A 72,089-nucleotide genomic window follows, 5' to 3' on the forward strand; every position below is an offset into this window, starting at 1 on the left:
TCACATTATTTGCTGTCATTATTAGTTGTAGAATGGTGTTTGATTTGAATACACTTTTTTTTTTTTTTTTTTTTTTTTTTAACCACTAATCATTGTGTGGTAACAAATAATTGACTTATATCTCCCCACCCCCCCCATTGTCTTTCAGTGTTATTCGTCAAGGGTTAAAGGTTGTGGTGATTTTATGGACGTGAAAAATATTAGTATAGTGCTGCCAAGTCATTACATGTGTAATACAGTATGTCCTAAAGCTGTTGGCCATCAATAATCACCACTCAATGTTACCCATATGAATCCCATCAACACGCACTCATTTGGTCAAGGACAAGTAAGAGGACGTAAGCTTCACATGCCCTTCCAGCGTGAATGAATATCCTAAAGAAATGTGCTGGTGTGGAGAGAAGAGAGACCCGAATCTAATCCCACATCTGATCATTCTGTTGGGAGTTTTATCATCGCTGATGATATGAGAGATTTTCTCTGTACTTTTGTCCTCCGCATGGAACGCTCCCATTGAACCTCATCTAATGGATGTCAATACCGCCCCCGGCTCCTGCATTTGCATCGAATTGACTTCTGCTTTTTCCACATACTAGTCAAAACCAAAGCTTTGTTTGCTAGTGCTGTGTGCTGGGACAGGATGTTGTAAACTTCACACATTGTCATTGTAAAGTCTCCCCCACCTCTGTGTGGATGTCCAGGCAGGGTCATTTATATCCCAGGAGCAGCTGGGTCAGCTGCCTTCGTCATGGCATTGTTTCTGTGGAGGAGGGACACTTCCTGTGTTTGACCTTTCACAAACACAAGGATAACTGTGTTGCGAATATGTTATGGTTTATCTAGTGTTGAAGTCATGAGTATTTTTATGTTTACAGTTCATTTTCATTTGGATCAGTGCAACTTTTACATAATTATATTTTCCTTTAGACTACAGCATTATGAACCCCTATGACATGAGAGAAACTTTTCTTGAAGGTAGCAGTACCAAAATGTTACCATACTTTCAAATATTTTGATCTCCATTTTATAATGAAAGTAATATAGTATTGGACGATAAGGGGTCTGTGTTTGAAAATCACCCCCTATACCCTCATTCACTATTCCCTACATTACTCCACTAATATAGTCCACTTGAAGTAGTGAATAAAAACGAATTCGGACACTGAGTGCGTCAGAAGGGCTGCCGATAGGTTGTTTGCACATGACGTCATTGCTGCAGCGTGAAATGCGGCTGGAGGGCAGGGAGTGATTTTTCTATATAGGAATCCTATCACAAACTCAAAATTCCTATATTTTGCAATGTTTATGGTTGCTAAAATCTATCAAACCTAGAAACCACAAGGAGCTTTTATCTTTTCCGTAACTTATATCATTTTTTTAAATGTAAAAGTTGTCAACTTTTTATAGCGTTTTACGTCTGCTGATACTGAAATGAATATGGATACATGCTTACCTTTTTTTTGGCTTGGTTAAATATTCACATTCTTCATGGTATCGTTTACAGGGAAGAGAAGATATTTTATCCCATTGCATGATCATTTGGTGTTTTCACTTTTTGTTTTGTAGAATTACATTCACAATGTTGATCTGTTTACCGTGAAAAGTGTCACGCGCTGCTGCTTCAGCCATCATGTGGTAGAAAAATAAATAAATAAATAAAATAAATAAATAAATAAATAAATAAATAAAATAAATAAATTTAAAAAAAAAATGTGTTCAACAAGCTGACAGAAGTTGATCCATTTCTTTGTTGGAAGGGTGTAAATGTAACACTAATTTTAATGTTGTCTTTGTAAATATTCACTTTCCCATATGGCCCCGGAGGAGAATCGGAGGGTCACATTCAGTGGACAGACACCCTTTTTTACTCTATGACAGACACCGACACACTGTATTTTTATTTTATTTATTTATTTATTTATTTTTTTTGTATTTTTCAACAAATGACAACCCAAATCAAACCCATAGAAGCATGTGAACAGTTTTGAACTGGCTGCGTGCAAGTTATGCTCATTCAGAAGCCGAGTGAGTGTCATACTCGCAAATGTGATGTTAATTATTAAACCAAAAAAAAATACAAAACTTTCAAAAACACTCAGCTATGTGATTATTTTATTGAGTGATAGGGAGTGGGTTCAATCAGTGACATTATTAAATTTGCTATACGGCGTCTCCCCGCCACCTCCTCAACCTGCTTCCCTTAGTGTGGTTTCACACGTAGAAAAAGCGAAAATTGTATTACACCGTCCAGTTTTTTTTTCCTGGACGATGATGTGAGCTCTTGTTGCAATTCTTGATTCAGCATAAATGGCGACATTTTTTCACAATCACGACAGAAAATCAAAATACTGCCCTAACGTCACTAGCAGAAAGACAGCGCGATATAAACAAACCAGATTATAACTGAACACGGCGTAAAGGTAGCTTCACATTCTCTATATCTACCTCCTCGATGGCAGTCAAGTCTTTCAATTCATTAGAAAAATAGCTTCTCTTCATAACATAAGGTTCACGTCCAACATATGTTGTGATTTTTCTGTTTATACCTTTCTAAACCAGCACAGTACGGACTTTTCTCCATCTCTTCTATTCTAATTTTCACTACTTGCCCTCCACATGAATTTCGTGTGTCACCAGAACCACATGATTGCAAACAACCTATTTTGCATAGTTTGTGCTTGCTGTTTAAAAATCATTTGAAACTTGGCAAACTGGCAGCTCCAGTAGTAATGAAAAGATTTATCTTGAATTCTGTCACGGAAACTAACATATATAAACCTTAATTAAACAATTTAATAAACCAGTTAATTAAGGATTTTATACCTGATTGATATTATGTAAGGGTGCTCCAATCAGGATTTTTGGATCCGATCACAGGAAGCAGTATCTGCCGATATGATCACCGATACCAATCTATTTGAAGCCTTCTTTTTTTTTTTTTTTTTTTTTTTCATGTAGAATTATTTGTAGGGATGCTCCAATCAGGATTTTTAGACATTAATTCAGGGCCTGAATTTCATTGGGGGGAATCCCCCCCCCCAGGTGACTCGTGTGGTGGGTTTTTTTTTTTTTTTTTGGAGGGGGGAGGGTTTTTTTATTATTATTATTAATATTATTTTTTTTGAAAATGGAAAAAAAATCTAAATGTTTGTTCATGCAGTGCATTTTAGGGGCAATAGCTTACACACAGCACAAGCTACAGGAATTAAAATAATCTTTAAATTAAATTAATAAATTGAATAAATGTAAGGTAGCTCTCCAGGAGCAGGGTTGGAGACCTTTGGTCTAGAGCAGTGGTTCTCAAACTTGTTTGGTCCACCCTTTAAACCTTTAAAAAATCTGTCCCCCAATGAAAAACACCTGCAATAGTTTCACTTTTTAATGTCGTCAAATTATTGAAAAATATAACAGTAAGAGAGAATAAGAGATCAGAACATAACTTTTAATTTTAAATAAACAAAAAATGTAAATATTTCAGTGATTCTTCAGATGAACAATATATAATCAAATATTGATACACGTGAATTTCTGTTTGGTAATACCGTATCGATTCTCAAATGCTGTATTGATATTTATTTGTTTGTTTGTTTGTTTGTTTACATCCAAGATTCATGTCGCTGGCTTTGTGTTTGGTTTAAACCCGACCGCTAGATGGCAGTGTTATCTCAGAACGTAACCTGTGATGCGGAAAAGTGTAAGGGTGCATTATTAGCATTAGCAAACCCAGCTCACAAGACGATAAAATTATACCAGCTCCCGCTGCGGTGTACAGAGCTAAAGTGTGGAGTCATTTTGGCTTCCACTATGAAATCACTAAGGAGATCGACAAGAGTCATGTTGTTTACGAAATAAGCCATGCTAAAATCCGATAATTGAGGAACACATTGAATCTGAGAGGTCACTTAACATTCTTTCGAAACGCTGCTGGTGTTTCGATATGTAAATATGTGCTGCACGCTTCCTCTCATAAAAAAATAAACACACAACAAAAATGACAGCAGTGGCAGCAGCAAGAAAGCATCTGATCATAGTGTTGTGGATGTTTGCACTAGCTCTGCAATTCAGTGTTGCAGTAAAGGCATGTTTATTATATAGCACTTTATAGAATAGACTGCTTTAAAGCAAGCAGCTTACAGTATTAAAGTTTTTATTTTTTTAAAATTTTTAGCTTTTAGATATGAATATGTTAGCCTTAATGTTATGACAAACAATGACAAAATTCGCATTTAGGAGGTATAAGCATTCAAATCTTACAGTCTCTCACTTCCGCTAAAATGGATCACAGATTTTCATGATATCACATCACACATCAGTTTCTCGGTCCAATCAAATGCTCTCTAGAATCTGAAGTCCCGCCTCCTACACTCTTACAGACGCTGAAGCCTCGGCTGAAATTGGTCATTTGCTCACACATTTGCTAGTTTCTACATGGTGAATGGCACATAGTGCACTATATAGAGAATAGGGAACGATTCAGACAGTGTAATATGCTTTCCTTTGACGCAAATGAAGTCTGTTTTCGCGTTAGTGTCACATGAACCGCCGCAGCGCGAGCACAGTCTGCTCCGGTCCAGAGACATGAGAGCACAGAGCGGATCATATGCACAGACCACAAAAGGTATCGGACCCATTTGAATTTCTGCACAGAATGCTGTATATAAGCGATATAAAGGACATTATGAGGAGAAACGGTTAGAGATTAAAAGGAAACAGAGGTTTTACTGAGTCTGACGGCTCTGGCGAGCTGTAACAAAAACGAAACGCTATTGGCTATTAAAAAAAGGGGCGGGGCTGTTCGATATATCGCCCTGTCTCCTGTTTCAGTTGAAATTATGTCAACACACTGAATAATGCTGCGCATTCCAAGACACTAAGTGGGCCTTTAAATATAAAAAAACAGTGTCATGCAGTCTTGGATTGGACTATGCAATTTCTGTTGTTAAATACTTTAAGAAATTAAAAACTACTATAATGTGAACCTTCAAACTATAATATATATATATTTATATATATATATATATATATATATATATATATATATATATATATATATATATATATATATATATATATATATATATATATATATATAATTTATTAGGGATGCATCGATGTATCGGCTGCTTTTTGCTCAATTTACAACAATCGGCATATCAGCTGTAGCAGGAAAAAGGCCGATATAACAAACCGATGGTTTATTAATGAACTGCGTGAAGGAACTGAGCTATAATGACTGTTGCTAATCCTAGCGCTGCTGTCTGCGCTTTAAAGTTAATCAAATAACAAAAGATCACACACTATTCTTGACTAAATAACTTTTGTAACTTTCATAAGTGTAGCGGACCCCATCCGAATGATGACCAAAACTTTACTGATGTTTTATAAAGTTTATTGCGTCCGTTTTCACTCCAAACAAATCACCACAAAAGCTAAACATTACAGAGCTCAAGAAGTGCGCATTAAACTCTTTCTCTCTCTGTTGCATTATCATCAACATACAGCGAATTACTCAAAACACTTTTTACAACTAACAGCTAACAAATACATACAGATCTTATGCCTTTTCGGGGGGTGCTTAATACTTTAAATCTGCAAAATAACTCTGAAGAACTGCGCGCTCTCCTCAGACCGTAGACTACAACACTCGTCAAAATAAGAGTCCCACCTTAGTAAAGGAGATCTCATACATATTTAAATTTACAAAAAATATTAAAATGTATACAAAAACAAATTAGAAGATTAATCACAATAAAGTCTGTTACAATAAAGAAGGATTAATATGTATATAATTTATACAGTGAAGAATATGCAGTGCTATTTTACATTTGTTTACTTTATTTCTGTACCTGAAAACTTTTAAACCTTCCTAAAAAGCACTGTTTATTTCATATGTATCTTTGTTCTGTTGTCTTTATGTAGGTCTGCTGAATGTTAAATTGATCCAATCGATGTGCATTAGAAATTATTTGATGATGCAGCAATAAACCTGCTAGTATATTTTAATGCAGGTGTTTTTGAACTTTGCTTATTTAAAACATGATCAAAATACTATCTATTCTGATGACACAATTTCAAATAAAAAGTGACAAATATCAGTATCGGCCAATAATTGTTTGTTAATATCGGTATCGGCCCCAAAAAAATATGAGTCACATTTTTCAGGTCAAAACAACTACATTCTCAACTAAAAAAACTCTTAAAACTACAGTTCGTGGTACAAGTGTAGTATTTGTAAAAATTACGGTGGATTTGCTCGGCTGGATTCTTTTGTTTATATCTTTTGTCAGTTATTATAAGTTTAACGTTTCTTGTCGTTCGCACAGGTACTTTACAGTACAGGTACGCTGGAGTCAGCTTTTGTAAAGAGGAAAAAATAAAAATAATTTAGAAGTCGGAGCAGCAAACATTTTCAAAAGTGCAAAAAATAGAATATAGCATGCGACGGTGATTATAATACCTCATCACTTCATGGACTTCAGCTGTGAGTCTGTGAGAAAAACATCTTGTACATGATTTACCAGCGAACCAGATTAAAGACAGAGACTGCAGCGTCTTTAAATAGAGTCCGTTTCGCTCTGTTCTGAGCGCTGATGTTCTGGTCGTTGTGACCCTGTTTTAACGATGAGTAAACAGAGCAGTTGCGGTCGAGGTTTGAAGCGCAGCAGGACAGGACGTTCTCGGCTGTAGTTTTGGCTGAAGCTCTGAGTTCTGCTCTCTCGAGCGCTCCGGTCCCGTTCACACCCTAACAAGAGCGCTTGTTTTATCAGTGTCGAATATGAGAAGGGTTTTTTGCAGGTTTGGACAAAATTAAAAGGTAGAAGATTTGGGGATTCGTGGGTTTTAGTGTGTGGGCGTCCATAAGCGATTAGTGGCCTTGATGATGTCACTGGAAAAGGAAAGTCGTTTGCAGTGACGTGCGCTGATGATTGGCTCTCGGTTTAGTTTCATGCTGACTTCAAGTCTTTCTCTTGTCCTCCCTCATTCAGTGGTAAAAACATCAATTAGTGTTGCGGGAAATGGGTTGCCATGACAACGGAAGCTGCGTTTGCCAAGGACAGTGAAGTCCGTCCTTCATGCACCAAAATGTTGTTTTTGTCTGGAAAGATGATAAAATTGTTTTGCTTTAATCAGATGGTAAAATCAAGATGGAAAGTGGCGTACTCATATAGACGTTAATGTATGGAGTGATGTGAGGTTCTGTCCTGAGTCACAGTTAATTCACTGCATAACTTCATGTTTTTTGAAGCATAGCAACCATAACCAAGGTGAGCGCAGCTGAAGGGTTAAACACTGGACTCAGTGAGGGTTTCGTTCTGGTTTTTACTCGCACAACCACTAATTATTAATCAAATTTTCATTTTATCAATGCTGTTGTATTTTTTTAGGTTTTACCAATATTGTCAAGTGTTTTTTTTTTTTTTTTTTTACTTTGTTCATAAACTAATTTCCCAGATTTTCTTTACAAAAAAGAAAATGTTTTTTTAACAAAAAGAAAGTGTTACATAAATTCATATTAATTGGAAAAATTACTTGTGATTGAAAGCATCACTAAGAATATATATATATATATTATTTATTTATTTTATTTGTTTTTATAGTTTATGTTTGAATGTAGACAGGTGTTGATATGAATGAATGAACAAGAAAGTAATCATCATTTTTCATACATTAAATTTACTTAAATTTTAAATTTACATTACACACATATAACAATAAATAAATACACAAATAAATAACTACAAAATAAGTATATGTATACATGCATATTTATTTTATTTTATTTTTGTACACACATATAAACATTGCTTTGAAACACACACACACACTTATTTTTATTTATTTATTTTATTTGTTTTTTAATTTTTGAATGTATAACTGGTGGTGATATGAACAAACAAATAAACGAATAAGATGTATTAAATAAATATGTAAAATGGTTAATTGGTGTGTATATATAACAATAAATATATTAATAATAAAATTAAAACAATAATGAATTTAATAATAATAAATATAATACAATTAAAACAATGAATTTAATAATAATGATAATGCATATATGATAAAATTATAACGATAATGAAATTAATAATAATACACATATAACACTAAATAAATACACAAATAAATAAATACAAAATAAGTATATGTAAACATGCAAATTATCCCTGCAAATTTTATTTTATTTATTTATTTACATATATTGCTTGGAAACTCACACAACACTTATTTTCTTATTTGTTTTTGTTATATTTTATTCTGTATTCTGGTGGTGATTTAAACAAACAAAGAAACGAATAAGATGTAAAATGGTTTATTGGTTGTTGTTTTCCATCTCATTCCTAGTGATTTTTTTTGTGATCTCGACAGCCTGGTTTCTGTTCACACGATCTCAGTCGCACAATAAATCACCGTTTGCACAAGTGTACATCATGAAGTGTGTTTCTCCTCACTCTTCTGATTCACACACACACGTCTGTGGGGTTAAATAAGGTCCTCTTGTGCTGCTTCAGAGCCGGAACACCGAGGGCCGATCCGTGAGGAATTCTGTCTGTCCTATAAATATCTGTGTGTGTGTGTGTAGGGTGTGTCTCCGTCTGTCAGCTGGTCCAGCCGCGTGTTTCTGTGCCGAACGGCCGTGTTTTCCTCTGTTTTGAGCAGTGAAGGTGCCACCAGACCTCCGTCATTCCAGCCGCTGAAGTGTTGATGTTGGCTGTCAGCGCGCGCTCCTGATGGCTCTGATTAAACGTGGGAGCCCTTAAATTCCCGGCCGGATCATTTATATTCTGCGGTCGTGTGTGGAGTTAAAGATTTTCTCTTTGATATGAATAAGCTTCTGTTCCAGGCCGAGTATCCGTGGCGGCTCCGAGGAGATTATTTACGAGCCGAGAGTTTTAACGAGACCCGTTTTCCAGCGCTGGAGTGGGCCGTTCGCTCGGACACTTTTAGCACGGCCCAGTTTTTGTAAGCCGATCCGCTGCACGAGGGTTTCTCTGCGCTCTCTAGAACATTCCCGTGTCATGTGGAGTTTTCCAGCTCGTGTAGAAGAGCGACGGCCGACACACACGTGATGCTGTGAGCTGCTACACAATAATACACCTTCATCATCATCATCATCCTCATGAAGTCTGGAGTGAAGCACTCATGTTAGTGGAGCAGATCCCAAACTATCCTAGATGTTCCTGAAGTTTTGTGCTCATGATATTCCCTAATGTTCTGATCTTCTGTTCCAGCTGCGTGTTTTACTGCACGATTCCCTCAGATAAACCCAAACGTCCTCGAGGTTTAGTGCGACTATCAGATCACAAAGACTGCAGTTTAAATAAATATTTTTAATAATTTAATCATTTAGTTTCAGACTCATTTACGTGATCTGGTGTCTCAGTTCGGATTGTCATTGTACACTTCTACTATAAAATAAAAGTATTGTTTTCCTAAATTTTTTTTTTTTTTTTTTTTTTTACAATGAAATATTGCAATATTTCTTATTTAATATTGTACTATGTATTAGTAGTAATAATAATAATGATGATAATAATAATAATGAAAAAAAAATATATATAAAAATAATAAAATCAAAACAATAACACATTATTTATTAACAATAATAATAATAAATTTAATAAAACAATAATAATGAATGTAATAACAAAAAATATGATAATAACAGTAATATACATAATAATATTTATAATAATAAATAATTCAATTAAAACAATAATGAATTTAATAATAATAATGAATATATAACAATAAATATAATAATAAATTATACAATTAAAACAATAATGAATTTAATAATAATCATCATCATAATAAAATATGCATTTAAAATCACAATTTTTATCAGATAAATTAAACACAAATAACTACAAAATAATTATATGTATACATGCAAATTATCCCAGCTAATAAATTCATTTATTCATGCATTTTTTTTATTCATTCACTAATTCATTCATGCATTAATTCACTCATGCATTCATTCGTTCATTCATTCACACATTAATTCGTGCATTCATTCATTCATTCATTCATTCATTCATTCATTCATTCATGCAATCATGCAATCATTCATTCGTTTATTCATTCACACATTAATTCGTGCATTCATTCATTCATGCATTTTTAATTCATGTATTCATTCATTCATGCATTCACTCATTCATTCGTTCATGCATTCATTCATTCAGTCTTTCTATTTTTATCAGATAAATTGCTATTATATTTTTTCCCTCCCAAATCTTTCAGCTCTACTGCAGTGTTTGATTGACAGGTGAGGAGGCGGAGCTTCACTGCTGACTGTGATTTAAGATTCTTTATACGATCGCACGTTCTGGACTCTGTTTGCAGCTGCAGGTTCAAATACACTGCTGCTCTTTCTCAGTATTTTTGTCATTTTCCACTACAGATATCTGTTATTACATGACGTACAATGAGAAGATTTGCTTTCTGAGAAATTAATGGAAATGAAGCGAGTTTGTGCTTAACACAAGAACAAGCATCTGCCATGTAAATGCAGTAGATTTTCTGACCCATCAGCAGATATTCGTTGTGTTTCTGATCTCATGTGATGCTGCAGAAGTACTGCTGAAGACGGTGACGTCGGTGTGTTTCGGCTCTCGTGTCCTTGTTTCACATGCGTCTGCAGGGAATTGAGTGAATAATTCAACGGCTCCGCTCGGGTCTGTTATGTAAGGCTGCTGGAGGAAGTGGAATGCTGCGGTTTATTGTCACGTTATCTCAGAGATGCAGCAGTGTTTTTGCGTGGTCTGGCTGGCGTGTGCACCGGCAGCAGCTGCTGTTTCTACACACACTTTCTCTGCCAACTTCTGCGGGGAGTTTTACTGCTGCAGATCAGATCTGAGAGCGTTTGTGTTATGATCAGAGTTCAGCTATTACTCAAAACAGATGCTTTTATCCAAAGAGACTCACAAATGAGAATTTACTGCATGATTTATTCTTACAGGATTAAACTTGTTTACATTTATACACATTTTTTTTAACTGTTATTTATTTCATTTAAAATTAAATTTTTTTTATTGTAAATATACATTATACGTATTATATATTTTAAATAAACTTCAATAAAATAGTTATTCTAGTTATTTGCAGCTCGTGTGTGTGTGTGTGTGTGTGTGTGTGTGTGTGTGTGTGAGTTGTTTATAGCTCAAACGAGACAATCTTTCTCTCCGCTCGTGTCAGAGTCAGTCTGAAGGTCGTGGTGTGAATGAATCTCGCTCCAGTTTCCTCACACCTGTAATGAGTCATTCTGGTCCTTGCTGGACTTCCTGTTCTCAGATCTGACCTCACAGAGAGCGGCTCAGACCGTCAATGATCATGAAGTAGTGAAACAGATGAAACTCCTGTTGAGCTGGGAAAGTTTACATGGAGCAAATTTTCTTTTACCTTTTATTTAGTCCTATTTTATTTAATGCGATCTTGTTGTTTTTTTGTATGAATCTGAGATCAGCGTTCCCGTTTTCGGCTGAATCGAGTCCGTTTACTCCAGATGTGAAGCTCTGTAACTTTATCCCGTCGTGGCGTTCGGAGTCTCCATCTAACCTGTGAGGAACTGGAGTCTGTGTGTGTCCCGCTGCCCTCCGGGAACAGGAATGTAGTATTAAGGACATGAGCCACATTCTCCACACACGCCGCGCCAGAGAACATGTTCAGACATGAACCTGAGAGACGTGTGTGATCTGTTTCGGAAACTGGTGCGTTTTCTCCCTTAGTTTGTTTAGTTTAGCCATACATGAACGGATCCACATCAAAACTATCAGGATTTTTTGGGGCCGATCACTGGAAACCGATATGATCACAGAAATAAATAATACTATTCTTAACAACAATGTGTTTTAAGTATAACAAAATTAAGAGATGAGAAAGTAATTGACAACTCTTTATTGGCAAGCGACATGTGAAACATATTTCATCACAAATATATAATTCCTGTGAAATTAATAATAATTAAGTCTATTTTCTGTTTGTTGTATTGATACAGGAACTGTTTTCAGGTAAGCTTCATTCATAATGATTCCTGCTCTGACTATTGCCTTCATCACGTTATTAACAAACATTTATAAAATACATTTTTTGAAATTTGTGAATCGATTCGAATCATTAGAATCATGATTCATATGTGAATTGATTAATGACACAGAAAGCAGCAGGTTTATTAGGCTGCTGTCACTTTAAGAGCGAACGCACAGATCCAATATACTGATACACATTCGGCTTATTTCCTAACTAAGACTTTTAAAGACATTTAAAGTCAACATGAGGTCAGTATTGACTCTTTACTGTCAGTTTGACTGTTCATTAACTCGTGTGATGGTCAAAAATGATTGGATTTTTTTTTTTTTTTTTTTTTTCAATTATTTTAGTTCGATAATGTTTTTTATTTAATATTTTGTATTTTTAGGGGATTTCATGGTACTAAATTATAATAATGCAGTAGGTAATTATTCACTTTTTTAAGCATTTACCTGAAAATGACATTTCCAGCGTAAACTGTCACAAATCTTGAATCTGAAGTTTGGTCCCTTTTTAAAGACGCTTGGCAGATTATTGCTGAAGTGAAAAATGTTTTTAAAAAGTGAACTTAAAAAGGGTTATGTAAGTTTAAGCTTATTGTTATGAAAAATGCACAAAAATACTATTTTCATTTTTTATATATTAAATATATATTTTCCAAAACATGTTTTACTGTAAAACTGTGAGAAAACCAAAGCCATAAATCTAAACAAGCTGTGCTCTAAATTTGAGGTTGATATCTCAAAAAATGAGCTTTCAGTAAGAGTTTGTTTGGGCGCAGTACCAAACGCTTCCACTAGATGAGATTCATGCGCTCATTTTTTACTGTTTCTTTCATTTAACATTTTCGTATCATGTTCATGATTTAGGTTTTTTTTTCACATAGAAAGTGGCAAAACCTGTACCAAGTTTCGTACCATTCTGATAAAGTAAAAAAAAAAAAAAAAGATTCAGTCAAAAATGAGGATGAGGACCCGCCAGAGGGTTCATTTGAAATTGGCAACTCGACTATTTAATGAAGTCTTGTTTCTGGTCACAAGCGGTTTGTCATTCATAGTCCACAATGCCAGGTTTATTTCAAACTAGATCAGAGCGGAGGTCACGTATCTGTATTTGCTGGTTGGCTTGTGCAGGTTCAATTTTATTTAGTTTTATTTTATTCTTATTTTATATTAAGTTGTCAAATACAGAAAAGAAGATAAAAATAATGTTTTTAATAGGATTAAAAAATAAAAAAGGCACTTACTGCTCCTAAATTCATTTCATCTTCACTTGATTTTTTTATTTATTTTAGCATTGAATTATTTTTCAGTGAAGTAAACTGTTTTTTCAGGTGATGATTCAAGGTGACTTTTATTTTCAGGATTCACACACACTCTTCTGTGTTTTTCTTCTCACACTGTACTAACAATACTGTAGAAAGACCTTACATTTTGTTTTTATTGTTTTTAATTTGTATTTTTGACATCCATAACTCCAGGTATTGTTCATGTTAACAAGCAGAATGCTTTTTACAGTGAAATTGTATTATTACAAATTAATATCTTAATTTGTTTAATATTTTTAATCATAATAATCAGATATAATAATAACAATAATAACAATAAGTATACTGATATATAATAACACAAATTTTGGCCAAATTGTGTTGTTGTTGTTGTTGTTGTTTTAAATTCCAGTCAGAGTTTTCATTAGAAAAATCACTATTATATTTATTCTCCAAATTGTACAGCCCGATTTCCTTAGAATACAATGACATCTGGACATTTTCAAGTCTTTAATCTTAACTTATGTTATATTATCTTGTTTTTTAAACTGTATTGAAAATACTAGCATTTCTGAAATTTTTCTTATTTTCATAGTTTCCTTTTTATTTTATTGTTTATATTATGCTTTTTTTTTTTTTTTTTTTTTTTTTCTTATATGATCTGTTTGTTTTGTTTAAAGAACAAGAACATCTAAACTCTGTCGGCATGTGTCAGTCAGTGATCAGGTGACGCTCTGCGTTGGTCACATGGTTTATGGCTGTATCTGTTGTAACAGTATGTTAACATGTTGTTCTTGAGCTATTTTTATTCGTCTGGCTCGTGTGTGTTGTCCCTGTACAACGCGTTCCTCACCTGCGCTGGCGTATCTCTGCGAGGTTAAAGTCTGAATCTCCTCCACATGCTGTTGATTAGATTCTTGCTTTGAGCGTTTGAGTCGATAAAGCTCGTGTTGTTTTCTTGTATCTGCTCCAGGTTGTAATGGTTTGTGTATTTAGTGCTCACGATTGTCCTTGACCTGAGTACTGTTTGATGTCTAAAGCTTGAATATCATTCTATTTCTGCTATATAGTGGATCCTATTCTCTCTCTCAGGCCACGCCTCTCAGTGAGAAGCCCCTCCCCTCATCTGTTACATCTTAGTAGCGTACTCGGAAACTGCTCTTATGATTTCTGCCACATCTTTATAGTATAGGTTGGTGACATCACTAACCCTAAAATTTACATAAACCCCGCCCCTGGAAGCATGCAAAAAAGGGGGTGTGGCCATGTTGGGCTGCTTTAGAGAAGAGGAAGAGTTGTTGTAGGAGAGTGTTGTTGACATGCCGTCATTTTACGCCGGACTGCTTCACAAACGAGGGTCAATTCAACACAAAAGATTAACATGACGACACATGCTAGTGGATGAGTTGAATCAACATAAATTTATCCACTAACCATTCAGAAATGTCCTAAAAGTTGTAACTTGAACAATGTAAGGCTGAACACCGTTACTGACAATCCTCATTTTGGCTGCGTGAGATTCTCCAGCTTTGTTGTTGTCGAGCGACCGAAGCGCGAGCTGTTAAAGCTCCGCCCTCTTCTGGAAAGGGGGCGGGAGCAGCAGCTCATTTGCATTTAAAGGGACACACACAAAAACGGCGTGTTTTTGCTCACACCCAAATAGGGGCAAATTTGACAAGCTATAATAAATGATCTGTGGGGGATTTTGAGCTGAAACTTCACACACACATTCTGGGCACACCAGAGACTGTGAAAGGGGCATTATAAACATCATTATGTTCTAATGTCTTAATTAAATGTTTCTGTGGAGTTCGGGGTGTTTTATGGATGGTTTGAGTGGTTTTGTGTTAAAAAACAAACCCAGGATTGATTTCTGAAGTTCTCAGAATGATTGAGGAGAGAATCACGTTTGCACACGCACTCAACTTTCCTAAAAGTTTACTTTTTGGAGAATTATGGCTTTTGTTGCTCGAGTATGGAATGTTTACGCACATTCCTGGTGGGTCGTCTGGACTCGTGCCAGTTGCAGCTTCGCTTAGATTGTCACGCAGAAAATAATCCATTGTGAGTATGTGCGTTTAGATAACTGCATCTGCAAAATCCAGTCACTTTATCATCTCCAGCGCGAATCGATCCGCTCTTGTTTTCTGGAGTGTGTACTTTAAGAGCATGTTGGGCCGCTCAGCTCCGCCTGCAGGTCTGCAGCCACCGTTCCCTCCCTAAACGGGCCCCTCTGACGGGATTCAGGGCCCCCCGTTCCTCTGTAAGCTCCCTCCTGCCCCGTTTTGTCCTCCTGCCAGCTACGAGCGGGCCTTTTCTTTTTCTAGCGAGCGCTAAAAACAAGGTCTAAAGTTCAGAGTCTCTGATGTGCAGATCTGGGTCAAGTCTAGAATTCGGAGCCGAGCTGCAGCTTTTTCTTCCCTCCATGGCCTGCGGTTGGTAAGTGCTGCATGTTGAGAAAAGCGCTGCGTGTCTTTGCTGTCGTGGGAGTCGGAATTCAAGCGCACTCCGGATCGCTTGCTTATCGGATCTGGGATCAGTTTTGGCTGGATATGGTGAAGTTCAGTTGTGGCGTTGGGTTACAGCAATAACCGTTTTCCTCCTCGTTCTGCTCCAGGGAAACACTCGCTTTAAAGCCTGTGTTACACCAAACATCTGACGTTTCCAGAATGATTGGTGTCGTATCTGATCAAAAGTGTGTTACTGGACGGATTCATTCCAGAATACTGCTAGTGTTCCAGTATGTTTAAACGTGGCATACTACTTTTTTGAAATGTTTGCTTCATTATACACACTGTCTCATGTGCAGTTTTTGATCAACAGTGGGATGTATTTAGTTTAAAAGTTTGAATTTATTAAGATTTTTCTGTGTTTTTAGACCTCTTATTCTCGCTGGATTTACTTGGTCATAAATAAAGTAAAAATTGTTAAATATTATTCCAATGTAAAATAACTGTTTTCTATGTGAATATATAGTAAAGTGTAAATTATTCCTGTGATCAAAGCTGAATTTTCAGCATCATTGCTCCAGTCTTCAGTGTCACATGATCCTTCAGAAATCATTCTAATATGATGATTTGATGCTCAAGAAACATTATCAATGATTCTTTGATGGTTAGAAAGTTCTAAAAGAACATTATGAAGTCTTTACTGTCACTTTTGGTCAGTTTAATGCATCCTTGATGAATATATATATATATATATATATATATATATATATATATATATGTATTGACTATAAGCAAAAGATTTCAGTTGGACATTTTGTTTTTTGCGGCCTGTCTGAACACAGCTTGTGTTTAAGTGGTTTAAGAGCGGCTCATGGTTTCTGAATGGATGGTTTGTGTCTAAATCCGTCTGATGTTGGAGTTCGGTGTGACTCATCTTCAGATCTGTACATTGAATTTTGGAAGATGTTTATCCGCCTTAGACCAGTTTCTCTTGTTTACCTCGCAGACATTAAGACATCAGCCAATCAGCAGAGAGCTCATTTGCATAAAGACAGCCTTGATTGTGAGTGTCATCGAGAGGATGGTCATGGAAAACGAACATTTTGGAAGTGTGTTTCTCAAGATAATTGTGTAAGCCTTCAAACAACAGTGTTTTGTAATATTCCTTGGATGCGTCACATTCTTCGGGTGATATATTTGTGTTTTATGAAGCGTTGTTGGGTTTACTGCTGAGCTTTCTTTTTCCCCTCACTCTTGGAAGAAGCTTTTGTTTTGCACAGACCACACTGTTAGAAACAACTGGTTGAAACTGGTTGCACAACTCCTGATCGAACTCACAATATTCTGTGTCAGGAAAGTGAAACGTGGTTTATTCTTGAAGAACAGGGAAGTCAAACTCTTACAATCAGCTTTTTTTTTTTTTTTTTTTTTCATTTTGGTTTAATTTCGGTTAATAGTGCAGCCCTAGAGTAACCTCACAAGTGTTTTTGTAGCACATGCTCATAATGGCAGTAAATTATTCATAATTCATTGACTCATTTGCATCATTTCAGTGCAGGGATTCCCCAGCTTTTGTCAGCCGAACCTCTTTTACCTCGTACGTTTACTTGAGGATTTAAAGTTAATAAGTTAAGTCAACAATAATAATAATAATAAAATTTAAGTTTACAGTTCTCTGATGTCGGTTAATGGTCACATGACATGCAAGTAAACGAATAGAATATTTCATCTTTTTTTTTTTAGTAAAATTGTTTTATTTTGATTGTTTTTATTTTAAAATTATTTCTTTTAAATTAATAGCTTTTCATTAAACTCTCAAAACCCCTGACATAATGTAATAATTAATGCACTTCATGTTGTTGATAACAAAGAATGAAATATATTTTCTTTCTCTTTGTATTTTATATCAATATGGTACAAGATTATCGTAATAAAATCAATATGATAAACTTGGTCAAAAGCAATCTGAAAGTAGTCCGATTATATTATCTTATGTGTAGTGTAATGGATCACATTACTAACTACAATTTTTGTCATGTAATTTGGAGTTTTTAATATTTTTATATCATAATAATTTTACAGTTACTGTAGAAACAACTTAAAGACAGTATATTTTAAATATTTAATTTCTTCTCTTCATGAATGAAGGCGAGTATCACTGATACTGTACTGATGTCTCTGTGAAACTGATTTTTATTTTAAAAACGTTATAGATATTTAATATTACAGTATAACTGAAAGCTATCAATTTCAACATTTATTAGGCTTTAAAAATAACAACACTTTAACACTTTTAATTTAAGTGAACTTGAAACAATCTTCACATAAACTCACTATAATAAATGTCATATTTATCTGTCTAACAGGTAGGAAATATACAGAAATTGAATAAAGTTATCAAACATTTTACAGTCTTCACTGCATAAATTCTAAATTAAAATCAGATTAAATACATTTGATGAACATTAATGACAGTAACTGATTTATTGGGCTACTGTCACTTTAAGAGCTGCCGAACATGACGCGCATCTCATTTTCGCACAACTCTTTAAGACGTTACTTAACTCATTTAAGACCGCTCTTATGAGGATACTCGGCATTTCGACATAATTCAGTGTGTTATTGTTTGTTCAAGCGTGAAAGAGAACTCAATGCTGGCGCGCGTCTTTCTGTGACACGAGTCGTGTGTGTGTCACATGACACGACATTCAGACAGCGCTCGATTGTCTTGTGTGCACTAATTTTGACAGCAATAATTTTTATATCAATATCGTACAAGATTAGCCTATTATAATCAATGTGATAAACGTGTTTGGTCAAAAGTAATCTGAAAGTAATCTGATTATATTACGTTACTAACTACAATTTTTTTTTAATGTAATTTGGAATCAGTAACCGACTACAGTTTGTAAGTAATCTTCTTTATTTAAATTTTACTGACTCTTTCTTAAAATATTTTATGAATATTCAAATATTTAAAAAGCATCTCTGATGTTGAGGTTCAGTATAACCATGACGTTTCATCATGAGCTTCACCCAGCGGCACTGACGATAATTGCTGTGCTGATTCTGTTCGTCTTTTACCAAGAACGTCAAAACATCTGCACAGTTGGGTTCCTGTGAATGTGAAGCTGCTCTTTTCAAGAGCATCACGGCGGATGGATTGATATTGATCAGTTGCACAAACGCGCACGAGCTGCCGTAGAATGTGGCGATCAGATTTACTGATCACAGCGGAAGGAATCTGAGTGAAGCTCCTCCTGCTTTTGTTCTCCCGCTCTCTCTCTCACACACACACACACACACACACATGCTCTCAACCCACGCAACAACATCACATGTGTGTGTTTTTGCATACTAAGCCATGCGTCTTCACTGCTGTTTATCTCTGTTCCTCTCGCTGTGCAAAACAAGCCGATCGCTTCCAAGAAGAACATGATGACCTGTGAACGACATACGCGTATTATTATTATTATTATAGCTGGGAGAAATGCTTTTAGCGTGACTATTCATGGAAACCAGATCTGCTTCGCTCCGTCTCTCAATATTTAGTTTCTTTCCCTTCATCAATCATCATTGCTCTCGTGCTCCGTGACCTTTGACCTGTAAATGCTCATTTCATTATGCAATGTGTTTCTGTAACTGTATCTAATCTCAATGCAGCATTCATTGTTCTTCACATCTCGCTCTTCTTGGTGTAATCGACACTGTTAGGGAACAGATGGGTTGGTTAACCTGTGCAAATGACTTTGAGGATCAGATGGAGTGTTTATTTCTTCTTTTAATGTTTGTTTTATTCATATTCATCTCTCTGTTTCCTCCATATGCACCAGCTGATGTTTTGCTGTGGATAAAAGCATCTGCTAAATGCATAAATGTAGTGATTTATGTAAAAATGTTGATTGGAGCGTGTCAGATCGCTCGGCCAATCACGGCTCTCGTGACCGTTGGAGATTCATGGTATGCGAGATGTTTCAGTTTCTGACCGGTTCTCTCGATCTGTCCGTGTTCTCAGTGATGGATCCCATGGCCGTGAGCACGTCTGCGACCGGTCAGGATGAGTTTGACCGCAACGCGCCGCGGATCTGTGGAGTGTGTGGAGACAAGGCCACCGGATTCCACTTCAACGCCATGACCTGTGAGGGCTGCAAAGGCTTCTTCAGGTAAGAGTCTCACCTGATACGACCAGCTCATGGAAAAACTGATTTTACATGCCTGGAGAATGTTTAGCTTATAAATATTTAAAGGGGTGGTTGATTATGATTTGACACTTAACTTTAGTTAGTGTGTAATGTTGCTGTTTGATCATAAACAACATCTGCAAAGTTACAACACTCAAAGGGAGATATTTTCTTTTACAGAAATCACTTTTTTTAACAGCTGGTAGAGACTACAACGAGCTTCTTCCCGGGTTGGTGACATCACTAACCCTAAAATTTACATAAACCCCGCCCCCGAGAACACTCAACAAAGGGGGCGGGGCCATGTTGGGCTGCTTTAGAGAAGAGGAAGAGTTGTTGTAGTAGAGTGTTGTTGACATGCCGTCATTTTACACCAAACGAGGGTCATTCAATGCTGGATTTGCACAAAAGATTAACATGACGGCTCATGCTAGTGGATGAGTTGAATCAACTCCACAGCAACTACGTAAATTTATCCACTAACCATTCAGAAACGTCTAAAAGTTGTAACTTCTTCCTGAGTCTCTCCATCAGTGTCGACTCCGGTTTGAACAATGTAAGGCTGAACACCGTTACTGACAATCCTCATTTTGGCTGCGTGAGATTCTCCAGCTTTGTTGTTGTTGAGCGACCGAAGCGCGAGCTGTTAAAGCTCCGCCCTCTTCTGGAAAGGGGGCCGGGAGCAGCAGCTCATTTGCATTTAAAGGGACACACACAAAAACGGTGTGTTTTTGCTCACACAAATAGGGGCAAATTTGACAAGCTATAATAAATGATCTGTGGGGTATTTTGAGCTGAAACTTCACAGACACATTCTGGAGACACCAGAGACTTATATTACATCTTGTGAAAAGAGTCCCCTTTAATGGATTTAAATATTGAAATATATTCCTTGAGGTTCACTTATAATGCTAAATGGTTAGTTCACCCAAAAATGAAATTTCTGTCATTAATTACTCGCATGTTGTTCCACACCCGTAACACTTCGGTCATCTTCAGAACACAAATTATGATGAAATCTGAGTGATTTATTAAAAAAAAAAAAAAAAAAAAAAAAATTATATTTTATCCTCTATAGAAAAGCAACAAAATTAAGATTCAAGATTCAACGTCTAGAAAAGTATTTAAAACAATAACGAACTGGTGTTCAGACTTAAACACGGAAGCGCTGAACGTAAACTGCGTACGAGTCTGAGAAGAATTTGTTGAATAAAGTCATTATTTTTGTTTTGTTTTTGCACACAAAAAGTATTCTCGTCTCTTCATAACATTAAGGTTGAACCACTGCAGTCACATGACTGTTTTAACAATGTCTTTAGTACCTTTCTGGACCTTGAATGTGATCATTTTGTTGCTTTCTATTGAGGATAAAAAAAAAAACCTCTCGGATTTCATCGAAAATATCTTCATCTGTGTTCTGAAGATGAACGAAGGTCTTACGTGTGTGAAACGACATGAGGGTGATGATGACAGAAATTTCATTTTTGGGTAAACTAAACATTTAATAAAGTGTTTTGCACAAAAAAAACCCCCCAAATCTATAGAAACATCTGTATACTGTATCAGTGTAGACAGCGTCAGTCATTATAATGACTTCTGTTTGCTTTTGACGTGACGCTCACATCTAGTGTAGGCAAATATCAGACATCAAGCGACTGAACGGCAGTGGGCGGAGCCTATGGTGCGATGATGTATAACTTTGCGAATGTCTTGCTCTGGAGGCGGGCTTATGCAAATGTATTTACTCGTGTGACATCACAGATCCCGCAATATTAAAACAAGCCATTTTTGGATCTTGATTAAATAAATGCTTTGTTTATAATGAGGAGGATGTTTTAAACTACGAAACTTGCAGGATGTCAGAGAAATCATTTGTCAAAATATGTGGAAAATGGAATGTTTAGCAAAATTAGAATCCACTCTATCAGCATTCTGTCCAATTTAATATTCGCATATCTGATTACAGTGCTGTTCAAAAACATTAATACTTGCCATACCTTGCAGCAAGGACACATTAAATTGATCAAAAGTGACAGTAAAGACATTCAAAGTTACAAAAGATTTCTGTTTCAAATAAATGCTGTTCTTTTGAACTTTCTATTTATCAAAGAAAAATGAAGCAGAACAGCTGTCTTCAATATTATCAATTATTTAATAATCTTAATTATTCCAAACCTTTGACCAGTAGTGTATGATATTCCAGGTTGCAATTATTTAGGCTCTATCACTGATGCTGACATGTTTATAAAAACAAACACATCATTGACTTTCTGCAGGGACGGTAAAATGACTGGTGTTATTGTGAACCGGTGTTATTTTCATCCATTAAATCCACCCAAAGGTCAGTCGTTCATGCGTGGCCGTCCAGAGCAGACGGACGGATCGGCGTCTGGTTCTGGAGAACCGCTGCTGTCTGCAGCTCATTAGACATTTGGTTTTATGACCGTGCTGAAAAATATCTGCTTATGTAACCTAATGGGCCGACTGTTTAGAAGTCGTTTCAGCTACAATGACTAAGACTGGTACAGGACGGCACGCCTCGATATAGTCACTGACGTCTGTGGAATAAAATGTCATCTGAATGTGAGACGGGAACACGCTTCACACAGGGTGTTACTGTACATTTAAGACTTCTATATATACTATATATCTGTTTTATGATTGGCTGAACTCTTTATTCTAGCGTATTTCACCATGATGTTCATCAAGACAAAGACAAAGAGTACTACATATGTTACTGAGCTCATGGTCATTCATTATTTGTAATAAAAGTGAGGAGAAATCCTGTTTTCCATCATGAATCCACTTAAATATCCACTCGCTGTTCTGGATCAATGGAGGAAGTGCATGTTGAGGATGAAAGACTTAAGAGCAGAATCTGCAGGTGTCTGTCAGATGTCACGCTCTCTCTTTGAAGCACGTTTGCCAAACGTGTTTCTGTGATTTAGTCTCGCTCACCTGAAGGGAATACATTCAGAGAGTGACATATGCAGTGAATACTGGAGCACATCTCCTCATTTTGTATCCCATTTGCTACACAAGCAACGCCAAGGTCATGGGTTCGATTCCCAGTGAATGCATGACTCTTGTATCTGTCAAATGCAAAAGTGTAAAGCTATTAATTTGGGATGCTCCGATCGATCGGCCGCAGATCAATATCGGCTGATAATCACATTCTATGACTCGATTGCTAGTCACTAACCGATCGCAATTTGATGACGTAAAACCGTAAAAAGTTGCCTCCGATGCGCATGTAAACAGTATACAGATGAGGCTTTTTGCAGCAGGTTCTGCTTTGTAACTTCGTGAAACTTCAGTAAACCATAGTAAATCGCACTTCATTACTTAGAGCAGCCCAAACACAACATAACATGATACGTAGCTCATGAGAAAATCCTCACAGAGTGACATTGACATGCTGCTTCGCCTAAGCAATAGGACTTCCGGGATGAGATTGCGTCGTGAACATGACGCAGTGTTTGAAAGTTCAACCAATGAAAACTGGATTTCAGCTATGGTGTGTACATAGAGACCAATCAGACACTGTTTTACAGCTGGAGAGCACTTGGATTGGACTGATCACTTTGATTGACAGGTCTTGTTTTACTGTCCGTCATAGAATAGGAGCTACAGCGCTGGAAGATCATCACTCATCAACCAGGATCTTATTACTTATTTTATGTAATTATAAATATCTTTATTGTGGTATTTACACATGTAAGCAGATCTTAAAACACTCAGATCAGTTGTTTAGAGAGATTTTTGGACTTGGTTCCAAATGCCATAATTTTTTATTGCTTTGAGATATCAACACAACATTTGGCCCAGAATGATTGATTTTATGACCCGTCATATATACTTTCTAATAGTCATCATGTCAAGAATGAATAACAAAATAAATCAATAAATTGCATCACTTTTCTCAGGGGTGTTGTAACATAAAAATCTCCAAACATGACCAAAGTCTATTTTCTTCAAAATTCGAAAGATTTTCTATCAAATGAGACCATGTTCTTGACGATACCTTGTGTTTTTGTAGAGTTATAAGCCATTACTTTTAAGTATTCTACTTGAAATCATGTGAAATCATTAAAAATGCCTTCAGGGTGTAAAGGGTTAACAGTGACAGTCAACAGAGAGCTTACATATCACATGATCAGTATCAGCCAATCGTTATGACAAGAACTCAGTATTCGGTATCGGCTGCAAAAATCCTGTTCGGAGCATCGCTACTATTTAAAACAATTAGTTTTGACCCAGTGCCATATTAACGGCCAACATTTATAATAATCTGCCAGTTTTCTTTCACTGTCACCATCAAAACCTGTCAGGCTCTTTTGCTCTGATTGGCTTGTTTACGTGTGTTTACAGATGATGAAAATGTGTAAACAGGCGCGCTGTGTGTGTCTGCTTTTATTTAGGATGGGGGTGTGTGTAGTATTTCTGGCGTTCTGTTATGCGTTTTGACGCAGATGAAGGATCTGGATTATCCCTCAGTAACCATAGTTACTTTGAAAATACCAGAGCTACTGTTACGACAGTAAATCAGTGTTCATGACGGCCACTGCAGTGATAAACACATGAACCTGACAGAGACTGGGATGATTCTGACACAGTTTGAAGATCTTTTGAACTTTTTACTGTGGCAGTACTGGTATTTTGACAGAATATACCGTATATACAATGTGTGACGTTTCCTTAAACATAAGATGCTTCTCAGTTTTACCATGTCACTTGCAGTATATTTTCTTTAATAGATTGACTCTTCGTCTCTCTGTCTGTCTCTCAGGCGCAGTATGAAGCGTAAGGCGAGCTTTACCTGCCCGTTCAATGGAAACTGCACCATCACCAAAGACAACCGGCGTCACTGCCAGGCCTGTCGTCTGAAGCGCTGCGTCGACATCGGCATGATGAAGGAATGTGAGTGTCCGTCTGTCACCCGCCACACTCGCCCTCAGAGCTGACCCGAGGTCAGAGGTCACACACTGGGCCACCACAGCCCATAAAGACAGGGCGAACAATCATCATATGAAAGAACGACCACAATGCCATCAGACCAACCCCCAAACACTCCAGAGATACGTTCAGAGTCCTTACGCTTAAAGCCTTTCAGACAAACAAATACTGAGCTCCGAAAACATCTAAAAGTTTCAAATATGCATTTTTGAGGTCTAAACAACTATATTCTCACCTAAAAAAACTCAACTAAAACTACAACAGCAGTATTTGTCGAACTACAGTGGGTTTGATCCTCCATCATTGACGCTCGCTGTGAGAAATGCTGCCAGTGTAGATCCGGCAGAAACTAGTGGAGTGATACAAATTGTGAAACGGTTTTTGTGTGATAGTAGAATATTGCATGGCTGGAAAAGGCTCTCAGCCAATCAGATTCGAGAACCGGAACTAACTGTTAATATATATATGTAATCTGTAGGGTTAATTGTTTATGTAAGATCTTCTGTCTTTAATTTTAAATGCGGCGTCATTTCCATGTGAGAGACTAATCTAACTACATTTAATAATGCATTTTATTATTATTTTAACAACTAGATTTTTTTTTTTTTTTGTGGAGAACATGCTGCCATGTTCCTAGAGTGGTTGCCGGGGTGTTGCTGTGCAGTTGCTAAGGTGTTCTGAGTGTTAGAAAACAGCGCTAATTAAAACATCTGCTTTGTTTCAACACAAACTAGTTGATTCACATCTTTCGGAGCGCACACATCGACCGCCACACTCTCTCTCACAAACACGCAGTTCATTTGGGGAAAAATAGTTGCTGTTTCCAAACTCTGCTAACAGAGAGAGCGAGCGCGAGAGAGAGAGAGCCAACAATGATGCTTTTTCTCCATGAAGTTGCACAATGGGCCGACCCAGATTTTCATTCAGACGCGGGTGGGAGTTGTGGGTGAGGCAGATCGCTACTTTAAGAGAAAACGGATACAATCGGGGCATAAAGGGGCCTCTTTGTGTGTCGTATACGGTCGGATGAGGACAGCAGGTCAAAGGTCAGCTGTTTTGTAGCCAGTGAGATGTTGATCTCACACTTTAGAACTCTGTGATGTCATCATGACACTCTGGAACGCTGGAAACAAGAGTCGGATGTGATGTTTGTGATCTCTGGATCTCTCTGACGCTCCAGTCCGTCTCTAAATGGAACGTCACAATCCAGGATTCGTTACATGGAACTTTAAATCACTCGATTGGGTAATTGATCAAGTCTCGCCGACTAATTCATGTGTTTTCCTGTCGGGAACAGTTCACTGTAAACAAACACTGGACTGTTAACGAATACGATACTCTTATATTTGCATTTCTTTGTATCAGTTAACAAGTAATATTTTTGTCTCACATTTTTTATATATATATATATTTTTATTTTTTTATTTTTTTTTATTTCATACTTCAGATATACTGGTATATACACTATATATGGTATATGAATATTATATATTTCATGTGCATTTCACTTGTTCATTTTCTTAATTTTATATAGCAAAAAAAGTGGTGTGTGTGTGTATATATATATATATATATATAATATGTGTGTGTGTGTGTTTTCACTCATATTTCACTTTTTTTGACATTTTACAAAAGTAATAAAAAGGTTTATATATCGGTTTGTGTTCTTAATGGACTGAGAAAGAACACTTGTCTCAGTAATCTCTCATCAATATGTACAAGCTCTGTTCTCCTGCTGACGGCATGAATCCCTCTCACTTTTTCAGTTTTGTGTAAATGTGTTTCTGGTAACAGTTCAAGCTCGCTCAGATCCCCGACTGAGGCATAAGATAGAGACAGACGCACAGATGGCGCGCGGTCCAGACTGGCACAAGACTGGCACCGTCACCGGCCCATTCCGCTCTGCCCACTCGAGGGAAACATTCATCATGCACAACAGCCCTCGACAGGCGTGCTGATCTGGACGTGGACGGCGTGTGTGTAGTGGCTTCGGCTGTCAGTCACCAGTGTGTATTTACTCTGCCACACGCTGGGCGTCTGAAAAACTGCCACGAGAGTCTCTGTGAGATTAAGAGTCTGGCCGCCGTCCTCACCTTCCCGGGTGTTTGTAGTTTGAGCCAAGAGCTTGAGAATACCAGCGTGAGAATGTGTGTAAATGGATAAAATGTTTTACACTCGGATGAATAGTTTTTAAAGACGACCTGTTATGTCTTAATGTTGTTTTTGGGCTCTACTAGAACAGGTTTTCCTGCTTGAATGTTGATTATTTTCCTCATATTCTCCATTGTTCAGCTCCTCTCTTCCCAGTCTGTCAGTAACGCTCTGTTTAGTTCCTGTCTCTATGAAGCCCCTCCTTCTGAAAAGCACAATGTGCTCTGATTGGTCGGCTGGAGCAGTGTGTTGTGATTGGTTAAACGCTTCAAGCGTGTTTCAGAAATTACCATAACCAGGCCCCGCCCCTTTATTCTGCATTTTAATAAACTATTAAAGTTTTTATTAGTATTTTGAATGCTTTTATGTTTATACTTTTCCATTTACATTTTAATTGTCGTTAAAATTATAATTTTGTAGTTTTTGTCTTTTTTTTTTTTTTTTTAAATGAAAAAAAAAAAACATAAAAATGTGTTTTATTAGAGCTATCGATTAAACATGTTAATTTTGTGCAAATAATTCCGGAAAAAATAAAATTATTAATGCTTTTAATGCACCCCGTCCTGGCCCAGACCTGTACGTCATCTTTAGTTTAGTTTAGTTACGAACATGACGCAGAGCAACGACTAAATTCGTGATGAAGCATATTAGAATGCACTAAAATTCAAGATATGAGGGAAAAATTGCCCATAAATGGGTTTTTGTCTTATATTTATATCATATAGTTCGGCAATATCAGACGAGCAAGAGTGCCATTTTTCCAGAATATATGCATGATTGCAAATGTGATATTGATTTTATACAACAGTTCAATAGACAAGAAGTTAATATTGTGTTAAATTTTAGACACAGTATTGTCTGTTTTTGCTCAATTTCACCAATGAAAAGCGTTCCAGTCAAAGCCGCAGCAGAACTGTTGTGCTTCTCTGAACAACACCCACTGGTGATTCATTACTGAATGAATCCGCAGTTTTTAACAATTCACCTGAGTCATTGATTCAGTGACTCATTCATAAAGATGGATGAATGAATGAATCGGCTGTTTGAATTAATTGGTTGAATGAATGATTCAATGACTCATGTCTATTCATGCCATTAAATCACACTGCAGCCTTAAAAGTTTGTGTAAAGAATTCTATATTGAATTAAAAATATTTATTTTTGTAATGTCTAATCAGTGCTTTTCTCATTTAACTTAATAATTGGGTAATTTCTCAGCTAAAATTGGTGTGCGATTAATTAATCGGCACATGTAATAAATTAGATTACAATTTGAATGGCATGACATCCTAGTCTTAATGGTTTTAGTTTTAGTTAACCCTGGTTATTGGAAAAGCTTCACTACTTTAAAGAACATGATGAAGTTAGTAGTGTTGCTCCTCAACACTTATTCAGTTCATTCATCCTTCATGTCACTGGTTCTGTCTGTCTCAGTCATTCTGACGGACGAGGAGGTGCAGAGGAAGAAGGATCTGATCCTGAAGAGGAAGGAGGAGGAGGCGGCGCGGGAGGCGCGGAAACCTCGTCTGAGCGATGAGCAGATGCAGATCATCAACACACTGGTGGAGGCGCATCACAAGACCTACGACGACTCCTACTCTGACTTCGTCCGATTCAGGGTCAGTCAAAAATACAGAATTTAACGCAGCTGTTTTCTATGTGAATATATAGTAAAATGTAATTTATTCCTGTGATCAAAGCTGAATTTCCAGCATCATTACTCCAGTCTGAAAATAGACACATAAATCCTGTATCAGATGTAGGCAGGTGGAGCTGGGGAGGTGGAGGGGTTCAGCAGGACTAGCCTACAGAAAACAACTGTTGGTTCCTAAGTGGATCGACGCATGTGTAATTATTTCTGCTGTTGGTTTTGTTCTCTAATGGAGATGCTGTGCTTTTGAGTTTTTAATTGTTTGTGACATCAGATGTATTTGACTGACTCTGTGTGTATGTTTAGCCTCCGGTCCGCGAGGGTCCCGTCACCCGCAGCGCCAGTCGAGCCGCGTCTCTACACTCTCTGTCTGACGCCTCATCAGATTCATTCAACCATTCACCAGGTGACACACACACACACACACACACACACACAGTTTATGGGGCATTCCATAGACTTCTATGGCTTTTTATATACAGCTAATTATAAATACTAAAATATAACCATTACAGAAAACATTCTGCACCTATAGATTTAAAAAGTTTTTATTTATGTATGGTTTTTGTAAATGAGGACGTCCCTGGATGTTCCCAAATATAGTATTTTGTCAGATTTAGCTCAGTTTTGATCACAAATTTGTCCCTGAAACACATTTACACTGCAAAAAAAAAAGGATTTTCTTAGTCAAATATAAAAAAATATATACAAATATATTAAAAAGAATTCTTAAATCAAGATAAATTTACTTTTTAGTTTTATTAATATTTTGAATTAGCTTTTTTATATTTTTAGTTTTCATGTTAATTTTTAATAATTTCGTTATGTGCTTTTGTCATTTTCTTAGTTTTATTTCAATCTTGCTATTTGGGTTTAATTTATTTTTATTTTAGTTTTAGTTTTTATTTATTTCCAGTTAATAAATTTAGTGCTTCAAATTAAACTTATTTCAGTTTATTGCCAAGGCAACATTTCTAATTTTCGCTTGGTTTAAGTGTTTCAACTAATATTTACATTTCATTTTATTTTATTTTTGATCGGCTGGAGCAGTGTGTTGTGATTGGTCAAGCGCTCCGAATGTGCTTGAGAAATGTCCCGCCCCTTAACTCAACCAGGCCCGCCCCTTTATTCTGCATTTTAATAAACTTTTATAGTTTTCATTAGCATTTTGAATTAGTTTTTATTTTTATACTTTACATGTTCATTTTAATTGTTCATTTTAATTGTTTTTTTTGTTTTTTTTATGTCTATAGTGTTTCTTTTCTTTTTTATATTTATTATTTTTTGGTTATTTTAGTATTCAGTAGTAGTATCTTGGCAGCTAGCTGAAATAATAAAATATAAAAAAAACAATGTGTTTTTTAGGGCTATCGGATAAACCTGTTAATTTTGAACGATTAATTATGGAAAAAATAATTTTGAATGTTGAATGCATTAAAATTATTAACTTTTAATGCACTTTAGCTATATTTAAATTAACAGAAATGTTTTTAATAGTTTCAGTTAACGATAATAACCCTGTTGAGAAGCAAATGACAAGATATCTGTATAGATGTGATTATATGTGGTGGTATTTAACGTACTGTCTCTCCGCTGTCTCTGTAGAGTCTGTGGACACTAAGCTGAACTTCAGTAATCTGTTGATGATGTATCAGGACAGCGGCGGCAGTCCAGACTCCAGCGAGGAGGACAACTCGCGTCTGTCCATGTTACCGCACCTCGCCGATCTCGTCAGCTACAGCATCCAGAAAGTCATCGGATTTGCCAAAATGATCCCTGGATTCAGGTGAGTCTCTCCTTGTTTAGTCTTGTTGTAAAGTGTCGCCCACATTACAGCTTATTCCAGCCAAAAACCGCCCGCTTAGACAGGAAGTGAGCGTCTGATTTTCATTCTCATAGTTCAGTTTATAATATGCATGTTGCACTTCCTAACGACGTTACCTGAAACTAAAACTAATAAAACTCAGAGCATACAAAAAAATTTGAAATATTAGTAAATCCTATAATAGTATATAAATAATACTGAAACAACACCGTACCTAACATCCATCATCTTAACGGGAGTTAAATGGTGATCAATGGTTTTATTTACTTACCAAAGCCAGTTTTTACTCCCATTTGGCACTTGACGAGTGTTAATGTTGGATGCCGGTCTCTCGTTCAGATCTTTGCGCTGCAGTTTCGGCACAAGCAACACCGAAGAAGAATCTGGAATATGTGTGTGAACTTGATCCAAGTTGAGTTTGCCCAAAAGTAATAAGAGCTGATAATTTCACAACTATAATTCAGAAAACAAAGCAGTCTTCAGTTGAGCTGGTGGAGCTCAATCAAAATATCTTTCACTGATTTGGCAGATGTGTTTATCCAAAGCGACTCATTCAAGATGCACATTTAGGGGATTTATGTGCTTTTTCTGCATTTTGCATAAAACCGATAATACCCCTGTCTGATGAAGTCTCAAGTCTGTCGTGTGTCTCAGGGACCTGACGGCAGAAGATCAGATCGCTCTGCTCAAGTCCAGCGCCATTGAGATCATCATGTTGAGGTCGAATCAGTCGTTCAGTCTGGAGGACATGAGCTGGAGCTGTGGAGGACCCGATTTCAAATACTGCGTCAATGATGTCACCAAGGGTAAGACACACACACACATTTAACATGCTCACACAGATGTGGACGCACATGCAAACACTCTCACCTTTGTGTACGTGCAGCGGGTCACACTCTGGCGCTGCTGGAGCCGCTGGTCAAGTTTCAAGTGGGTCTGAAGAAACTGAACATGCATGAAGAGGAACATGTGCTGCTGATGGCCATCTGCCTGCTGTCACCAGGTGTGTTTGTGTTTGTTTCATCTCATATTTAATGCAGTCAGTTGCATTTCAGCACAGCGCTGGATTTGGAATAAACTGATATATTTTGTACCTGAACTTCGCTACCCTTAATCTAAAACCCTCAGTTGATGATATTGATGAAACAGCAGTGTATTTGTGTTTGCGCTCTGGAGAACGTCAAAGGTTTCTCTTTACAATGTGCTTTTGCAGCGTTGAGCAATGTAACCAATCACGGTCATGTTTGTTGATTTCTTGAACGCCGTGGCCAATCAGGGGTGTTTATTTTAGTCAGAATCTACTCACCGCTCAAATCGTGAGTTTTTGTTCAGCGCTGAGTTCTGCACGCTCGTGAATCCTCTCATTAACAAAAGTGCGGATGCAATTTGATTAAGAGATTGATTGTGCAGTGTAGACTTTATTGATTATAACGAGATCACGATGAACTTTACAGTGATTGTAAAGGGAGCAGTCTTTGCGCACTTTCTAGGCTAATCCATTCAGAATTTGAATAAAAGTCAACACGTAACGTGTTCCCGTTCGCCATTTCAGAGTCAGACAACTGCCTTCTAAAAATTTGCACATGGTTTCTCTTAAAGAATATTAAAAACACCACATGGGCATATAAACAACATTTAAAACTTGACCACAGGGGGTCTTTAAAGGGAACCTATAACGCCCCTTTTCACAAGATGTAATATAAGTCTCTGGTGTCTCCAGAATGTGTCTGTGAAGTTTCAGCTCAAAATACCCCACAGATCATTTATTATAGCTTGTCAAATTTGCCCCTATTTAGGTGTGAGCAAAAACACGCCGTTTGTGTGTGTGTCCCTTTAAATGCAAATGAGCTGCTGCTCCCGGCCCCCTTTCCAGAAGAGGGCGGAGCTTTAACAGCTCACGCTTTGGTCGCTCAACAACAACAAAGCTGGAGAATCTCACGCAGCCAAAATGAGGATTGTCAGTAACGGTGTTCAGCCTTACATTGTTCAAACCGGAGTCGACACTGATGGAGAGACTCAGGAAGAAGTTACAACTTTTAGACGTTTCTGAATGGTTAGTGGATAAATTTATGTAGTTGCTGTGGAGTTGATTCAACTCATCCACTAGCATGTGCCGTCATGTTAATCTTTTGTGCAAATCCCGTATGGACGCCCACTATACATAGCAAACCTGTTTGCCAAACAGAGCCATACACGCCAGGCTAACGTTTATGACTGCTATCAAATGCTGTGAATGGTCTAATATTTTTTCGAAAATACAGAAATGCTCCTTTTTTATCAATCAAGCTTGCCAGGATCAACTTTCAGGCTATCCAAGCTAACAAGACTCTAAATAGTGTTCTGTGCAGCCAACGACAGAACAGTTAGCATTCTTTGCTCCAACTTTTTGCCAGCTGGTACACCGTTTTCGCTTTTGAAAACAAAATGGCGGCGCCGTGGGTGGAAACGTGCAGATTAAGGGGTGGTGATATTATATTAAGATCCCCACTGTGGTGATTTAAAAGCATCTGCTGTATGAACTAATTCGTCTCTTCTTCTCCTGTAGATCGTCCAGGCGTTCAGGACCACGGGCGGATCGAAGCCCTGCAGGACCGTCTGTGCGACGTCCTGCAGGCATACATCCGGATCCATCACCCCGGCGGGCGTCTCCTGTACGCCAAGATGATCCAGAAGCTGGCCGACCTGCGCAGCCTGAACGAGGAGCACTCCAAGCAGTACCGCTCGCTGTCCTTCCAGCCCGAGCACAGCATGCAGCTCACGCCGCTGGTGCTGGAGGTGTTCGGCAGCGAGGTGTCCTAGCATCCGAGAGCCCCCCGGAACGCTCCGGAGCCCCGGAAACGCCCTGCTCCTCCTGAGACGGCCGCGAGCGGGAGCTCATCGCTTCTACACTGAGAGCGTCACAGTTCACAATACGGGGGGCTGTAGAGAGAGATATATGTGTGTGTGTGTGTGTGTGAGTGTGAGGGTGGTGCACAGGTCTGGATAATGTTGCGGAATTCCCGCTTTTAAGCTAGAGGTAATTCCGAACGGAATGTATTAATAATGTATGAATAGAACAATGGATATACACTAATATTTATATTTAAGAGAGAGATGGATTGTATTAAATGAAAACGTATGGCCAGGTGATCCTCTGTTGTAATAGGATTAGCAGGCTCTCCTAGTTCATGCGCATAGATGAGTGTGTTTGTGTGTTTGTGTGATGTACACAAAATTAGATTACAATTCACAATGGCTCTGTTCCAAAACCTAGTGAGCGCCCTACGTAGATGGCATTTCAAGACGTAGGTGCGTTCCTGGGACGAAAAGATGCGTCCCAAATCTAAAGCAGCATCACCAGTGTTGGGGGTAACGCGTTACAAGTAACTTGAGTTACGTAATCGTAACTCAAGTAACTAGTAAAGTAACGCATTACTTTTAAATTTACAACAAAATATCTAAGTTACTTTTTCAAATAAGTAATCTCACTTTATTAACCAATGTCTTTTCTGCTGACCTTTCGATAATTCAATTCAACCATACAAAGCAAAAATGACTTTAGATAAACATTTGTTTTAAAGTAAGAATGTTGAACTTCCTTCTTTAGCTGAAAGGTTTGTTTGAGCTGCGCCCTCTACTGTTCAGGCATGAATTTGCATTTCCTTCAGCCTGAGGCTTATTCATTTGACTTTTGGTTTGAAAGGCCTTTACATTTGCCAAAAATATAACTTTTTTTGTTGTTATTTAAAAAACAAACAAACAAGCCCAGCCCAAGTGAGAAAAATGAAGGCAAAAGTAACTCATTACTTTTCATAAAAAATAACTAATGCAATTAGTTACCTTTTAGAGAGTAACTCAATATTATAATACGTTACTTTTAAAAGTAACTTTCCCCAACACTGATTTTAACGCGTTATTTTTTCCATAATGAATCGCACAAAATTGTCACCTTTAATCGACAGCCCTAATAAAACACATTTTCATGTTTTTTTTTTAATATTTTATTTTATTATTTTTAAAATAACTAAAAATTAAAGAAAGAAAAAAAACAGTAGGGAGTAACCCAATACTGTAATGCATTACTTTTAAAACTAACTTTCCCCAACACTGAGCATCACACATACGCTTCTCACCGAATGCAATCCCATAATGCATTGCAACATGCTAAATGGTGGGAAAAACCATCCTAGACTCTGATTTGAATGTATCAATCACTGGCATTGTTGCATTTCTAACTCAACATCGTGAAAGAAGATTTTCATAAACTAAAACATATACTGAAAAATACTAAAACAAACAGAAAAAACAAATGAAAGTGTATTGACTAATTAAAAATACCTTCAAATAAAACCGTTATCATGACTGTTAGTTGTTTCTAGAGTTTCTCAATGTTTTCTGACTCTAAAGCCATAGTTATAAGGCAATAATAAGCTATTTCTAGAAAAATGTGGAAGAGAATTTTTGATTATAATAAATATACCTTCAGTATCACAAAATATCAGTTCACTTTGATTAGCAACATACCAGTGTCCAATTCTGTTTAAATCCATTGCAAGTCAGGTCAAACGCTATTCAAATGAGATATTGCCTAAGCAGTGAGTCACTTTTCAGAACATTTTACAGTTCACTAGGTTTTGGGACAGTGGCCACTTTGACTCGCAATTGTGAGCAGATTTATTGGCCGAAAAATTGCACAAATATCAGCCAATTGGCCTGGCTGATAGATCTGTCAGTAGTATTCATGATAAATTGTAGACATACTACTTCACACACACACACACACACACACATACTATCACACACTTTAAAATGAGAGAGGGGGCCTGACCTGTTGGTCTGATGTCTGTATAGATAGGAACTTAGATGACCACAAGAGAGCCGAAACGCAGGAACCGGCCCCAGAGATCAGCCCGAATGCTGCTCTATGTTATTTATCACTCATAACAAGGCCATCCGGCTGCTTCAACCTCATATTATCTAAATCTCTACAGTGATTTAGTCTAAGACAAGGCCTTACTTTACCCTGCTATCAGATCTTGACATAAAACTCGATGTATTATATGCGTTTACTAAAGTGCTGGATTTTGCAGAGCTGTTAATACGCCAATATCATGTATTTTTTTTTAAAGCAGACATCGTTGTTTGATTAACGTTGGTTTTTTATGTCGTCATCAATTTGTGGGTCTCATTCATGAAACCCAAGCAGAATTGTCTGTCAGACCATTTTTAGGTAAACTGTCCCATTCGTGTTATGTAGAATAACCTGTTTTACTTCAAATGTACAGTGATCAACAACTCAAATGGTTCGTAAAACCATGCTTTATGATCATTTGATGGAAATGGGGTTGGTCTATATAAGTTGTTTCACTAATGCACCAATTTACATAGAATTTCCCCTAATTGTTTCAACTCGATGCATTGAATTCCTGTAGACCGTTCATAATAATGTTGCATGAATTCAAGAGCAGTTTCATGAACGATTTATGCCAGTTCTGCTTGTTTTATAAATGCGTCCCATTCCATGCGGTTCTGCGCTGCTCTCTTGTGGTCATGAGCTGTAAATACCACTCGTATTGTTTCTGTACATATGTCTAATGAAAAAGGATAGGCTAATACAGTTAATCAGCAGAAAAGAAGCTTGGGAGAAATATGCAAATCTGATATTTTCATATGTTTTGGTGTTTTTCTCTCTCAGATGACATAATAAGCTTTTACGACCGTATCTATTCCTGATGCTTTTAGGTGCGAATTCCACATTGAATTTTATTGTTATAATGATTATCATGGCTTAGTTTTGTACGGATTTTGAGACATCAAACTGGACTCTGTTATATTTTTATTTCTGCAAATCAACGAGACATCTCAAGCAGACTGTGTTCTGATCTCAGACAACTCAAAACTGGTGCTTTATTTTTGTTTTTGCTACAACCGCTGCCTCAAACCAGCCAACCTGACACACACACGTAACAGTCCATACAAAGGACTCGTCGAAGCTTTAACATTACTGCGGGTGAAACGGGAAGAGGAGCTCGTCCAGACGTTGGCTGCTAACGAAAGAGACTACGTCTGCTTTATCTCAGCTGTAAACGAAAGACTTCTGAAGAGCTGGACGGTTCCTCGGGAGTAGGAGCATCTGGAGGAACGATGGCGAAACCGCCTTTTGGACGACAGACCGAATTGCAGATACATGTGTATATACCAGTTATGATAAGCTTTGGTTGGATTATTCTAGTTTTATTAGCCAATGGAGTGTTTTTGCAACTGCGAATGCTCCTTTTCACCCCCGGATCCAGACCATCTCTGCCTCCATAGCCTTTGCGAAACTCAAACGCAACTGGATCACTTGCATCCAATCAACAAGGGAAATAAGTCGTCTCTGTCCCGCTCTGGATTTAGCAGGAGGCTTTGCCTTCATCACCTCAACCATGCTAAAATAGAGAGGACCTCCAGCCACAAGAGTCCTGCCAGTTTTGGGTTTGCTTCATTGGGTGTCAACGTATGGACGTCTGAATGGGGTAAAATTGGGGTTTCTGTCACCCCAGTGTCCCTTCATCAGTATTTTCATGAGGGGGAAGTTGTTGTGGATGAGTAGGAGACCATCTTCTGGACTGTCTATGCACTTTGGATCAGTTAAAGTCAGTCACAGAGATCCTGCGGAGGTTGTACCTTCTCTGTTGGATGTTCTTGGCTGAATTGAAGGCAACTGACCAACCTACAGCTCTAATTGTTGGTAAAGCTCTTGGTTGGTCTTGTGCCACGCAGCTAGACTGAAGAAACCCAGCGCTCATGAATCCCATCCTGCTCTTTCCCCCTGAGAAATCCTGGAGCTCTTACAGTGGGTTTCTTGAGTCTAGCTGAAGGAAAACGTGTACGTACGTCGAAGCGGGTGAACGAATCGTTGATGACTGTCTGAATGCTGATTGTTTAAGGAAAAACACAAACCACCAGGTGCCGTTGTTAACCAAAATGAACTACCTCTCTCATTCATTCACACCATTTCAATGTTTGTTTGTTTTTCTTTTTTAAGAAACACTAAATCCTTTACTTATTTATTCCTCTCTGTCTCAAATGCTGGACTGTTTACCTCAAGACGTCTCCATAAGCCTGTAGCTTAAACGTTGCTTTACTACCTGTAATTGCGTCCGTCATTCGTAATTGCGACTTCCCGACTCGTAAATGCGAACTTCCCAGTACGACCTGAACGCACCACCCCAAGACGTACGTTAATGAGCGTTTCGTTTGGATGTTTTTTGCGAGCAAACACTCAATGAGATCTTCCAGATGAAACGCTCACGTCTTGGCGACTTCATCGCGGGGAGATGCTCACGCTAGCCTGACCGCTAGCAACTGTCAGTATTCACTTTCTCACGCAGGATGTCAACGCATTGACAACCAAGCTAGCTAATCCCAAAGTATCCTAAATAAGCTAGTTTTAAGTATTGTCTGTTTAGCATTGGAAAAACTGTGCATGTCTTCATGACCGGGCATTGCAGATGTCTGCTTTGCATGAGCATTGAAGTTTCATCTGTATTCGAGCTAATAGCATACCAGCTCAACTCTAGCGCCCTCTTGCTGCTCTCTTTGGTCTTTTCTTTCCTATTTCTCTGCATCTCTTTGTCCCGATGGTCTGTCCAGATTTTTAACCAATCAAGGGTTCCCTCATAACGTCATATTATTTATAATAATAACTATTATAATACATGCTTTTATTATTGTTAACATTAATTATAATAACATTAAATAATAATAATATTCTTATTATTAATTCCATTTTGTCTAATGTTTTCGAATACATCCATCCTTCTGGACACGCCCCTTTCTCGTTCTCTCAGTTTTCTCCCTCATTATCTAAACGCATTCTATCAACTACAATCCTTCACTGTCACTCAGTTCATTTCTCCATCCATTTCCCCGTAAACCACACAAACACACACACGTACAGATTCGCCACCAGCATTTACTTTACAGACAGAAATACTTAGTACTATATTTAGCGTAGAAGTCGTATAATTTCGTGTTGTATGACTGACAGGTTACTTTTCAATGTTTTGACACTATTAAACCGGATTCTCCATGCTAGCTCAGTGAAAGACCTCTGTGTGCCTACACCCCAAAGCCTTATTTTGGGATCGTGTCAGGGTTGGGCGTTAGTTTCAGTGTAGTTCTGCCCAGAGTTCATTTATGAGATTGAAGCTCATAGTCAGACTGGACACATGTTGAATTTGGAAATGAAGGGTTAATGTGTGACTCTCAGGCCAGAAACATACTTTACTGAAGTATGCAAATGCAGATTTCACTTTTCAGCATGCGGCTTCTTGAGCGAGGGAAAAAAAGTCTAGGGTGGGACTTGATTTTGTCTGTTGGGAATTGATTGGATTGTTGTCATTTGCGATGGGAGGGGACGTTATTTTGATTAAAGATTACAAGGCACATTCATTAAAAAAAGATAAAGACGGATCATTTATTTATAATGAACTCTGCAAATATTCCATAAAAAATAATAATTGTCGATTTGGAATTCATTAACTCGACTCTTCAAACAGTTGTTCCAATGACTGTAGATCTGATCTGAAAGAGAAAATTGGCCAAAGAAGAAGACCGTTTATGCTGAAATAAAACATTTGGAAAGAGTTTGTGTAGCTGGAAGCGCTTGCGTTCATGGACCTTTTTGAAGCCTTCAGAAGTGAATCTGTTCAGTCTGACTGTGATTCTCGACTCTCAGAATCGAACCAACCAAAACGATAGGAAAATCTAGATGGTTTCTTAGAGATCCAGACACATTTGTCTCAGACAGACGGTCCGAGAGAACGCTCCTGGAATCAGGTGCCTTATTTTCCATATTTACAAACTTTCACTCAAAGGCATAATTACATATGCAGTTTTAGGTCAATTGTGGCATTTTCTAGCAAGAATTCTGTCACAAGATTTAAGAAATAGTCAGTATTGTGATATAACAGTAATTTGCTTAGTCATCCAAAGATCAAGAAATCTCACTGATTTAATTGTTCATTGCTTGGTTGCAGGTGTTTTCAAGGAATGAATGATAATTCATGTCATTTGGGATGAGCTGGTTGGAAAAGCAGCACTTTTATCATGCTGTTCTGGATACGGTACTCGTCTGTTTGAGACGCGGTTTCTTCTGTTAGTCCAGGTTTTCTCTTCAGAATTGCCATCATTTACTCACCCTCATGTCATTCAAAACTGTGAAACACAAAATTAGATGTTTATTTCTGTCATTTTTAAAGCTTTCCATACAACGAAAGTTGGCGGTGATTTATCCTGCCATGTTCCAATCTAGAATATAGTGCATGAATATGATACTTATATGTTTGTCCTTTTTGGGATTTGGCATATAAATCACTGTCCACTTTCTTTGTGTGGAAAACAGAAACTCCTCACATCTCCCGTTGTGTTTCATGGGAAAACGAAAATAATGTGTGGCAGAGGGTGAGTAAATTATAACTGATTTAATCATTTTGGTGAACTATTCTTAAAATAGTTTAATTCTGGAAGCCTGAAAGAAATGCATTAAAGTTGTTAAACAAAAGCTCCAAACTTTCTTTTTTTTTTTAGATCAGTTTTGAAGAGAAATCTTGAACACAAAGGGCACCTCGGCAGTGATGGATCACAGTTTGGATCTCCGAGAATCCATCGTGACTTTCCAAATCACAAAAACACACCTCACTTCATTTTTAATACTAGAAACACACAAAACTCTCAAGACACATGTGTATAATTTGTGTTGTTTCATTCTGAAACTGTCAGTCAGTGTACACCTGATTTGGTCTGTACCATCTCATATGTGTTGATCTCTCTTTTCCCTTGAATGTCCATTACACATTTATTTTGTGCATTGTATGTAGTAAATGAGATGTTTTGAAAAAAAAATCACAAATAAACAGCTGTATATACTGATGCATAAACCTGTGAGACTGTCTATCAATAAAACATTCAGACAGAAGAGAAAGAGTTTAACTACCTTAAAGATATGACAGATTGAAAAACGAATGTCACCAGATATGTTTCCATGACCATTTATATCAGGGATGGGCAACTTGTGGCCTGAAATATCTTTAAATACGGCCATATTACACCCTGATGATCAATTTTAAAACATTTGAAAAGTGAGTCACGGAAATCAGCAAAATGAGCCAAATGAAATGAAAAATTACAATGAAAATCAGGTTTTCCAGTGAAGATTGGAAACAGATTATCTTTTTACAGAGTTTAAGGGCATCCATTTGATTGGTTTGTTTGGAAAAACAAAATCTGTAATGAAAGATATTCATTTAAATTGCCATTACACCACTGCACACAAACAGAAGTATGAAGGATACGCCAGAGTTGCTCTCACATCTCAGATTTTCACATCGTCAACAAAACATTTTTACCAAATACAGGACAGAAATTTTTGCACGGAATTATGTTCCTATATTCTTATATTTTTATTAATGGCAACATGTGAATTTGAAGAAAAGCCAGGGACTCACCGCACCTTAACAAGTGTCCAAATGAGGTGCGTAAAAAGTCCAATAGAGAAACGCTTAACAAAATCCTGCACATTCTTACAATGAAGGCGAACCACCAATTGCAAGATAAAACCACTGCTTTAATGAAAAAGTGGCAAATGTTTCAGTCACATGACCGTTCACAATGATCTTAATATCAGGAGTCAGATGATTACATGGATTGATAAACCCCAATCAGACTGTTTCTCAATATCAAGTATGGCAACATTATAACACAAAATATTATTTATTAAACATCTATAGCCATTATAAACTTTGTATTTAATATTATATTTTATTAAGTTGAATTTTGGATACCGCATATCTGTAATTTGAGTAAAAAATACTTAACTATTTTTAGTGCAAACAAGTCTGCAATATAATTACGTTGAAATTATTTACAATGAAATGCTTTACATTTTACAAATTAAATCCTTTGTTTTCTTCTGTTATTACATATTTTGGTAAGAATCGTATAATATGTACCATTTGCAATAAATTATGCAACATTAAACGATGTATCTAATAAGAAAATAATGGTATAATATAAAAATGTACTTATAGTAATGGATTGTAATACGTTAAATATATGCAAAAGTAGTTTGAAAGCGTTAGAATCAATTATGTTTGGCGATGTTTGTAAGCTAATTTTCTGATTGGCGGATCTCCTGCTATAATTAGAGGAGGTGAAATTCTTCATCGGGAATTTGGCAGTTAAACACATGACTTGTGTTTTCTTCAGAAGATCGCCTCAAGGTCTGCACTCACAGGATCATATGATTAAAACGTTTCTCTAACATTTTTTAAACTATTCGAAAGCACCTAAAAATAGGCTCAGAATATATCAGTGTCGTGTTATTAACTTTTTAAGTCATTAATACGGTTTAATAAACTCCTGTCAGACGTGACTGAAAAAAGGCGCCACAGATAACCGCGCTTTCTTGTCAGAATATCCGCTGTCAAAAGATATTCTCTCCGAATGTCACCGTGTCGTTATTCTTATGTTGTTATGATGACCTTTTAAAAGTCATTAATACAGTTTATTAACCTCAGAAATCCCTGTCAGACGTGACTGAAAAAAAGGCGCCACAGAAAACCGCCCTTTCTTGAAAATATCTGCTGTTAAATGATATTCTCACCGAATATGTCACTCTGTCGTTACTGTCATGTTACTTAAAATAAATGTTTTGGTTGTGAAGTAAGAAGTTTCTCACCTTAGAATTTAAACGACGATTTGTCCTGTCAGACGTCAGTTACGTCGAGCGCGAGCGCCGTTGCTTGTTTTCTCAGTCCAGCACAGCAGATGGCGCTATCATCCCGCCGGAACAAAAACACAGAAAGAAAGAAGAACTTACAGTTTTAACAGCTGGTGAGTGTTTAATGTCTTTTTACATAAATTATGTGATGTACTTGTTTGTTTTCTCAGTTTGGTGTTTTAAGACTGCCGCATTCCCACTGTTTTGAGCGCGAACGCTGTAAAATACTCCATTTCAGTGTTCAGAAATGATATCATTTTTTAATTTCTGACATTACATTAAGCGAATGAGTGTAAATGTGTTAAATGGACAATATTATATGACCTATTATAAATATAATACCTCATAATATTATTTCGAAAAATTTATAACAATTTTATATTTATATAATCTCAGAAGTTTTCTTTACGATAATCAAAAGAAGCTGTTAAATATGTAACTATTATTTTGAAAAGATAAAGCAATTTACTAAAATGTAAAATTAGGCTACTATGGTAAAACTTTACAGTACGGTCTTATTTGCTAACATTAGTTAATGCATTAGCTAACACGTGAACTGAAAATGAACAATATAAAGTAAAAGATTAAAGCATTTATTAATTATTAGTTAGTAAAAGTCTAGTTGTTCATTATTTGTGTTAGTTCACAGTATATTAACAAATGTTACTTTGGATTTTAATAATGTAGTAAATGTTGAAATTACTTTGACTAAGATTAATAAATGCTGTAGTACAACATGTTAAATAATATTAAAAAATGAAAGTGTTACCAAATATATTAAATAACCTATTATAATAACTGATAATATTTTTCTGCAAAATCTAACTAAATGTAAAACAAATCTAAACATATTTTTATTTATATCATCTTAGAAGTAATTTTCTTCATTTAAAGGGTTAGTCATTCTGTCATTTATTACTCACCCTCATGTCGTTCCACACCCGTAAGACCTTCGTTCATCATCAGAACACAAATTAAGATATTTTTGATGAAATCCGATGGCTCAGTGACAGCAAGATAATTAACACTTTCAGAGCCCAGAAAGCTACTAAAGACGTATTTAAAACAGTCATGTGACTACAGTGGTTCAACCTTAATGTTATGAAGCGACGAGAATACTTTTTGTGCGCCAAAAAACAAAACAAAATAACGACTTTATTCAACAATATCTACTGATGTCGGATTTCAAAACACTGCTTCATGAAGCTTTGAAGCTTTACGAATCTTTTGTTTCGAATCAGTGGTTTCGAGCGTGTTATGATGTAACAAAGCCTCGTTTACTTTGGCAGTTTGAGATCGTTTGACACGCTCTGAACCACTGATTTGAAACAAAAGATTTGTAAAGCTTCGACGCTTCATGAAGCAGTGTTTTGAAATCGCCCATCACTAGATATTGTTGAATAAAGTCGTTTTTTTTTTTTTTTTGGGCGCACAAAAAGTATTCTCGTCACTTCATAATATTAAGGTTGAACCACTGTAGTCACATGACTGTTTTAACGATGTCTTTAGTACTTTTCTGGACCTTGAAAGTGTTAATTATCTTGCTGTCAATGGAGGCCTCACTGAGCCATCGGATTTTGTCAAAAATATCTTAATTTGTGTTCTGAAGATGAACGAAGGTCTTACAGGTGTGGAACGACATGAGGGTGAGTAATAAATGACATTATTTTCATTTTTGGGTGAACTAACCCTTTAACAGAACTCCTCTTGTTTCTTGTTCCTCCTTGATTACTGTCATTTCCATTCCCTTCTACTTCTTGTCTCACATTGATTTGTGACAGTTATTTTCAGATTTTATGGAGTTGAAAAAGGAAAGTGAAGAACTGAATGAAGTGGAGGAGAAGCCACAAGATCCCATTAAGGAAGAAGAATCTTCCAGTTGCTCAGATGCCGATTCTTTGACCTGCACTGAGTGTGGAAAGAGATTCACGAGCGCAGGAGATCTCAGTGTTCACCTCAGAATTCACACCGGAGAGAGACCGTACATCTGCCATCAGTGTGGATCGAGCTTCATCCAGAAAGGAAACCTGAACGTGCACATGAGAATTCACACCGGAGAGAGGCCGTACTCATGCCAGCAGTGCGCAAAGAGGTTCATTCACAAATCAGACCTCAAGAACCACAAGCGATTTCACTCCGGAGAAAAACCGTACACATGCAGTCGGTGTGGAAAGAGCTTTGCGAGTAAAGGAAACCTCAAAGTGCACACAAGAACTCACACCGGCGAGAAGCCCCATAAGTGTGTGCTCTGCGGAAAGAGTTTCGTTCAGAAAGGAAGCCTTCATGAGCACATACGGATTCACTCCGGAGTGAAACCGTACACCTGCTCGCAGTGTGGAAAGAGTTTCAAACGCCAAGGCCATCTTAGGTGCCACTTCAGAATTCATAATAACAGAAAAAACACTTGCGTTTGTCCACAATGCGGGAAGAGTTTTTCATGTAGAGGAAACCTTACGAGTCACCTGAGAATTCACTCCGAAGAGAAATCTTACTCGTGCCTTCAACGCGGAGCGACTTTCACGTGGCCGAAGACTTTCGAAGATCATCTCAGCTATCATTCTGGATCAAGGCCTTTTAAGTGCGGTCAGTGTGATCATGAGAAGCCTATTGCGACGGAACGGACGATTGTTCACGAAGACGAGAGGAAGACGTACACGTGCTCTTTTTGTTCAAAGACTTTTTCACAGCTGCGCTTTTTCGAGGAGCACCGGAAAATCCACACCGGAGTGAGATCGTACGTGTGCTCCGAGTGTGGGAAGATCTTCACCACGCCTGGAAACTTGCATCAGCACCAGAGGATTCATGCTGGAGAGAAACCGCACCAGTGCTCGCAGTGCGGGAAGGGTTTCAGTCGGTTGGACGGCATGAGGACGCACCAAAGGATCCATACTGGAGAGAAACCGTTCGATTGCGCTGCGTGTGGAAGGAGTTTCAGAGACTCGAGGAATCTACTGAGGCATATGAAGAAGAGCTGCCCTAAGTAGTCACCGAGAACTATATCTATATATCTGTTAAAGAGTTATATGCCAGGAGCCAAACCAATCAGCTACGAGGAGAATCACAACACTACAAACTTTGATTTGAAGCAAAAAAATACAAGACTGTGAACCTTTAGGGATAGTTCATCCAAAAACTGTCATCATTTACTCACCCTCAAGTCGTTCCAAACCCGTATGAGTTTGTTTGTTCTGCTGAAGATTTTCATTTTTGGGTGAACTATTCCTGTGAACCACAATCCCATGAAGCATTGCAAACAGCATAATGGAATTAAAAACGATGGAGAAATATAAAACTACTCATTTACAAATGTTGATTTTATCCGGGTTCGTACGGTCATGAAAAACCTGGAAAAGTCTTGGAATTTTAAAATAGCAATTTCCAGGTCTGGAAAAGTTTCGGAAAAATAAATAAACCCAGAAAGTTTTGGAAAAGTCATGGAAATTTGTTTCAAAATATTCATAAAATTGAATATATGTTTAAGTGATAATATTGGTTAAACAAACTACAATACTCAGCTTCATTCAATCCATCCGACTGTGGCATTCTGTCAGATTTCGTTTTACAACGTTGAGCATTAGAACCAATCACACACGTTTTTGTTGGGCTAATGAATTTGATGGCCAATCAGAGGCGTTCAGATTTGAACATGGAATTTTATTCTTATTTTACATGTATACACAGACGTGTCATGAATATTTGCCTCAAAAGTCGTGGAAATTTATTGGTAGAAACGTGTACGAGCCCTGTTTTATATATATATATATATATATATATATAAGTGTATTGCAAAATATTTTTTTTATATTTTAATGTTTTTGAAAGAAGTTTCTTCTGCTTTTATTTTTATTTATTTGATCCAAAATACAGTAAAAATTGTGAAATATTATTCCAATGTAAATCATCTGTTTTCTATGTGAATATATAGTAAAGTGTAATTTATTCCTGTGATCAAAGCTGAATTTTCAGCATCATTACTCCAGTCTTCAGTGTCACATGATCCTTCAGAAATCACTGTAATATGATGATTTGATGCTCAAGAAACATTTATGATTATTATCAATGTTGAAAACTGTTGTGTATAATTTTTTTCGGGATTATTTGATGAATATAAGGTTTAAAAAAAAAAACAGCATTTATCTGAAATAGCTTTTGTAACATAATCACTACCGTTCAAAAGTTTGGGGTCAGTAAGAGTTTTTTTGTTTTTGTTTTTTTGGGAAAGAAATTAATACTTTTATTCAGCAAGAATGCATTAATTCATGGATTAACAATTGATCAAAACTGACAGTAAAGACACTTATAATGTTGCAAAAGCTTTATATTTCAGATAAATGCTGTTATTTTGAACTTTCTATTCATCAAATAATCCTGAAAAAAATTGTACACAACTGTTTTCAACACTGATAATAATCAGAAATGTTTCTTGAGCATCAAATCATCATATTAGAATGATTTCTGAAGGATCATGTGACACTGAAGACTGGAGTAATGATGCTGAAAATTCAGCTTTGATCACAGGAATAAATTACACTTTACTATACATTCACATAGAAAACAGCTGATTCACATTAGAATAATATTTCACTGTTTTTACTGTATTTTTGATCAAATAAATGCAGCCTTGATGAGCAGAACCTCTTTCAAAAACATTAAAAAATCTTACCGTTCAAAAACGTTTGACCGGTTGTGAATTTTGGGTTTATTGCAATATATGCATATATATATATTTCAATTTTTTGAGAGCGTAGAGAGATCGAATTGCAGTGCTTCATGGGAGTGGGCTGAGCTAACAAGATTTTTGGTGTTCTCTGCTTGTTTCTACTCTGATTGGTGGAATTTTCTGTACAGCATCATGGGTAATGTAGCTTTTTGCCACAAACTCTGCTGTTAAACATGGTTATTGTAAAAACTAAGTTGAAATAATGTGGGCTGATGGCTTCAACTGAAGAAAATATCATCCATTAACATCCTCGTATCTCACAGCTTATAAATTATCGTTAAAAAAATCAATTTCCCTATGGAGAAAATGAATGTTTTTACTTCCGGAACCGACTGTTGCACTTAATTGTGTTGTATATTGTCAAACTCATCTCAAAAGAATTAAATAAACTAATATACATCTATTGGTGAAGTTTATTGGTGAAGTTTTAAACAAAAAAGAAATATATATTTGTGTTCTTACTGTATATTTTGCTAATAATAATAATAGATTGGGTGTGGAGTAGCTCAGAGGGTGTGTGTTAAAAATATTGTCATTTATTGCATCTTCCAGACAAGTCTATTAAAGTGTGCTGATTTTACATTAAACTATGGGAAATTAATTTTTTGATGAATGCATTTTTGGCTGGAAATGAATTTTTTAAAGAAAAAAATGTAAATACTTTTAATAATGCTTTAATATACTTATATTCAACCACTGTGAAAATATTGTGGTAGATCATGTGTGTGTGTGTGTGTATATATATATATATATCAAAAAACATACACTTTAAGGCAAATAAAAATGATCCTAAATTGAGAGCTTTAGTTAATAAACACATATTTAGATGTTTGTGCCACAATATTAAGATAAACGTTTGCTGCGTTTGTTTTTATTGAATCTTTCCCTTTAAATCCGGCTGGTCTTGTGATGTGACATCACTGCGCAGCTGACAGTAATGAAGCACAATTGAGTTTAGTCCGCTACTCTGAGAGAAACCACAGCAAACCTCAGTAAAATCCCGTCTTTTTCGTCTCCTCACAGCCCGGTAGCGCGTGCGTTATATATATGTGTGTGTTTGAGCGCTGACATTTACCCTGTGGCGCATGTGCAGAGCGTCAAAAACCTGTTTTATTTCACTTCTCTGAGTTTGTGTCAGTCGATCCGCTGGATATCAGTGTTTCTGAGCGCCTCTGGTCGTTTATATTTTTAGACGACAGTCCAGCGGTAAAGTGCGTCAGTCATGGCCATGATCACCTCCACCCCGATGGAGAGCCGCGCCTCCACCGCGCGCTCCTCCAGGCGGAGCGGCGCGTCTCCGTCCGGCGTCAGCCCGACGCGCCTCACGCGCCTGCAGGAGAAAGAGGACCTGCGACACCTCAACGACCGCCTGGCCAACTACATCGAGCGGGTCCGACAGCTGGAGAATGACAAGTCATCCATGCAGCTCCTCCTGGAGGAGAAGGAGGAGAGCACGGTCAGGGAGGTCGGGAACGTGCGCCGCTTGTACGAGACGGAGCTCGCGGACGCGCGCAAAAGTCTGGACGCCACCGCGAACGAGAGAGCCAGAATTCAGATCGAGTTAACTCAGCTGAAGGAGGACCACCGCAAACTCACGACCAGGTGAAGTTTCCTCTGATAATCTGAGGCCTCAGGGGGCTGGGGTAGTTTTATGCACTTTATTAATTACCATTTGTTTAATATGGAAATCCATTTCCACCACATAAGAAAAATATGTTGTTGTAAATCATAGTATGTCATAATTTCGTCATATGACATAAGTCAAAATTGACATTTTAATTCAGAATTTCAACTTTTAATACATCGTTTTTTTGATGTCATAATTATAACTTTTTAAGTCATAATTGACAGTTCGCAAAGTCTGTCCCCCTTTATTTACTGTTGCTATGGTCGGACATGTTCTCAGAGTGAAAAATACATCGCGAATCAAAGATGACACTAACAACGCTTCGACAGACAAGAGCAGGTTACTTTTGATATGAAACAAATTCCCAAATTGTGTCATTTTTAAAGAAATGTAAACAATAAATGCCGTTTATTGCGCCTCAGTTCAAGCGGCTCGTGAACCGATCATCTCTTTCTACTAGTTCATTTATAGCATCAAATACACATGAATGAACATCAGAAGGAATGTTGTTTCAACCGCGGAAAGACGTCAGTACACACCATTTTTCAAGTTCAAGTCCACCCACATTAATCTACTAAAGCTGGGTGCACACTATACGATTTATAACAGTCCTTTACGATTGTTGCTTGTCAGACTGTACGAACATGATCCTCATGTCACACTGTAGGATCTCAGCTGTCCTATATGTCATACTGTACGACAGTCAAGACGCCTTAAAAACGGACGCGCACTTGAAAACTTGTCCGGAGTTTTACGTCATCAACCCACACACAGTCGATGACTGTGAGCTGCGTTACACGCGGGACTGAAATGGTGGCTAACAAAGAAATCTCTAGCGTTAATTTTGATCACGGCTTATCTTGAAAAACGAAGACAATTTGACGTTTGTCGTAGGAGAAGTCACACTGCAGGACTGTGCGCCAAATCTTCTGACACTGCCAGAATTTCGTCGGAGGTAAAATTTGATCGCAACGGTGATTAATCGACTGTCGGTGAACATGTCAAACTAGCGATCAAAGACTACAGATTTTTGCCTAGGATTATACGAATCTTTTAGGATTCTCAAAATTTGTCTCAGATGACCAAATCGTGGCCAAAATCGCACAGTGTGAACCCACCTTAAATCTCCCCTGACTGCTTTGTCGGACGTAACGGCGGATTATGATTGGTTAGATCACCTGTCAGTCAAACTCCTGGGGAAGGGTTCATTTTGATTTGGTATGTCATAATCTTATTTATTACATTTACAATTTAGTGTGTCAGTTTGAACTTTTAATATCATAAAAAGGACTGTCAGAATTTCAACTTTTGATTTCATAATTATGACTTATGAAATTGATGTATTGTGATTTTTTTTTTTTTTTTTTTTTTTTTTTTTTTTTTTTTTGTCAATAAATTGACTATCAAAATTATTGTCATAATTTCGACAAATCAGAATTGATTTTTTTTTTCTATTATATATAAGATGCACCGATACTAAATTTCTCTACCGATAGCCGATTATTCAGAGTGATATCTGCTGATACCGATAATGGTACCGATAATTTGGGGGTTCTGCCTTTATGTAATTAATAATTAATTTATTATATTTTCAATTATTATATTTCGAAAATAAATGGCAAATAAAAACTTTATTCTCTCCATTTCATCAACTGGTTTCAGAGTAACTGGTATCAGTTATAAACAAACACATTACTCAAATTAATATTAACACATTAACTAAATTCTGAAGATTAAATGAATATTTCTTAACTTTCTGAATGTTATTCATATAATTACTATTAATATTGAACATCAAACTGGTTTCTTAGCATTTTCTTTACACAAAGCTCAAATTCAGTGCATTTTCCTGCCCTCTTTTGATTGACAGGATATATCGGCCCTGACTATCGGCTGTTTCTAAACTATCGGCCAACAGTGTGAAAATTTGCTTTTATCAGCCGATACTGATTATTGGCCGACATATCGGTGCATCTCTAATATAATATATTATTTTACTTATTTATTTACTTACTTACTTTTTAAAACATCACCCAGAATAGGGCAAGCTGAAGTGAAATCATGGATGATTGTTTTTATTATTATTTTCACTCACCTTTACACTTTTGGTTGTTTTAATATTGCGGTCACTGATAGAGTGAGTCAAAGACTGACATCTCAAACAAGATATAAATATACAGACATGTTTGTCAAAAGATTTTTTGCATTCATTTTTTTTCTTTATATTTGGTAATGTATAAAATGTGCTCTTTCCAGTTGCATTTTTGCTGCATATTTCTGTCAGTATTAAAACAGCTTATTACATATAATCTAAAGTTTGTTTGCTTGTGCCTCAGGAATAACAAGAAAGAGTGTGAACTGAACACGGCTGTCGGACACTGGAGGAATCTTGAAGCCGCGCTGAACTCTAAAGAAGCGGATTATGCCAATTTACTGTCCACCAACCGCAGACTGGAGAATGATCTCTCTGATCTCAAGACTCAGGTGGCTAATGTGAGTCCAAAACATGCATGAAACAAACGGGACAGACTGAAGGTATTCGTAGTGGTTGCACCGGCTATCCATAACTAACTTCATCATCTAGACATATAATTCATGGATGACACAGTAAACACTGACTGAGCTGATGTGCAGTAATATTTAAAGGTGCAGTAAGTGATTTCTGAGAAACGCTGTTGAAATTGGATCAGACTGAGCAGCACAACACGCTTGCAGCCAATCAGCAGTAGGGGGCGTGTCCTCTCATCATGGGGAGGAGGTAGTGAGCCAATCAGAGGTTGGAGGCGTGTCCACTCATGCAGGGGGTGGAAAGAGAGAGCCAATCAGCAGTAGGGGGTGTGTCCACTCATGATTGGAGATTTGAAGACTGTAGAAAGAGATGTGGCTGAGAGACATTACAAATGAGAGAAGCTCAGATGAATATCATTTTCACTTCATTTTTCACAAAGCATCATTTTGCTTCACTTCAGCTTTGATAAGAAGACATCCACTCTCGCATTGCGTTTTTGTGCATTTTGGGGGCGGAGCAATGAAGGGAGGGGCGTGTTTGTTTGGGTTGATTTCAAATATCAATAGTGTTTCTCAGAAATCTCTTACTGCACCTTAACTCAATTAAATCCAGTAAACTGTTCTTCTTCTGCCTTACAGATGGAAACGGCCCTGCAGAACGTCAAGACCCAGCTGAACTCTGAGATGCTGCGTCGAGTGGACGCCGAAAACCAGATTCAGACGCTGCAGGAGCAGCTGGACTTCCAGAGGCATCTCAGTGAACAGGTTTCTGGTCATTTTTTGGCTGTATTTGGTGTTGGTTAATGTTCCGGGTTGGTTTTTAGTGTCGTTCCCAGCCGACACTCAGTGTAACGTTTGCGCTGGTGTGTTCAGGAGGTGCGGGAGATGCGTAGCCGTCACGAGAGCCGGCTGATGGAGCTGGACAGCGGCAGACAGAAGGAGTTTGAAGGTAAATTAGCTGAAGCCATGAAGCAGCTCCGAGAAGAACATGAAGCTCAAATCCAGCAGTACAAAGAGGAGCTGGAGAAAACCTTCGCTGCCAAGGTAAAACGCTTCGTGTTCGTTCTTCCCAGAACTTTTAATAATTATTTTTTATTTATTTATTTTTTTAATTATTAATTAATTAATTAATTAATCTTTTTTTTTTTTTTTAAACAGTCATGCAAAACTATGAGTTGAATGTGTGTGTGTGTGTGTGTGTGTATATATGCACATTTCATTCATATTTTATTTATTAATATTCCTTATTTACAAGTAAAATTTAAAAATAAAGTATGTGTGAAATTAAAATATTTAAAATATATATTTATATAAAATATATTTATAATTTTTATATGTAATTTGCTATTTTATTCATATCTTATTTATAAATATTACATAAATTATAATGTGTGTGTGTGTGTGTGTGTGTGTGTGTATATATATATATATATATATATATATATATATATATATATATATATATAATCATATATTAATATTTCATTCTTTAATATTTTAATATTTTTATTTTTTCCTATATATTTTCCTATACTATTTAATATATATTTATATTTTTCCTTGTAAACAAGTAATATTTAATATATTTATATAAAATATCCATATATAAAAATATAATTTATTAGTTTATTAATATATTTTATACATAAATATTAGTCATATGTAGTTATATATTATATATGAATATTTTATTCACATATTAAAAAGATTAGTTGGTTTTTATATATATATATATATATATATATATATATATATATATATATATATATATATATATATATATATATATATGTGTGTGTGTGTATATATATTTAATATTATTAATTATATATCATTTATTTATTTATAATATTCCTTATATACAAGTAATATTTATAAATAAAATAAGAGTAAAGTTAATATATTTATATAAAATATAGAAATGTTTATAAACATTCATTTATATATTTGTTATTCATACATGTATAATATTGTTTAATTTATTAGTATCTTATTCATTTTATTTATAAAAATTCCTTAAGTAATTTTTAATATATTTATATAAAATATACATGCATAAAAATACAATTTATTAGTTTATTCATATATAAATATTACTCATATAAATTAAAGTTTTTATATATATATATATATATATTAGTCTTTGCTCCCTTCCTTGGCAGAATAGAAAAGACACAAATCTCCTCAAGCACTTCAGATGTTGGTTGAGTGTGTGTGTGTGTGTGTGTGTGTGTGTGTGTGTGTGTGTGTGTGTGTGTGTGTGTGTGTGTGTGTGTGTTCAGACTGTAAACAGCGTTGTTCTGTCATGACAGGAGTTGAGCTGAAAGAGAAAAGACTGCAGATGAAGACAGTTTACTCTTATGTCCACTGTAGATCACAGCTTTATGAGTTGTCAAATGCATCTCAGAACGCAGCAGTGTGTTTTCACGCACAAGACAGTGAATCAGAGTCAGTGAGGTTTGCCTGTGTTGATGTCTGTAACTCTCTCAGATTGAGGTAGTCTGCAGGAGAAGTGTAGTTCAGGAGTTTGAGCGACAGGAAGAGGCTGTAACCTGGACACACAGGAAACGCTTGATTTCACCGCATCTTTCTTTCATGGTACCTCAGTAACGCGTTAGAGACCGAACTATTGTCCAGGTTCTCGTTGGTCTGCAGTAACGGTGCGGTTTATCTCCTGCAGCTGGAGAACGCGAAGCAGACGGCGGTGAAAAACAGCGACTTCGCTTCTTCGACGAGAGAAGAGCTGGCGGGAACCAAACTGCGTCTGGAGTCTCAGTCGCTGCAAATCAACAACCTGCACAAACAGGTGGAGATCTGATCCGCTCAGATAGAAGCAAAAAAGTGTAAAAGCGTCTGAATGAGTGTGTGTGTGTGTGTGTGTGGATCAGAACGCGGCGCTGGAGGCTCGTGTTCAGGAGCTGGAGCAGATGCTGGACCGCGAGAGACAGCTGAACCAGCACCGGCTCTCTCAGAAGGAACAGGAAATGGCAGACATGCGACAGCAGATGCAGGAGCAGCTGGAGGAATATCAGAACCTGCTGGACGTCAAGCTCATGCTGGATATGGAGATAAACGCGTACCGGAAGATGCTGGAGGGGGAGGAGAAAAGGTGAGGTTGTTTTTATCGTTCGGGATGTTACGTTTTATTTTACGTGTTTCACGCACGCTTTTCCTCCCAGACTGAATCTCTCTCCGAGTCCGATCCAGCAGTCCACCGTCTCCCGAACTCACGCTCAGCCTGGGCGGAAAAGCTGGGGAAAGAAACGCAAACACGAGGGGACGAGTTCAGGGCTCTCGCCCAGCTACAAGCTTTCCCAGCATTCCTCATCTCGAGGGAACGTGTCCATCGATGAGATCGACCTGCAGGGGCGGTACATCAAACTCAAGAATAACTCCGACAAGGTACAACGACGAGGTTCTCTGAAGATTTGACATTTTATATCACAGTCATTAATATTCTATTATAGTTTTTATTCATATTTTTAATTGTTTTAGCTTTATTTTTTTATATTTTCCATTTTCATTTTAGTTAATTTTGTCTTTTTATTTATATATATTTTTTTAAATGTATTATATTTTGAAAATAAAAACATAAAAATAAAAAAATAATTCAAAACATTAATAACTATATAGACTTTAAAAAAAAAAAAATCTAATTAAAATGACAAACAGAACAGAATTACTATAACTAAAGTGGAAATGGAAAATATAAATTAATTTTAGTTGAAGTTTTATTAATTTTGTTTTTTCTTTATTATATTTTTAAATTGTCTAGTGTCATTTGCTATATTATAGTTTTTATTAATATTTTGAAATTTAGTTTTAAAGTTTTAGTAATTGTTTGTCTTTTTTTTTTTTCAATTTTTATAAAAAGTACCTTTTTTCATGTTTTAAAACCATAGATTTAAAAATTATAGAAATTTATAAAAAATTATAAAAATGACAAATGCAACAGTTACTAAAACTTTAAAATGAAAATATAAATTCTAGTTTTCTCTTTTAGTTTTTTAAAAAATGTCTAAATAGATTTTATTAGTATCTTGAGATAGATATATATATATATTTTTTTTTTTTTTTTTTTTTTTTTTTCCGTTTTCATTTTAACAACATTTTGATTGTGTTGTGCATTTTTGTTAGTTTTTTGTTTAATATGATTGTTTTGTTTTGTTTTATTTTGGTTTTATTTTATTTTGGTTTAGTAAGTATTAAGATTTAGTAAAAAATAAGATTAATTTTAGAGATTGATTTTTATTTCAAGTAAGGTTTTTTGGGTAACAAAAATAACCCTACAATATACATCACAAATATTTTTTCTAGAAAATTCAGTGTAGAATGTCTATTTTTGGGTGATCCAGCACATGAAAGGAGCTTCATCTCATTTGAATATTTTCTCCTTTTATTTTATTTGTGATGGATGTAAAGCAGCAGATCAGATGGTCATGATTATTCATCCAGCGCTGTCTGTGGAATGTGATTTCAGGATCAGGCTCTCGGAGGCTGGGTGTTGAGAAAGAGTGAAGCGGGCGCTCCTGACATCGTCTTCCAGATCCCCTCGCCGTGTGTGCTGAACGCCGGGCAGATGCTGACGGTAAACGCGGTGAAAACGCGGTGAATGTGCTGAAGGTTTGTCCCCGTGACCCCTCTGAAGGTGTGTGTGGTGTGTGTGGTCAGATCTGGGCCGCGGGCGCCGGTCTGGAGCAGATGCCGTCGCAGGGGGATTTAGTCCTGAGGACCCATGAGACGTGGGGCCCGTTCGGTGAAGTCCGAGTCTCCCTGCTGAACCCGCAGAACGAGGTGAGGCACGCTTGTCACGGAGAATATTAGAGGATTTTACATTTGATAAACCAATATGTTGGCCAGTGTTTGGCCAGTTTGAGATTACTGATCAATTAATAATGTCTGCTTGATTTAAGAAGTGTGTCTGTTCCAAACTCTACATCAATGGATGATAAAACATGTATTTATCTATTTGTTTTGTATTTTGTATTGGCTGTTTTTAATATATTTATAGTTTTTGTTTATTATTTTGTTTGGTTTATTTGTTTTATTTAAAATAAATTAATATTTAAAATGTTTATTTATTTTATTTATTTTTATTGAAATGTTTTGATTAAATGTTTACTTAATGTAAAAACCTCATGTTTTATGCATCTTTGCTGTCATTTAAATTGTTATATATATATATATATATATATATATATATATATATATATATATATATATATATATATATATATATATATATATATATATATATATTATTTTTTTTTATTTTTTTTTATTTGTTATTTTGTTTATCTGCTTATTTTTTTTAAAATAAATATTTTGGTTTTATTACTATCATGTTGTTGTTTATTTGTTTTATTTATATTTTGTTTGTTTATCTTTATTTTATTTAAAATATTTTTGTTTCATTATTATTATTATTATTATTATTATTATTATTATTGTTATTGTTTACCATATTGATTAAACAACCCATGAACTGTAGATATCAGCATCTTCATATTGGTTGATCATGTGATATTCTATAGAGAATATAAATGTTTATGCTCACCTCTGAAGTCTGTTTTTGTGCAGGAGACAGCGGAGTATTGTCTGGTGTGTGTTCAGGGTAAAGGTGACGAGGATCCGGACTATGATGAAAGCATCGTGACCCGCGATATTCACCTGCGGCGACAGGTAAAACAGTTGAGCTCTTGTGAAAACTAGCTGCTTTACTACAAGTCATCTGACATTATCTGATAGATTTCAGTCTGAACCTCACACAAATCAGTATGCGTTAAAAAAAAAAAAAAAAAAGAAAAAAAAAAAAAATCAATTAGAACAAAACACCAGAGCAACAATCCGGCAACTGCTCAGAGCACCACATAGCAACACCCTGGCAACCACCCAGATCACCATAGAAACCACATAGCAGTGACCTGACACCCACTCACAACACCATAGCAATGCCCTGGCAACCAATCAGAACATGGCGGCAACACCCTGGCACCCACCCAAAACACTGTAGCAATGACCCGACAACTGCCCAGAACACCCTTAAACCCACATAGCAACAGCCCATCAACCACCCAGAACACCATAGCAACCACGTACCACCCTGGCAACCACTCATAATACCTTAAGGACCACATAGCAACTCCCTGGCAACCACCCAAAACACCATAGCAATGACTCAACAACTGCCCAGAACACCCTAAAACCCACATAGCAACAGCCTATCAACCACCCTGAACACCATAGGGACCACATAGCAACACCTTGGCAACCACCCAAAACACCATAGCAACAGCCTATTAACCATCCAGAACACCATAGCAACCACGTACCACTCTGGCAACCACTCGGAACACCTTAGGGACCACATAGCAACACCTTGGCAGCCTCCCACAACACCATAGCAGCAGCCTATTAACCTCCCAGAACACCATAGCAACACCCTGGCAACCACCCAAAACACCATAGCAATGACTTGACAATTGCCCAGAACACCCTAAAACCCACATAGCATCAGTCTATCAACTACCCAGAACACCATAGCAACCACTTACCACCCTGGCAACCACTCAGAACACTTTAAGGACCACATAGCAACACCTTGGTAACCACCCAAAACACCATAGCAATGACCCGGCAACTGCACAGAACAGCCTAAAAACCACATCAACAGCTGAAATCTATATTTTTATTGTTTCTTCTTCACCTGTTTTGTAAAAGCCTAAACGAAGAAAAAAGAAATGTTGTTCCCTCTCCTGATCTGTCCTGATCCAGAAGCGTCTGTAGGTGAGATGGATCCAGTCGTCTGACTTTATCGCCGTCTGCTTTGCTTTAGCAATAACTGCGGCTTTGCATGTTTACTAATACATCATCATCATCATCATCGTTGTAACGCATCATATTACATGCATGTTTAATCTGTGGTTGCAGAGCTATGAAACAGTGTTATGCATTATATTTTTATTCATATGACAAAGAATCACTCGCTTTTCTGAGACATGTTTTGGCAGGTGCAACAGGTTTTTTTCAGCATGTTTTTGATCATTTAGAGGCCTTTGCATGTTAAATATGATGCAGTAGCTTTATAGAGTTAATCAGAAGAGTCTATAACAATGTTTTAAAGCACATGACATGTTTGTGAATGATCAATCTATGTCTCTTTTTCAGGGTCAGAGACCCAATCAGGACGGCAGCTGTGCCGTCATGTGACTCTCATCGCGTGTGATGTCACGCATCTAAAGACGCTCCGTCTCTGTTTGCTCTCACTTATCATATTTGATAAATGTTAAGGGCCAGAACTGGATTATTTCATTTTTACATGAAGAATTATTTGTTGTTCTAGGTTCTAATAAAGTTTAAATAATTGTTAGGTCATAATAAATTTAAAAATAAATGCTTTTTGAAAATTCATGTTTAAAGCTTATTTTCTTGATGTCTTAAAATGCCCTGACACCCACTCAGAACACCATTGCAATTCCCTGGCAACCTATCAGAACACCCTAGCAACCACGTAACACCCTGGTAACCACCCAAAACACTGTAGCAATGACCCAGCAACCACTCAGAACATCGTAAAACCCACATAGCAACAGCCCATCAACCATATAGCAACACCCTGGCAACCACCCGAAACACTATAGCAATGACCTGGGAACTGCTCCGAACACCCTAAAAAGAACATAGCATGGCAACCACTCAGAAAACTATAGCAACCACATAGCAACACCTTGGCAACCACCCAAAACACCATAGCAATGACCTGAGAACTGCTCCGAACACCCTAAAAGAGCAGAGCAACAGCCTATCAACCAACCAGAACACCATAGCAACCAAATAACACCCTGGCAACCACTCAGAATACCATAGCAACACCTTGGCAACCACCCAAAACACCATAACAATGACCCGGAAACTGCTCAGGGGTGCGTTTCCTGAAAGCATCGTTGGTGAACCATGGTCGTACATCTCATTGAACTCTATTGGTAATGACGGAACTTGCAACCATAGTTCGCTTTGGGAAACGCACCCCAGAACAGCCTAAAAACCACATAGCAACACCCTGGCAACCACCCGAAACACCATAGCAATGACCTGGGAACCACTCAGTCAGAACAGCCTAAAAACCACATAGCAACAGCCTAAGCCTAACAACCAACCAGGGGTGCGTTTCCCAAAGCGAACTATGGTTGCAAGTTCCGTCATTACCAATAGAGTTCAATGAGACGTACGACCATGGTTCACCAATGATGCTTTCAGGGAAACACACCCCAGAACATCATATCAGCCATATAGCAACACCCTGGCAACCACCCAAAACACCATAGCAATGACCTGTGAACCATTCCGAATGCCCTAAAAAGAACATAGCAACAGCCTATAAACCAACCAGGACACCATAGCAACCAAATAAAGAATACCATAGCAACACCTTGGCAACCACCTAAAACACCATAGCAATGACCTGGCAACTGCTCAGAACAGCCTAAAAATCACATAGCAACAGCCCATCAACCAACCAGAACACCATAGCCACCACATAACACCCTGGCAACCATTAAGAATACCATAGCAACACCTTGGCAACCACCCAAAAATCCATAGCAGTGATCTGGGAACTCGTCCAAACCCCCTAAAAAGAACACAACAGCCATAGCAACCAAGAAAACCATAGCAATAGCAACACCTTGGCAATGACCATGAGCCTAAAAACCACATAGCAATAGCTGAAATCTGTGTTTTTATCTTATGAGCTTATTTTTTGGTGTCTTAAAATGATTGTAATGTTTTAATCTGATTTTGTATGATTGGGTGTAATAAACTCATTAATATAGTGCTGGTTTTACAAGGTTCTTCAGTGGTTTTTGAGTTCAACAATGAACCTTTTTGTCCATAAAGTTAGAACCTTAAACACCTCTCAGAATGAACTACCACCTCAATAAAGGATGTAAATGGAGGAGTAGCGTGAGCTGTAAACACTTCTCAGAATGAACTACAACCTTAATAAAGGACGGAAAAACCTCAATAAAGGATGTAAATAGAGGAGTAGCGCATCCTGTGAGCTCTAACCTTGAACCATCAGAAGTTAAAGAGCAGTAAATCTTGAGCTCCTGATGTTTCACTGGCATGACAAATAGAGAACTGCACATCTGTATTTCATATTGTATTTCCTTTGTGTTCTATATAAGTGTATTTCCATCACGGAATAAAAATATAAAACGGTATTTGCAACTTTTCCCGGTCACTGCAAGTGACGCACTGGCGCTCTGTCCATTCCTCCCGTGCGGCAGGTGTCGCTGTGGAGCCGCAGCTGCTGCCGCTGTATGATGACGGAGGAAGCGCTCAGCTGCTGTTGTTGATGTGGCCCAGTGCGGATGTGAAACATGGAGTAAAATTATCCTGATTAAAACCACCAAAGATCATTCATTTCACTGCAGAGAGTCAGACAGACGCGGCGCCGGCAGCATGTTTAAGGGCTGGAGCTCATGGCTGGGCGGAGAGCTCGAGAACGAAGAGAAGACTGACAAACAGGAAACAGCAGAGGAGAAAAACATAAACACAGAGACAGAAGAATCACAACAGATCCTACAGCAGGCCAAAGGGCTCAGCGGTGAGACAGATACATCACTTTATATCTATGGAAGCCTATAGACATATAAGGAAAAAATCATGCTTTGGTCAATGTTAATTAAGGCACTAAAAACTCCGAATTGTGACATAAAAAGTCATAATTATGACATTTAAGTCAAAATTATTAGATAAAAAGTCGAATTTATAAAATAAAGTCGAAATTCTGACATACTAAGTCATAGTCGAGATTAAAAAGTCGACAAAAATATCTAAATTTTGACTCTTTTCATTTCTTATGTCATTATTATAACATATGACATTACTATGACAGTACTATTTAAAGTTATTGACACGTTAGACTGTTATTAATCACAATAAGCCGCGAAAAAGGACTCAATGCGGTGCTCGCGCTGACACACAGCTGAAGCGCGCGAACAGATGAAAGCGATCCGAGTTTAGCTCTCTTTCATAGCTTATTGAGCTTGAATGGTCAAATACACACACAATTATGTCAAAACACACATCGTGTGGATTATTGACATAAACGCAGTCTGTTATGTCCTTCGCGAACGTAAACAATTAGGAGTAAATCGGATGTGTAACAGTATATTAGATCCGTGCGTTCATTCTTAAAGGGACAGTAGCCTCATAAACTGTTACCTTCTGTTTTATTAATGTTAATTTTTTAAAAAAAAAAAATCACTCTGCTTTTGACTGAATCACTATTGTATCTTTAATATAAATCAATTTATATTTAATTCATACAGTGAAAACAGTAAACTAGAATCAAATCTATGCATATATCGAATTAAAATTCGATTCAAAATCGAGAATCGTGACCTCAGGAATCGATTTGAATCGAATCATAAAAAAGTTAATTCCCATCCAAAGAAGTCGTAATTATGAGATTGAAAAATCGAAATTAGGAGATTTTTTTTTCTAATGTGCCGTAAATGGGCTTCCATATCACTTTATATATGATAAATAATATACCATGGTAAATTTACAGTAATTTTTTTGTAAGGGATATGACTACATGATGTGATAGATGTGATATATGTTTTTGGACAGTCGCATGTAAATATATGCGTATACCTAACATTTACTATAGTATATATCTCAGTACCATGGTTAATTTTCTATAAGTATACGATTAGATAGCGACGCAGAACATCTCAGTATGTTATATAATACCAGATGACATCATATTATCATTGGGATGTTCATTGTCAGGATCTGGAGGTTGTTTTGGGTGGATGTGGCATTGTACACATTGTGTTTTATTGGAGTTTTAATGTGTCTACGCTCCTGTCAGGCTTCATTCTGAACTTTGCAAGCACCGCGACTAAGAAGATCTCCGAGTCTGTGGCGGAAACGGCGCAAACCATCAAGAAAACAGTGGAGGAGAGCAACATCGACGGCATCATCGACAAGGTACCGCAGAACTGAAGTGTTTGTCTCTAGAGTGACTTTTTTTTGTAAACACAACATTCAAACTTGGCCCCTCCTTGTGGGTGGAGCATCACTATAAGCCACGCCCCCTGTCCTGACATGACATCAGTTGCTCATGTCAGCTCAGCCGACTCGAGAGAATACCTGCAGGAAGATGAATGATGAGCTGTTTTGCAAATATTGTTTTGATCATGCATAAATAGCATGTTTGTGTACAGGTATGTTAATAGTTAGATGACTGGCTGTAATTTGCGAGCGAGTTTAGCCATCTTCAGTTAATAAACAATAATTAGATGTCATCATAAAACACTCAACTCTCTTTCAGACCATTTTGGGAGATTTCCAGAAGGAACAGGAAAAATTTGTGCAAGAGAAAAATGCAAAGAAAACAGGTATGATGCTGCACAGGTACTCTGAAGAAATATCTTTTTGTACATTTCTGTATTTTCACCAATCTTTGTCCGCAGACGCAGCGGTGCCGCCCTGGGTCGGATACAACGAGGAGGAAACTATTCAGCAGCAGATACTGGCTTTATCCGCTGTGAGTTTCAGATCCATGTTTAAATCATTAGATCACCTGATCATTCTGGACAACATGACCGAATATGAATGTTTTATCTTCGTTCAGGACAAGAGGAACTTCCTGCGTGACCCTCCGGCTGGAGTGCAGTTCCATTTCGACTTCGAGCAGATGTACCCCGTTGCCCTGGTGATGTTACAGGAAGACGAACTGCTCAACAGGATGCGCTTTGACCTCGTCCCTAAACAGTGAGATTCGGCTCCATTTATGCCTCGTAATGCATTAATATGAACATATAACATGAGAATTATCAGTCTGTTGACTTCAGTGGATTTAATTAAATTCATTTGAACTCATGACTGCTCAAAACACTCTAAATTTATGAAAATTACACATTCTTTTTCTAATGAAACGACATCAGTATTACTCTGAAATGTTTTCAAACGAAATATATTCAATTTACTTAAATAAACATTTACTTTGAGATGAAAACAGATGATAAACAGCCTGAATGTGGTGTTCATCAGTAGGGGGATGTGCACTTCTTCAAACCCTCTTTCCTTTTTTTATATTTAGACTATTTACTTTTTACTATTTACTGACTATGAACTTTTGATCAGAATTACTGTGTGTGAAGCATGTTTATAAACAAAATGCAGTCATAGTGAGAAGGAAAAAAAGTGTGTGTGAGTGTTGGAAAGAGGATAAATGTGTTTTACTGAAGTAATATGAGACTTTCTAACTAATAGATGTCTTAATGACAGTCTTAACACATATCCAAAGTTTCATTTTCGTACTAAAAACTATGGATTAAAAAAAAAAAAGAACACTTCTGGATCAAAACGGACCCGAATGCCTTGTTTCCTGTGTGTGAGAGCAGATCTGTGTGTGTTTCAGGGTGAAGGAGGACGTGTTCTGGAGGAATTATTTCTACCGCGTGTCTCTGATCAAGCAGTCGGCTCAGCTCACGGCGCTCGCGGCTCAGCAGCAGGCGGCCGAGAAGAGAGAGGAGGAGAAAAACGCAGCCGCTCCGCTCAACGAGACTCTCTCAGGTTATTACATGAACAGATCTGATATTTAGAGGAAAAAGGCTTGTAAATGAATGATATAATTCAGGTTTTATAGTTAACTAAAACCGTTAATAATGTACACCAAAAGCGAAGCGAATATTCACATCGTGTTACTCACAGAATTATTTGTTTTTTGCATCACGCACTAATAAAAACATTGAGCGATGAGGAGCACGTCATCATCATCATCAACAACACCGGGAATGCCAGGCTGGGCTAACTTTGGCTAATGCCAGTGCTAACCACAGTAATGTAAACTCATAGCTAGAATCAAGCTACAGACGCATATTTTCATCACTTACAGGTAGTCCAACTTCCTCGCTTACTTTTCTCCAAGCTATCTGCTTTTTTTGTCCGTTCTCTGTTTGAATAAGAAGTTGTGTCGGACGTGTCAGTAAGCTCTTTGCTGATTGGCTTTCACGACAACTCGTCATGCAAATTTCCCGCTCAAGTTGAAATTTTTCAACTTGCGCAGAAGACGCCATTAGACGAAAAGACGCAATTGAGGTGAATTTTGCACGTTCACGGTTCAAGCTTGTTTCCTCAACTAAATAAAAAAGGTAATTTGGACTTTTTTCTCACAATTGTGAGTTTGCATCCCACAATTCTGACTTTTTCTCAGAATTGCGAGTTATAAAGTCAGGATTGCGAGATATAAAGTCGGAATTCTGTGATATAAAGTTGGAATTGCGTGATATAAAGTCAGGATTGCGAGTTATAAAGTCGGAATTGCGAGATATTAAGTCGGAATTGCGTGACAAAGTCGGAATTGCAATTTACAAAGTCAGGATTGCGAGATATAAAGTCGGAATTCTGTGATATAAAGTTGGAATTGCATGATATAAAGTCAGGATTGCGAGTTATAAAGTCGGAATTGCAAGATATTAAGTCGGAATTGCACGACAAAGTCGGAATTGCAATTTACAAAGTCAGGATTGCGAGATATAAAGTCGGAATTGCGAGATATAAAGTCGGAATTGCAAGATATAAAGTTGGAATTGCATGATATAAAGTCGGAATTGCGAGATATAAAGTCGGAATTGCAAGATATAAAGTCAGAATTGCGAGTCATAAAGTCAGAAATTGTGAGTTGTAAAATCGGAATTGCGAGTCGTAAAGTCGGAATTGTGAGTTATAAAGTTGGAATTGCGAGTTAGTCATATAAAGTCGGAATTGCGAGATATAAAGTTGGAATTGCGAGTCGTAAAGTCAGAAATTGTGAGTTGTAAAATCGGAATTGCGAGTCGTAAAGTCGGAATTGTGAGTTATAAAGTTGGAATTGCGAGTCATAAAGTCAGAAATTGTGAGTTATAAAGTCAGAATTGCGAGTTAGTCATATAAAGTCAGAATTGCGAGATATAAAGTCGGAATTGCGAGATATAAAGTTGGAATTGCGAGTCGTAAAGTCAGAAATTGTGAGTTATAAAGTCAGAATTGCGAGTTAGTCATATAAAGTCAGAATTAACTTTTTTATTTATTTCATTGCAGAAAACAAGCTTCCATACTAATACAATATAACAACATGAAAACAAGATTTAGCTAAAGTGATTTATTTGAAATCTAAACAAAATGTATGAATTTCAAAACAATGTTATGCATTAAGAAGGCTGTCGAAACTGATTTCACAATAGCCAAATACGAGCCACTTAATCGTCATTAATAGTAAAAGTCATTATTTAAACAGAAATAAACATTTGTTTTTCTGCTTCACAGAAACCATCAGACCGAAAACGCCTCCTGTCGCCATCAGCGCGAAACCCAAGACTAACGAGGTACGGTTTTTACTTCAGATTTCCATTATTATCACATTCGCCCTTCTTATCATTCGCCCTGCTCACAGGAAGAGGAAGACATCTCCACCAGCCCCGGCGTGTCCGAGTTCGTGAGCGACGCGTTTGACGCCTGTGACATAAACCAGGAGGATCTGAGGAAAGAAATGGAGCAGCTGGTGCTGGATAAGAAGGACGGTGAGTCCAGAACGCAACAAAAACAGCAACTAGACAAGCTACTGTACCTTTAAGACTTCTGTCGTTTCTCTGATAGAAGAGACCGCCGACTGGGAGAAGGAACTGCAGCAGGAGCTTCAGGAGTATGAGGTGGTCGTCGACACAGAAAATCGAGATGATAACTGGGACCGTGAGATTGAGGAGATGCTGCAGGACGACAGCTAAAGCGTAACATCGCCCCCTCTGGTGTGGAGGACACAGGAAACTAAATCAGTTTCATCAATCTGACTGGACTGAAGTTTCTATAAGAATGTTTAATATAAACAAGTGTGAAATGTGATGTTTAGGAGGTAGCGGGATTCGGTGAGGTGCCAACATGCACAGTAGCTAAGATAAGGTTCCTCTCTCTGATCGTAGTTAGCGAGAACATGTAAATCAGATGTAGTTTGCTGATTTATTTCTTCTAATTTCTGCCTTCTTTCAGAGGTGCAAAAGCAAACCAAAACTCAAAAATATCTAATATCTAAACATTCTTAAATCAAGAAATATTTACTGGAGAAGCAGAATGACTGAAGATAGACTTTAAGAAAACAAGACTCAATATCTTCAGTCATTTCTGCTTCTCCAGTAAATGAATCTTGATTCAAGAATGTTTAAATATTTGTGCTGGAAAACGACAGAAACACTGAGGAAGAACATGATTTTTGCAGTGCTCAAACACTATAATCACATATGGAGTTTCTCTGAAGGCAGTCATGTGACTTGTTTAATTAAAGAAAGCAAGTGCTTCTCATTCCTTTATTTGTTTTTTGAATATCGATTTGATATTTGTATTCTGTTCATCAAGTGGCAGGATTCGGTTTCTCTGTTGAGATAAAATTCCATACACGTTTAATCAAACAATATTTACATGTTTGTAAGGCGAGAGCTTTGGTATAACTTTGTGTTTGTTTATATTTTCAACCTGCACCTTGTCTTATTACTTTACAAATGAATAATCATGATTTTGTTGCCGTAAATAAAATCTTTGTCTCTAAAATTCTCTACTTTCTGGTTTCTTGTAGCGTAATGCACCCGCATTTGTTCAATACACTATAATTATGCAGTTTTGTTCCCATCGTAAATACTTTTTTTTTTTTCTCCATTTTAACACCAATTTGCCACTTGTCTGCCACCTGATGTCACCTGATGGAGTTTGGGTTCCTTGCCGCTGTCGCCTCTGGCTTGCTTAGTTGGGGACACTTGACTTGACATTTGATATTCAACAGTGCTTTTGATCTGCCTGCATTGACACTATTCTTTAAGAGATGCTGTGCAGCCAAACAATGTACCAGTTATCAATGTAAAGCTGCTTTGACACAATCTACATTGTAAAAAGCGCTATATAAATAAAGGTGACTTGACTTGACTTGACTTAATGTTGTTTGTTCATGTTTTATATGCACATATATGCGTTATTTATTGACATCTGATGAGGTTTTAAAGTTATTGTGCGCATGTATATGTTTATACGGATCGTGTACGTTTGTCTAGAACGTGTCCCTGCGCACGTAGACGTGCTGGCGTCATCCGGGTTGCCAAATACTTTTGCTTTTACGAATCATGCGGAGTCACTGAGATCGCCTCCATTGAACAAATGACTGAGTTTTACCTGATCTCTGATCAGTTTTATACATTTGTAGAGGTCTGACATCAGTATAATTAAAAGTAGGCCAATAATAGTAGTTTATGTGCATATTTGGTCTGTGATTTTGTACACTGTTCTGCTTGTGTGGCGTTTCGAACGGGTTGAAACAGTGAATCATTTTGCGAAGCAATCGGTTCAGTTGATTCAAAGCTTTGAAAAGCGTCATTTCTCCCATCACTATTGCCAAGTTCTTTTGAAATCTTCTGAATTCACGAAATAGCATTAAACCCCATCGGTATATCTGAGGGTGCGTCAGTATTTCGGTGGCAGTCGCTGAAATTTGTCTTTATTATGTTCGTAATTTGTTGAAAATACAATTTAGAGTTGTTGACAAATACTACTAATGTTTTGTATCGTAACACTTTATTAGCGGTATTAGATCATGAACTGTATTAAGTTCGTTTATTTTTGCATGATATAAAATATGTAAAATAAAAAGCAAGAGAATATAATTCATATTACAGTGCAGGAACACTTCCTAAAGTAAAGCCTCTACCTGAACAACATGTCATTTTCACTAATATAGGCTATATTATATTATTTTTCATTTTTTTTTTCATTTTTTGTTTTTATAGTTATTTTTATATTTATTTTTGTTTTTATGTTTATTTTTATTTGTTTTTATTTATATTAGTATAAACTTAATAACATACAGAAATGTATATGAATACATCAAACCTATTTTAGTATCACTGAGATACTTAATAATGATGTTTCTTATTGCATTACGAATTTTTTTTATTTTATTTTATTATTTTTATTAGATATATATTTTAATGAGTTTTATTTTAACTAATTAAACTAGTTTTATTTTGTTTATGTAGATTTAATTTATTATTATTTTTGTTTTGTTTTATTGACATTTTGTCTGTTTTGAAGAGGAGGGTTTTTACACGGAGGATCTGGCCTCCCGTGTTCAGTCGCTGTGGGATCTGATGGAGGCGCGATGGCTCCGTTTCCCGACGAGGTGGATGTTTTTACCGGGCCGCACTGGCGCATGAAGCAGCTGGTGGGGCTCTATAGCGAGAAGGTTCGTGTCTGATTTGTTTTATCTGTCATTTTACCCATTAAAGCGGTTTTAAGGGGTCCGACGATGTGTTTGAGGAGAGCTAGTGTTAGCCAGACGGCTAACAGACAGAGAACAGAGTTTATTATGAGCGTCTGATAATGCTCTGATCTCAGATCAGCACAGAAACGCTATCTTTATCTTTATATATTATAAAGACTTTAACCTATTTTGACCGTGTGAGCTAACAGACAGAGATTATGAGAGTTTAATGTCAATGTCTGATCTCAGATCTGTAGGAAAACAGACTTTATTGTGTAATATTAACATAATAATATGCCTGATGTTGCATTTATTGTGAATATCTGATCACAGTCAGATCTCAGATATGCAAAACACTTTGTTTGAATGTAATAATAATAATATAAGCACTCACACACCACGTGATATGTGAAAATATGCAGTGTCTGATAATGTTGTGACGTATGTTGAATACAATTATTCTCCTTTTTTGTTGTATTTGATTTACTATCACAACATTAACTTCTAAACCTTGTAATCTGTGCATTAAACATCCACACAGATGTGAATTACACCACATTCAGTGTATCTGATCTATAATCAGATCGTTTCTAGATTGAAAACACACTTTAAATGTACTTTACGCTTTTCTGATTGGCTTTAAACTCATTAAACCCCTGAAACTGAGATCTCTGAGGTGTCAAAGTGTGGTATAGTGAGATGGTTTATGACAAATAGCTTTAGTCTGATTCAGTCTGATTACTGTAATTTATTCTAAGCAAGCTTTACAAGGAGATTATGATGATTTTAATGGTTTTTAGTGGGTGTGTAGCTTTGTACCGGCGGGATGGGCTGTTTGGGATGGTAAGTCACACACACTGCTTATGTAAGACACAAATGTGTGTGTTTGTGCTGTGTCAGTAGGTTTGTTGTGTTTAGTGCATCTACACACTCATCTGAACTCGTTTAACATATGACCCACATCCAGCGTTATATAACACCAGTTCTATGAGATTTTAATGGCCGACGCTGATGCTGGTGTCATGAGAAATCGAGTACCCCCCCCAGGAATCGGGTCTCCTTTAGGATCCAGGAGGTAATGCCTGATCAAAAGTTGTTATCGTGACGTCTTGACTAATTATAACCTCTTTCACTATTGTATGATGTTTATTACATTAAGCGCACAAACAACATGCTTGAAATATAAAATGAATTCTTAAGTATTGCACAATAAAACAAACTAGAAACAGATATTGGAAGCAAAAAACATACCTAATATAATACAAGCTAAGCTAGCAGGCTAATCAGGTAGATGTATGCTATGCTAGTACGTAAGCTAACTAAAAAAAACCCAGTAAGAACGAGAAATGCTTTATTTCACAACCTATAGCTTCAGTTATATACTAGTATATGAACCATGTCATTTAATGGTCATTATAACGCATTTTAAACGATATAAGTCATAACGTGATTTTGCATGAATTATAATCAGGTGCTAAAAATACTACCCATTAAAAGCCTGTTGAACCAATGGGATCAGAATTCAGAACTCAAAAGCATTAAAATATATGTTTTCCACCACCATGTCCTTTTAAAAAGCTCTGTAGAAATATTTTTTTTAATTATAACCGATAATTCTTATATATAATTTTATAAAAATTATATAATTTTCTTTATATAATTTTTGAGAATCTGATTACAAAAACAAAAGTCTCAAATTTTGGCCGATACCGATAATTCTTTATATTTGAAAGCCGATAACCGATATATTGGCCGATAAATCTAAATCCAAATTTTTGTATAATATTTGAGAGCCTGATTACAAAAACAAAAGTCTCACCATTAAAAGCCATGTCCCAATCACACGATTATAATGTTCTCATTGTAATATTATGTAGCTTATATGACAGACTTGCGCTGCACATGTTGAACTTAACTGTATTTTCCTTTTTGAAGTGATTTCAATCATAATTCAAGCAATTCAAAACCATCATGGTGAACAGTGCGATAACGATAACATTAAAAATGAACATATATATCGGCCGATACCGGTATCGTACATCCTTAATATATATATTTTATTTAACTTCAGTTAATGTTTATTTTATTGCAAGTTTTTTGTTTTTTTTTGTGTTTTTTTTTTGGAGGGGGGGGGCATATATTTGTTAAAATATATATAATTTATAAGTTAATGATAAAAACCCTGGGCCTGGCTGATATATCAGTCTGTATTAACTCGTGTCTTTTATATGTAACTGATTTAGACAGCTCTTGTTTCCATTCACGCATTAGTATTGGTTCATCAGTGTCGGTTCTTCAGTATCGGTTCATCAGTATCGGTTCGGTCAGTATCGGTCAGTATCGGTTCATCAGTATCTGTTCTTCAGTATCAGTTCAGTCAGTATCGGTTCTTCAGTATCGGTTCTTCAGTATCGGTTCTTCAGTATCGGTTCATCAGTATCTGTTCTTCAGTATCGGTTCAGTCAGTATCGGTTCATCAGTATCGGTTCGGTCAGTATCGGTCAGTATCGGTTCATCAGTATCTGTTCTTCAGTATTAGTTCAGTCAGTATCGGTTCTTCAGTATCGGTTCTTCAGTATCGGTTCATCAGTATCTGTTCTTCAGTATCGGTTCAGTCAGTATCGGTTCTTCAGTATCGGTTCTTCAGTATCGGTTCTTCAGTATCCATTCAGTCAGTATCGGTTCATCAGTATCGGTTCGGTCAGTATCGGTCAGTATCGGTTCTTCAGTATCGGTTCTTCAGTATCGGTTCAGTCCCGGATGTTTCATTGCTCATCTCGTGTTTTTCTGCCCACAGCTGTCCAATACCAACTTCTCCAACAACAGGGACTTCCGCTCGTTTCTGCAGTCGCTCCTCGCCACCTTTAAGGAGTTCAAGATGCACGAGCAGATCGAGAACGAGTGCATCATCGAGCTGCTGCAGGAGCGCAGTCACATGGTCTACCACGTGCACGCCGACAACAAGCTGTCCGAGATGCTGTCGCTGTTTGAGAAGGGGCTGCGCAGCGTGAAGGTGTGTGTGTGTGTGTTATGTTTGATTCCTGCAGCAGAAATTACACCCTTCATGTTAGAATCAGAAACTCTTGTTATTAGCGACACCGGTGGCCGTCAGGTGAACTAACACATTAAGATTCTTACACACAGCCCCTTTAAGATGAGCTGATGTTTGGCACGTTCACACTCGTCTGAAGCTGACCACTGCTAATTACTGATGATGTCATGGACACTTGTGGTCAGACCGAACAATGACGCGTCACATGACACAGACCTGGTTTATGCCACTGTGTTCGATAGATAAGAAAAATACACTCTGTTTATGTATTTAAACAAAACTTCTATGCAAAATCATCCGAATGATTTTTATCTTCAGTAGACAAAGTCCGTTTTGACGTGTCAGTCCAAACCTGCCAAATTTTGGGAATTTTCCACTTGATTATTTACAGGGCATTGGGAAATCCTGCTCCGAGTTCCTGTGCGGAAAATGGAAAGAATGAAGATCTTGAGTGTCTGTAAACAGAGACTTTATAATAACTTCAGTTATGAAATCAATTCTCATGCTGACGGCAGCTTATCAAAACAATCATCTGCGGTTTTTACAGCGGTATTAGATCATGAACTGTACGGAGAGACGCAGATCGTACTCTGACCTCGTATATTGTATGGAGTTCGTTTATTTTTGCATGA

General features: G+C 37.0%; 5 protein-coding genes across 10 annotated transcripts in view; all 5 read left to right on the forward strand.

The window, feature by feature from the left end:
- Window positions 1-15,617: 15,617 nt before the first annotated feature.
- On the forward strand, window positions 15,618-40,419 carry vdra (vitamin D receptor a). Of its 5 annotated transcripts, XR_007927742.1 has the most exons (10): window positions 19,669-19,916; window positions 24,724-24,854; window positions 28,476-28,660; window positions 28,999-29,098; window positions 30,298-30,478; window positions 31,172-31,323; window positions 31,404-31,520; window positions 33,063-37,444; window positions 39,520-39,637; window positions 40,070-40,419. XR_007927742.1 is itself a non-coding variant. In XM_051881202.1 (9 exons), the coding sequence occupies exons 2-9, from the start codon at window positions 19,771-19,773 to the stop codon at window positions 33,314-33,316; spliced, it is 1,266 nt and encodes a 421-aa protein (XP_051737162.1). In that variant the 5' UTR covers window positions 15,618-15,742; window positions 19,769-19,770; the 3' UTR covers window positions 33,317-40,419. The 5 variants fall into 5 exon arrangements, 2 of the variants coding, with proteins under 2 accessions (XP_051737162.1, XP_051737160.1); XM_051881202.1 differs by adding an exon at window positions 15,618-15,742 and having other exon boundaries at window positions 19,769-19,916; window positions 33,063-40,419; XR_007927741.1 differs by having other exon boundaries at window positions 33,063-39,637.
- A 1,362-nt stretch (window positions 40,420-41,781) lies between these two features.
- On the forward strand, window positions 41,782-47,382 carry LOC127505566 (gastrula zinc finger protein XlCGF57.1-like). Its single transcript, XM_051881203.1, has 2 exons — window positions 41,782-42,373; window positions 44,042-47,382. Exon 2 carries the CDS (start codon window positions 44,057-44,059, stop codon window positions 45,242-45,244), a length of 1,188 nt encoding a protein of 395 aa, XP_051737163.1. The 5' UTR covers window positions 41,782-42,373; window positions 44,042-44,056; the 3' UTR covers window positions 45,245-47,382.
- A 496-nt stretch (window positions 47,383-47,878) lies between these two features.
- lmnl3 (lamin L3) lies at window positions 47,879-58,525 on the forward strand. 2 transcript variants are annotated; one of them, XM_051881192.1, is made up of 12 exons: window positions 47,879-48,007; window positions 48,173-48,582; window positions 50,944-51,100; window positions 51,755-51,880; window positions 51,989-52,159; window positions 53,796-53,921; window positions 54,004-54,224; window positions 54,295-54,517; window positions 55,596-55,703; window positions 55,787-55,909; window positions 56,696-56,797; window positions 58,283-58,525. In XM_051881192.1, the coding sequence occupies exons 2-12, from the start codon at window positions 48,203-48,205 to the stop codon at window positions 58,322-58,324; spliced, it is 1,779 nt and encodes a 592-aa protein (XP_051737152.1). In that variant the 5' UTR covers window positions 47,879-48,007; window positions 48,173-48,202; the 3' UTR covers window positions 58,325-58,525. The 2 variants fall into 2 exon arrangements, with proteins under 2 accessions (XP_051737152.1, XP_051737153.1); XM_051881193.1 differs by adding an exon at window positions 57,836-57,901 and having other exon boundaries at window positions 47,899-48,582.
- Window positions 58,526-60,415: 1,890 nt separating this feature from the next.
- Window positions 60,416-67,078, forward strand: syap1 (synapse associated protein 1). The gene is made up of 9 exons (XM_051881212.1): window positions 60,416-60,722; window positions 61,998-62,116; window positions 62,460-62,526; window positions 62,602-62,675; window positions 62,763-62,902; window positions 63,552-63,706; window positions 65,438-65,496; window positions 65,565-65,691; window positions 65,768-67,078. The coding sequence occupies exons 1-9, from the start codon at window positions 60,578-60,580 to the stop codon at window positions 65,893-65,895; spliced, it is 1,014 nt and encodes a 337-aa protein (XP_051737172.1). The 5' UTR covers window positions 60,416-60,577; the 3' UTR covers window positions 65,896-67,078.
- Window positions 67,079-68,236: 1,158 nt separating this feature from the next.
- Window positions 68,237-72,089, forward strand: part of fbxl5 (F-box and leucine-rich repeat protein 5) — a 15,548-nt gene continuing 11,695 nt past the window's right edge. The window contains 2 exon segments of the mRNA XM_051881189.1: window positions 68,237-68,387; window positions 71,203-71,418. Coding sequence (XP_051737149.1) covers window positions 68,304-68,387; window positions 71,203-71,418 — 300 coding nt within the window. The 5' untranslated portion in view covers window positions 68,237-68,303.

The sequence above is a fragment of the Ctenopharyngodon idella genome, chromosome 22, assembly GCF_019924925.1.
Source record: "Ctenopharyngodon idella isolate HZGC_01 chromosome 22, HZGC01, whole genome shotgun sequence".
Classification (NCBI taxonomy): Eukaryota; Metazoa; Chordata; class Actinopteri; order Cypriniformes; family Xenocyprididae; genus Ctenopharyngodon; species Ctenopharyngodon idella.

Bases quoted from the DNA above. Each gene is read 5' to 3' on its own strand.
- vdra (XM_051881200.1), top strand. From the start codon at position 19,711: ATGGTATGCGAGATGTTTCAGTTTCTGACCGGTTCTCTCGATCTGTCC. The intron at 19,917-24,723 runs GTAAGAGTCTCA...TCTGTCTCTCAG, and splicing joins GGCTGCAAAGGCTTCTTCAG to GCGCAGTATGAAGCGTAAGG. The intron at 30,479-31,171 runs GTGAGTCTCTCC...CGTGTGTCTCAG, and splicing joins AAAATGATCCCTGGATTCAG to GGACCTGACGGCAGAAGATC.
- syap1 (XM_051881212.1), top strand. From the start codon at position 60,578: ATGTTTAAGGGCTGGAGCTCATGGCTGGGCGGAGAGCTCGAGAACGAA. The intron at 60,723-61,997 runs GTGAGACAGATA...CGCTCCTGTCAG, and splicing joins GCAGGCCAAAGGGCTCAGCG to GCTTCATTCTGAACTTTGCA. The intron at 65,497-65,564 runs GTACGGTTTTTA...CCCTGCTCACAG, and splicing joins CGAAACCCAAGACTAACGAG to GAAGAGGAAGACATCTCCAC.
- lmnl3 (XM_051881192.1), top strand. From the start codon at position 48,203: ATGGCCATGATCACCTCCACCCCGATGGAGAGCCGCGCCTCCACCGCG. The intron at 54,225-54,294 runs GTGAGGTTGTTT...TTTTCCTCCCAG, and splicing joins CTGGAGGGGGAGGAGAAAAG to ACTGAATCTCTCTCCGAGTC. The intron at 54,518-55,595 runs GTACAACGACGA...ATGTGATTTCAG, and splicing joins TCAAGAATAACTCCGACAAG to GATCAGGCTCTCGGAGGCTG.
- LOC127505566 (XM_051881203.1), top strand. From the start codon at position 44,057: ATGGAGTTGAAAAAGGAAAGTGAAGAACTGAATGAAGTGGAGGAGAAG.